Consider the following 72,089-nt stretch of genomic DNA (forward strand, 5'->3'; position numbering starts at 1 on the left):
ATTGATTATCTCAGGTACTTTGTCACAGGAACAGAAAGATGACTAGCACAAATAGTCTTTTATAGGTAGCAAATATTCCTAGCAACCATATCATACACATTAAATATTTTAAGTGAATATGAACATTAGAAACTTTCTGTACTCATTCAAAAATGCATATTTACTTGACTATTTGGAATTCCCTAATGCATTAGAATCACAAAGAAGAAAACTGCTACCATTGGTAAGACTGATAATGAGTAATTATTGAATTTCCGTCTAAGCAGAAAAGTCAACAAGGGCTAGAACACTATAATAAATGTGTCTTGACTCCAAATAAATGAAGGGAGATCACTTATTCTCCCAACAAATGCCATACCTGCACCTAAGCACTGTGTTCTCACATGTTCCTATCCCTGAATACACCACACCAACCACTGCTTCTGGTATCCTGGAACATACTTTCATGTGTTTATTCTAGAATTTGCCACTTGTTAGAACCTCAGCCATCTGCTCCCAGATCTCTCCCTCTGAAATTCAAGGGCTTTTCTCCCCTTGGTATTTCCTTGTCCATAACTTTATTTATTCAACCAATACCGCACAAAGTGTATCTGATGATGTAAAAGGTAGTATGACAACATGTTCTGTCTCTTCATTGAGTACCTTACAGGGGAGGTATCAAAGAGACATGAGATAGAGAATACATATTACCATAAACAGAGTGGGAGAAACAGTAAATTCAGACCTCCCCTATAACAAAGATCAGTCAGGAAAAGGTATCAGAGGAGGGAAATGAAACCTGCAGTTCTCAGGGGAACCCCAAAGGAAAGCTGAGAAATAATGACACTGAAAAATGTCTGGGGAAGGGGAGTATTCTAGGCAGAAGTAGAAGAGGGAAAAAGTTCTGAGATGGAAAAAGGTTTGAAATTTTTCAGGAATACAAATAGGAAACGCATAACTGGAAAATGGTGAAATATGAGGAGGGGGGCATAGATTAGGTTGGAGAAATTACACATACCCGATTCTTTGGGTGTTTGTAAACCATGAAATGAAATATTGATATTATTTTTATGAAAAAAAACCCAGTATACTAGACAGGACCAACAATGGCCTGTCAGACAGGATTCTAGTAATTTTTTTTTTTATTTAAAAGTCTTTCACAACTTCTCCTGACACTGCTTGAACTGGAACAGTGGTAGTGGAGACAGAAAACAGTGCTGAATTATAGCTAGGTTGTGAAGACTAAACTTACAGGACTTGCTGATGAATTAAAATTGTGTATTTGTGTGTGTGTGTGTGTGTGTGTGTGTGTGTGTGTGGTATGTGCAAGCACACGCACACGTGCATAGTCAATAGGCAATGGAGGGAGAGGAATCAAGAATTACTTCTCGGGCTGGGATTGTGGCTCAGCAGTAGAGCGCTCGCCTAGCACGGGCGGGACCTGGGTTCGATCCTCAGCACCACACAAAAATAAAGGCTTTGTGTTGTGTCCATCTACACCTAAAAAAATAAATATTAAAAAAAAGAATTACTTCTCAGTTTGTTGATGAAACTTGTTCTTATGGGACAATCTTATCTCACATCTAATACCAGCTACTTTCCTCAGAGGAAAAAAAATATTTATAGAAGAAAAATGAGAGAACACAAGAAATTTTTGATTGAAATTATTTACCTTCATAAGCAAATTATAAGCTAAAAGCTCAATTAACTCTAAAAGGGAAAGAGAAATGGGCCCCTCCCTGAGGCACCAGATTGTGCTGTGAACATTTTCTAATCATTCCTCATGGAGTAGAAACTAAGGACTCTCAGAACAACATGGTGGGATTTGATCTATCCACAGCCATGCATGGGTCATATGTGAAACTTTTATGAGTTCTGACTTTCTAAAAAAAATCACTATTTTAATATATATATATATGCTACTCAAGGTTGGGGCTGGAGTCTGAGATGGGTGGTGGAGGAATATCTACAAGACACTTCAGTGCAGATGGAAGCACAATAAAAGAGAAGGGGAGACAGAAGTCACTATGTGAAGCTCTTTGAGTGGCAAGTCACAGGGCAAAACTGAAAATATCTGAGACCTCAAAGGCCAATTTTGTTCACTCCAAGAATCCCTAAGAATCAGTACAGGCTTATAGCAGACCACTGTAACAAAGGAAATATGAATTATGTACATTTTAAAATTCAAAAAATCTGCTAATTTTTTGTCTGTTAATTATATAGCCAAGAAAAACAACTAGAATGATATGTATCAAAATGTCAATAGCAGTGACCTCTTGGTGGTTAAACTTGGTAATATGATTTTCAAATTATATTTAGTACTTTTCAAAAATCTAGAATAAACATAGTTATAAGAAAAAAACACCACCACAAATATTTTGTAGATAAGATGGTAAAATAACTCAACAATATGCCTTTTGGTTTATTTTGTATCTCTTCTTTTCTTTTAATATTTATTTATTTTTTTTAGTTTTTCAGCGGACAAAACATCTTTGTGTTTGTATGTGGTGCTGAGGATCGAACCCGGGCCGCACGCATGCCAGGCGAACGCGCTACCGCTTGAGCCACATCCCCAGCCCGATTTTGTATCTCTTCTATGAACTGCACAAAATTGAAATAATTGTTAGTCCACAAACTAGTTATTACACTTTAAAATCAAATATGTGAATTCTTAACTCATGAATATGACAATATAAAGGAAAAGTAACAGTGTTACCTTTTTAGTTTTTTGGGGTTTTTTTTGTTTGTTTGTTTGTTTTTTGTTTTAGGTTTCATTTAAGAGTTTTGCCTGTAGACAGGACTAAATGAACCATGTTGGAAGGCATTACATGATCTATGATACCAAGGAACTCATAGCATCTCCTCATAGTGAAACACATTATAAACATCCCAGGGGTCTGATCAATTCAGTATAAGATTGTTAGAAAATTCTAACAAATATAGTTGTGATGCGCATCTTTGTCCTATTGATCCTGACAGCATATGAACCGCCTCCACACTGCTCATGAGAAAGGCAATTTTTTTACTGGGCTGGATCTTTGGATCCCTGGATTCAACACCAAGGGTCATCTGGATTCATTATCATGTACCCTGGGCCCAAACATTTTCCAGTCGTGACAGAAGAGCCACCATTGGCCAGTACCTCTCTACATCAAGATTCTGTATCTTTTTCTTACCTTCTCAACATCCATCTACTTCTTCTTATCAACAAGTATTAAGAAACCACACTGGTGTTTTTTTAAGGGAATTGCTGACTTATCATAAGAGACATATTCAAAACTTGAAAAATAATTCATATTTGAATAAAGCTTCAGCTTCGTGTGTTGGAAGTCTCCCCAAATGAATCAATCTGCTAATAATTTTAAAGGAAAGAATCAGGTGCACATTACCAATAGAAAGTCTTTGGGTTTTTACAGAGGCATTACAAATGTTTTTGTCACACATTATCAAAACTTAAGTAGACCTGGAGACAAACCAGCATAATCTCCTCAGGTAGAAATGAAGAGACACAGTCCAGTTACTATGTTTATACTCAGAGGTAGAATTGGGAAGCGGAACGTGTGTTTTTTTGTCTTCTTGGTTTTGGTTTTCTGTCTTGCATCAGGAAACAACACTAGAGAGAAGCTCATGGCAAATCTGAAGAATCTTTGACGCTCATTTATTCAGGATGCCACAATTCCTTTTGTCAAGTGTACCTGACAAGAGACCCTGAATAGAAACACCATGGATGTGAAATCCCTAGAGAAGAAGGAATGATTAACTACATCACTTGAACCAAAATCTTCCTAGGTTTGAGACAAAATTTGATATGAGGGCTACTCCTGAGAACTTGACCTCCTTTGAAAGGACAGGTGCTTGTTATGTACTTCCCTTTGATGCCAGCTTTGCGGGGTTGGAGTGGAGAGGTGCTCCATGGCTGTTTGCTCAACCTTCACAGATGAGCTCAACCAAAAATGTGTGACTGCACTTAGGAGGCCAGTTTGGATGACTCTGGCTTTTGCATAGCTGGCAGCAGGTCTCTTGGTCCCATTCCATCTCTCCCCACCAAACTCCTGAATGCTGAAGGAGCTGGCAATTCGCTGATTGTCAGATTCTGCTCTGCATGGCCAAAGAGCTTCAGGAAGCACATGTGAACTTTCATCAGTGTTCCAAATGCTGCACAGCTTGAAATGTATTTTTAGGTCACAGTTCACAAAAACTTAGTAATAACAGCCAGTACAACTGTCCTTTTCTGAAATATTTGTACGTTTTTTTTCCAAATGGTCTTAACTAATTTTAGTGTCTAGACTCTGAAAAAATCTCGGGAAAATGTCACAGGAAAATGTGACAAGATAATAACATTTGCATGGGTGATTCTATGTCTAATCTGCTGCACATCTTTTTAAGATGTCTAGGAGCATTTACAGAAAACATCAGTCATCAAAGTGGAGCAGATTAGTGATAAGGTACCAAGTTCACTGGTTAAGTGTTATTCTATTCTCTTTTTCTCAGTTTCTAGCTAGTTTCCACCCACTGGCACTTTCCCTATTTTCTAGTTCTTTTTATTTGCTACTTCTGCATTTCCTCCTAGTTATGGTCACAGGATCTTATTCCTATCTTTAATTCTGAGATAATGTATGTAAAAACACTGTAAATTCAGAAATGCAATACCAACGTAAGTACTAACAGCGTTATAACTCATGCCTTTTCAATCCTGTTTTTTGAATGGGTGTGTGTGTATATATGGGTGGGTCCATGAAGATGGAGAGTAAAGCCCAGTTTTCATGAATAGTTCACCATCTGAACCAATATCTCCATCACCCCTTTCCTTCCAGAGAAAGCTAGAACTTACATAGGCAAGACCCAGATATACTTAACTAATGACAAATTTCAGATGTGAGTTTTATATTAAAGAGATATACAATAGTTTATTTAGTTAAAGTAGTTAAACAGATATAAATTGTTTACTCATTTTCATCTTGCCTACTTTCTGATTTTTTTCCTTCACCTAAGTATACCATTAAACAGCAAGTCCAATGCCTTCCTGGTTAACACCCCCAGCACCATGCTAAGCAATACTTGATGCTTTCAAATTACTCTTCCCCCAACTTAAACTCACATGTAACTAGGCCATAAAAGGGGAATGTTCTACTAACCTGGCCCACAGGAGAGCAAGATAAATAATAATAGCAGTTGCATTGGTGATTTGACACTTGAAATGACATGATGGTCAAATGCTGTGTAATGGCCAGAGCTGACCCAGCACATCTATTTAGAGTTTCTCTAAGGTGCCCATTAGAATCTAGATCAATGAAAATAAATGGTGATTCAACACGAAAGATCTTCTTTCTACCAGGGGCATTGACTCACAGAAAACATTAATTTAAGGCCATATAACTTTTTTTAAAAAGTATTTATTAATTAATTTATTTATTTTAGTTGTAGGTGAACACAATACCTTTATTTTATTTTTATGTGGTGCTGAGGATCAAACCCAGTGCCTCACACATGGCAGGTGAGCACTTTACCTCTGAGCCTCAACACCAGCCCCTCTGAGACACAACCCCAGCCAAACTTTTTAAAAATTAATTCAGAAAAATATATAACCTAATCAAGAAATGAGCAAACACTAATACTTATCAAAAGAAGTATAAATGGAGAACAGATACATGAAAAAGTTTTCAACATCTATAATGATCTGTGAAATACAAATCAAGTCTACATTGAGATTTCATCTCACTCCAGTTTAAATGGCAATCATCAAGAATATAAATAATAAGAAATGTTTAAAAGGGTATGAGTGGAAAGGCACATTCATACAATGCTGGTGGGACTATGAATTAGTACAAGCACTTTGTAAAGCAATAAGAATAGGAGTGGAACCACCATATGACCCAACTATCGCATGCCTTGTAATTTATCTCAAATATTAAAATCAGCATACTATAGTGATACAGGCATATCAATGTTGATAGCAGCACAATTTACAATAGCCAAGTTGTAGAATCAGCCCTAATGCCCACTGAATAGATAGAGAAATTGTGGTACATATGCACACTGGAGTTTCACTCAGCCATAAAGAAGAATGACATTATGACATTTGCCAGTAAATGAATAGATCTCAAGAACATCACGATAAGTGAAATAAGCCAGATTCACAAAGTCAAGGCTTGAAAGTTTCTTCTCATATGTGGAAGCTAGAGAAAACAAGTGGGAAAGGGGGTGAGAACACCATGAAAATGGAAGGGAGAACAGAAGAATGGAGAAAGAGATTTGCAGGGGACAAGAGAGGGACAGGAAAGGGGAGAATGAGACTGACCAAATTATGCCCTGTGCATGTGTGATTGTACCATGGTGAATTCCACCTTTATGTGTACCTAAAAGCACCAATTTATAAAAACAATGAATAGATGGGAGAAAAGTCAGTGGAGTAGGGGAAAGGCAACCGTGGGAAGAGAAAATGGTGGAAGGGGAAGAGGTTCTGGGGACTGAATTGGAACAAATTATATTCCACACGTGAGATATGTCAAAATAAAACCCACTATTATTCACTAATAAAAATATTTTAAAACTTAGTATTTTAGAAAGAGAAATCTAAATTGCCCTGGTATCTATTTGAAACTTAAGAATAGAGACCATAAAAATGTGTTCACTAAATTTGCTAAAAAAAAATTTAAAACCAATTTAGTCTTTTAGTCATAAAGAATGCAAAAAAAAGAGTAAAGTAATCAAATAGGCAAGAATTGAAGAGGTGAAAATACAGGATGGAAGATGAAGAGTCAAAGAAAAAGTAAATATGCCTCATAGAAACAAAAGCAGAGAGATGCCTAAGAGACAAATTTGAACATGTTCAAAACATTCAACAACAAAGAGAAAGGTGAGACCATATGCATTCAGCTGATGGATATATTCCCTGTGCCCTGACAGGCTGAAAGCCTGGAGAAAAGACACACGTGAAGACACATGATGGCTTTGTGCTATGCCAGGTTGGCTAGATTGAATTGCATTTTCCAGATTTCCCTTCAATGTGTATTTCTGCTCAGGAGGCACCACGGAGAGACTCTAGTGCAAGACTGGGAGGGTGGAAATGGAACAGCAGCCATTTGTGTAGGTTACATGTTGATGTGAGACAGGTGTCAGGCCTATAATTTTTCCACCTTCCACTGAATTCTCCCCTGGTCTCCATCTCGTGTGTGTGCTTACCAGGCCAGCAAGGTAAAAAACAGTGAGAATGAGGCTTGTGGTTTCCAGCTTGATCTGCCTTCCCTTGTATGTCCATTTTCCTTTATCCTTGTAGTCTTGCAGCTTTAGCATAAGCTGCAAGAACTTGGCTGCAGAGACAGCTAAATGACTGCCACTTTCATAATTACATAAAGTCAAACACCTGCAATAAATCCCTTACTAAAAATAGATGGATAAATGAATAGTAACTGAAAATAAATACTGTTGGGTAACTAGAATATGCCAAAGAAAAATTTAGAATTTGCCACTATTAACTTTACCTGTGACTTAACGTTAAGTATATGTCAAGGATTTATCTAAAATACATTTTTGACAGTTAGTATTGAAACTACATATCTCATTTCTAATTTTCAGTCTTTTAAAGATTGGCAAGTCACCAAAATCAGCTCCTTGTCATGATTTTTTATTTTTATTTAAGTACATATATAAATAAATGTTTAAATGACATTATTTGAAATTTGTAGAATTTAACTATAATTTTCAGTGTCATGTACTATTGTCCATAAATATCTCTTTGTCAAATATATCTCTTTGTCATAAATATCTCTTTGTCAAATCAAATATCTATGATTTTGATCAATAATAATAAAGATCCTAATGGTAGTCTTTATGCAATTCATCATTATTAACAGACTGTACTTTTACTATGTCCTTATATGAAGCAAATGCCTGCCTACTTCTTGGAATTGTCTTTAAAATTTATCTCTACCTGGCTCAAGTGAATTTTTGAATCCATTGTACTATCACGCAATAGAAATATAATGTGCGTCATATCTGTAATTTAAAATTTTCAAATAATATCATTTTTAAAAACTAAGAATAAATTTATTTTACCAAAATATATTGGCTCAATATACCCCAAACATTACTTCATAATAAATACAAAAAATTAAGAGATATTTAAATTTTTTTTCCATACAAAATAAGACTTGGAGATTTTGTTTGTTTAAAATCCCAGCACATCTCAACTAAGACTAGTCTCATTTAAAGAGCTCTATGATCCTGTGTGGCTAGTGGCTTTTATATTAGACAGTACAGTTTTGGTGAGACTGTTGGTTGAAAGGAAGTGGTAAACTTGAATATGCTTACTATATTCGGAGAGCAACAGAACAAGATAAGTTCCTCCCACCAGAGATTGTGAAATAATACAGGACAGGAAACTGCAGTAAACTTTGCCATTAGGAGTTCCGTTGAGATCCCTGCTGCAGGTACACTGTGATGTTGTCAGCACAAGCTTGCTTTAGGATGCCTCTGGTCCTGGAACTCCTTGGGGATGTCAGAAGCTGAGCAGGACAAGTGGTTGAAGCTATGAAGAAACAGATTCCTTTGTCACAAGCAGGCCCAACTGACCACGTGGCAGGAAATTACAGGACTTACATTATGTGTGTTTAGTACAATTGAAGAAGGCTGCTGGAGAGGTTCAAGAATGGCAGAAATCAGATTCTAAGGATGGAACGGGCACAGCCCAAGAAGGTGCTTGTTGACAAATCTAATACATCACACTGCAAAGGTGTTCAAAGGGCCGGGAAGTGGTGTGAGAAGCCACCAGGCAGAGATGAAGGAAAGTTCCTTCTTTCGCTCTCAGTTGTCTAGATCTCAGACCACTCCAACAGTAATGGTGGTGCCTAGAAATCCTTGAGTGTCCCCTGCCACGAAAATAGCAAAAAACTATATAATGACCTCAGTTATAATTGCCTGTGTTTACTAGATGCACAGCATATGCCAGTCACTGTGCCCTTCTACAAAAGTTTACTACATTTTATAAATCTATGAATATTTTTATTCTCATTTAAAAGACAAAACAACTGAGACTCGAGTACCTTTCTCAAAATCACACTGCTAGAAAGTAGAGAATTTATATAGAAACTTTATACATACAACTCCCAGATATGTATTAGAGGTTATGAGTAATATAGAGTTGGGTGCAGTGGTGCACGCCTGTAATCCCAGTGGCTTGGGAGACTGAGGCAGGAGGATCATCACTATTTCAAAGCCCGCCTCAGCAAAATTGAGATATTAAGTAACTCACTGAGAACCTGTCTCTAAATAAAATACAAAATAGGGCTGGGGATATGGTTCAATAGTTAAGTGCCTCTGAGTTCAATCCCCAGTACCAAAAAAAAAAAAAAAAAAAAAGCAATATAGAAATTCTAACATCATAAAAGTGAAAAAAAAAACAGGTTTGTTACTTCTTGGGTACAAAAGTTGACAGTGATCCCACTCCCTGTTTTTTTTTTCCAACAGGTCATTGGGTTACCTTAGTCCATCTGGGCAGTTGTAAAAAAAAAAATACCATAAGCTGGATAGCCTGTAGACAGTAATTTTTTTTTTTTTAATTTCTGAGAACTAGAAAATCTGTGAACAAGGCCCTGGGCAGGAAGACCTGTTGTCTAGTGAAGCAGCTACTTCTTGCCTCATTGAAAGTATTTTTCCCCCTCCTCACAGGGCAGAAGGGGAGAGGGAGTTAGACTTCATGACCCAACTACATACTAAAGGCTCCATCTCCCAATAGCAATCAGCTTGAGGAACAGAATTTTAACATAAGAATTAGGGGTGAATCCACATTAGAATCAGAGTTAGAATGTTTTAAAGTTTTATAATAACAGGGTTGTAGCTGGAGATTTGGATACCTAGTTAGAAATAACATTTGTACCCTGGCAGTTAGATATGGCCACACAATGAAGCTCTCAACAATGATAAATGAGGAAAAGCAATAGGAGTCACTTCTTGGCTGGATCCAATATAAAACTTATAAAACTATAAGAACACCTCTGATGTTTTTCCCCATCTTCCACTGCCCAAAACCTAATCAGACCAATCAACTACATTTAACCATAAATATGATAAAAGAGCCCTACTTAATAGAAGGGCCATGTCTTAGAAGGAACTTGATCACACAGTGACCATGAGTATCAGACTCATTCTCCTTTCCTGAACCACTGTTACATTTTATATATTTTTAATATTTATTTTTTAGTTGTAGCTGAACACAATACCTTTATTTTATTTATTTATTTTTATGTGGTGCTGAGGATTGAACCCAGCGCCTCACACGTGCTAGGCGAGTGCTCTACTGCTGAGCCACAACCCCAGCCTCACATTTTATAATTTTTAAAGATGGGTATTTTTGTTCTCATTTTAAAGATTAGGCAGCCAAGAACATGAGGGCAAGATTAGCATCTTTAATTTTTTTTTTTTTTTGATACTAAAATTGGACCCAGGGTTGCTCTATCACTGAGCCATATCTCCAGCCCTTTTCCTTTTATTTTCAGACAGGATCTCCCCAAGTTGCTGAGTCTGGAATTAGACTTCTGATCTTCCTGCTTTAGCCTCCTGAGTTGCTGGGATTATGGGTGTGTGACACTGTACCTGGCTATATTCTTCTACCTTCTATTTTTAGGGTCTTTTTGTTTCTGCAGCTAATTTCAACCCTACAACATATAGAGAAAGCTGACAGTGTCAAAATAGAGCCATGCACACAAGAATTGCCAAAGATGGAACACGTTCCCCATCATACCTATCCTCATATTTCATAAACACAACTAAAGCAATGTATATTTCCTCTTTTAGTGAAGAAAGACCTCAAAGACTTTAAAGAAACAGAATTTCCTGAAACTTTTCTCTGCCTTATTTAAAAGGAAGTGTATGCCTGGCATAGGTGACTTTTACTAATGCTATCACACAGGTGATTAGTCAATTGAATTCAAAGTTTATACTTAAATATGGTGAAATATGACAAGCGACATATAAATAAGCCAGTCCTCCACAGCCATGGGTTCCATATCCATGGATTCAGTCAATGGTAGATCAAAAATGTTTTTTTAAAAATTGTGCCTGTTCTGAAGATGCACAAAAGTTTTTCCTTGCATTATTCCCTAAAAAGTATTCTGTAGCAGATATCATAGCATTTACATTATATTCACATTATAAATAATGTATAGATGATTTAAAGTATGCATGAGGATGTGCATAGGGCTTATGAAATCTGTGTTACTTTTTATTTGAGGAACTTAAGCATCCTCAAATTTTGGTATCTTAGGAAAACCTTGGAACCAATCCCCCACAGATTCTGAGGAATGACTTTTTACCCATAAAAAAGAAATTATGCTGACATATCCAATCTAATGCTATTTAGGTTCTTTGTCCATAGATTTTCATATTCCATAGGATATTATAGTTATTGCTTCTCTAACATGTAGGAAAATTAGATGTAAAATCATCTGTACAGCTTTGGGAAAAAATTCTACAGTCAGTATAAGTAAGTAAAATTCCATAAGATAGCACTGGGTAACAAGCAACTCTAAAGATCTCCGTAGCATTATTTTATCATTCATGGTTCTAAAGATAAGATGTGGCTCAGCTATGATCATCCACTTGACTCCAATTTGCAGATTAAGTTCAAGTCGACTTCATATTCCTCCTCGCTGTCTTTAGAACATCCTGTATAGACTTGGACATGCTGTCCATGCAAATGCAAAAGGAAGACAAACAGGACACAAGCTGCCTCTCAAGGCCTGATATTTCCACCAATACTTCACTGGTCAGAGCAACCCCCAGGGCCTAACCCAATACCAAGGGACAGGGAAATTTATTCAAGCCACAACATAAAACACCTTCAATTCCCATGGGTAAAAGACATTGATAAATAATTTTGCAGCACCGGAAGTTAAGGCTCTCATTCTTTAGGTTGGATTTGTTGATAAGAAAATGAACTCAAAGAGTTATTGACTTCAATACCACCTCGGGACGTGTTTGTTATTCTTAGGAAATATGGTGTCCGTGGTTAAAAGGAATATGTTAATAAAAAGCATAAGAGCTATTAAGTTATCTGGCATATTAAGCATGCCAGAGCCTCATCAGTTTCCATCTCTCTAAAGAAGGATGTGGGAAAACTAAAGAGGGTTCAAAGGAGAGCAGCAGAAATGATTGAAGAAGGGTAATGAACTTAAGGACAAATTGTAAAAGGAGTTGGGTACATATTAAATATAGAGAAAAGAAATTCCAGAAGATATTTTATAATTGTAGTCAGTAAATTAATGAAATATTCTATACGTACTTTATCTCAAGATAGAACCAAAGGAATAAGAAAAATGTCAAAACAAAACATTTAGGTTAAACATGCAAAAGTACTTTTGGAGAGCGAACATGATTAATATTAAATAGGCTGAAGCATTTGTGGAATAATCTCCAGTTTGATAAATTAAAGAGTCAAAATTATCCTCCTAATTTTGACTTGTGGTAGTTCAAGTAGATGACGTCTTCTCCGGAGATAGAAACATGCAAAATTGAACTCAGGGAATTGCACAGAATTCCATCTCAGACTGCCAGATAATTAGAGCCAACTTCTATCAACAAGTATCTGAATTTCAGTCTAAAAATATGAATTTTAAGGAATGACTTGCAAGAATGCTGTATCTAAACAAACTCAGCAGGGAGGCACACACCAGGGGGGTCTCCCACTCCATTGAAGAACCTGAGTAGACCATGGATCCCTGCCAGAACATAAGGTCTTTGAGCTTGCTTTCACCCTGCTAGATGGCTTTGTCTGATCCTGACACGCAGTTTTGGCTGGTTCTCTACTAAGCCTCTAAAAACGCTCAAAGGTTACAAATGATGATTTGCAATTAGTTATTCTCCTTGCCAGCTCACCCCTCTTCTACCTCAGTTCTCTGTTTCCCAGTTCTTTCCACTGTTTTTCACAAGCTGCAACAAATTAATTCCCAAGTTCATTTATAGATTCTTCAAGTATTATCCACATGGTACTCTGACTTCTAAAAATGAGAAGTCTTCCTCAACTTTATCCAACCTGGGTTCTGGCTGCTCCTGAGAGCTTTCTGACCTAGCCCTTCCCGTTCAATGTGAGGACTGAATGACTGGAACCTTTTTAATAAGTTTAGTGTGTATAGCCAAAGCTATCAATTAAATACATTATATAGGTCCTTTGAGTTCAAAATTACATTTATATAACATATATGCATATATATGCCTATATAAAAGAGTTTACCAACCATATACAGAATTTTTAGCATAAGATTAACAGGGATATCAAGCTTCTGAGTATATTGAAAGCAAGAGGAAATTACAAATATTAAAAGAACCAGTCATCACAACACTAAGTGCCGGCACAGAACCAAACAGTTCTCAGGGGCTTTCATTATGCCAGGAACCACCTTCTTGCAGAACTGAGGCAAAGGTCTAGGCAGTGCTGAACTTCACCAGCCAGGAGGAGTATTTCAATTTTAGCAATCAGTACAATTGTACCCTTACTTCATGTTGATGAGTTTATTCTAATTAGCAACAACAGACATCAGTCAGAGAAAGGCAAAGAATAGAAACATAAATATACAGGCCACATATTTATTCTAGGGACTAGTTAGATAAATTGACTTCCATTAGGAGTTATGGGTATCTTTAAAATGTTCACAGGCAGATGAATTCTGGAAATGAATCTTGCTTTTACCTTACTCCACACACTGCTATTTTAATGCAATATTTAATAACTACTTATTGTATTATGATACTAGCAGAGGGAATTAAAACAAACATAAGCAATCAGAAGCAGACCATGAGGCCAGTTCAACTTTGCTCATCTTTGTGGATGAGTTTTAAAACTCAAATCCGTTTACTTAAATAAAAAACAGTGAGCCTGAAAATCATGTAAGCCAAAATTTTTCTATGAGGAGGATCCTGATAATGTGTAAGCTAAATATAGCTAAGACCTAAGAGAAGACTGCACGGCTCACGTGCCTTTTTTAAACATAATTTCATTTCCATTGTATCTTATTGCCCTTATTCTGTTTTGGCAGTGCATGTCAATAGGGTAAGAATAAGACATTATATAGCCATAATTGAGGAACCACTTATTTGTATGGGGTATGTGTGGAAGAGAGAAAAAGGGAGAGAAATGAAGAGAGGGGAGGTGGGGAAGAGAAGCATGGGGGAAATACTGAGAAGAAACATAAAAAATGTATGATTGTTTTCTTTGTAAACCAGGATTGTGGGTGAAGTTTTTCCTTTCCCTGCTTTTTTGAACAACTCACATGAGCTTCTTTATAATCAGAATTTTAAAAATAATTCCATTCATTTTCCAAATTTTATGATCAAACACCAAAGAAATTTTTAATAAACATACATGTAATGAATTCATAGAATTTAATTTTACTTTTCAGTAAATCTGTCTGAGCATGGTATGTACATCAATATGCAGAGCAGCAATACTTAATACTCTTTTTTACAATGAGTCTATTCTAGAACTACAGTGTGTAGAAAATAACTCAAAAACTAAAATGATAGAAAACTTTTCTTTAGCTGTGTTGGGGGCCAGCAAGTTTAGAGTTAAATAGGACCAAGTAGATTCATTTCAAGTTTGTCTCATCCTTGCACAATCCAAAGTCCACACACAAAATTCTCTTGGAAAATGCAGAAACTCAACCAATGTTTAGAATTATGACCTCAACAACATGTGTATGACCTATTTTTAAAACCAGAGATTTTTCTCTTGAAATGTTTCAGTTGTTGGAATTAATTTGGGAAGCCCATGTTACTTAGTGACAGGGATCATCTCAATTTTTATTATTGTTGATGTTCAACGGAGTTGGTGATACTAGACATTGCTTTGTCCACATAAAATGTTTTTGAAACCTGCTTAACCAACATAGATGTACTTTCTATGACTTATTAGTCATCATATGTTTTGCTTCAGAAGATAAAACTAACAGAATAATAAAATATCATTCCTGAGAAAAACAATTGCATAAGCAGAGTGCTAAATTCTAATACAGTATAACTAAAATATAATCTAATATATCTAAAATCTAACATAGTTTATATGTTAAGAATCTTAAAATAGAAATTAATATTTATGAACTATAAAAGTCAAGTGAGAACTCATGGAGAAGAAAGGGTGTGTTTAGGCCTTGAAAGATGATAAGGAGGAAGAGGAGGAGGAGGAGGAGGAAAGGGAGAAGCTGTCCTTACGAATTGAGCATGTACTTAAGTCAACATTGTGCTTTGTGTAGATTTTCTCATTTAGTCTTAACAGAACCTTTTTAAAGTAGGAGTATTATCTTCCTCATTTCACAGATGAGGAAACTGAGATAACAAAGATTTAAGCAACTTGCCAAGTAGAAGATTCCAACCTGCCAGACTTTTCAGATTTCTATTCTGATTTCCCAACCTGATTCAATAATCAGTTAAGTTGGAGTAGCACCATCCAAGATGGTTATCTCCTTCTCATACACAGGCAGGCACACATCTCGATTGTTCAGAATTGCCTCTGCTGATTGCCTGCTGTATTCTTTCTGTATCCACTTGTTATGACCTGGCTAGCTCACCTTAGGCACTTGAATGCCAAACTTTAGTTGAGTCATGAATGAGACTGCCAAATGTTTTGGAAGTGCTAAAGAAAAATCTGAATGCAGATTGTAATAAACTGAGAACTTCTTAAAATTATGCCTTCATAACAACCCCTAAGTCCAGATATTTTAAGTTAATTTGTTTAATTGTGTAAAGGTTGCTTGTGAAGTCTGTGGCCAAGGGGTAAAAAAAAAAATCTACATTAACATAGGATTGTTGAAAGAACATTTGTGACCAATAGCTTGTGCTTTATTCGTGGGTCATTTTTTCCCCAAGGCTTAAGTAATTCTAGTGACAGGATCTCTTTAAATTAGAGGATCTCTGGGTCCATTCATTCTGTCATTCACTCAATGAGAAAACTTTAAATGGAGACAATGAGTCAGTCACTGTGCCAAATGCTGAAATAATAATAATAATAAGACAGTGCCTTCAAGATATTCACTATTGTCACAGAGAAAATGAGCCAAAAAACACAGTGCAATAGGAATCAGAATAGGATTTTGCCTGAATCCAGGAGACTTTCTAAGGGGGCATTGTAACCTCCTGCCTAGGGCTTCCTCTCTCTTCTTTTCAGTGCTTCTTCCCACGCACTCTACTGAAGTTTTATTGACGTCATTTCACCGAACACTCACAATAACACCAATAAGGCAGACAGTAGTGATTTTAAAGATAAGAGAACTGGGACTTAAAGGGATTTTTTAAATTTTCCAAAGATATACACCTAAGTAGCAGAAAGATGATTTAAAACCACAGCTGTGTATACCAAAGTCTGAAAGTACTCTCTTCACATGTTGCCAATTGCCAACAATTTGAAGGATGTTTATCTCAGAAAAAATGAATAGTACAGGTCAAACCTCTGCACAAGGAAATAGCTTTGACTTTAAGCTCTTTGCCTAGTTCCAATTAGTGGCACGTCCAGTCATTCTGAAGAGTTCACATCGTGCTTTTGTTTTGTTTTGTTTTTTTAAACAATGACTACAACAACAGTTCAGAGTCAGGCACAGCCCTACTCTTGTTCTGGACTCCTGTTTGCCTCAGCCTTGCCATCAGCCAGCCACAGCTTCTGTTCTATCCCAGAAAGCCATTTTGTATCCCCCCCTTAGATTTCTGCCCACATCCTCTGCCAGCAATTGTGCATGAAACGCTTTGTGCTGGTTTGAGGAAATAAAATTGTGGATTAAAGGATAGTACTAAAGTTATACTATAAACAAATCATCTTTCTAGAATGCAATGTTTTTTGATGCAATACTACTGAATCTCGTTAATCAATATTAAGATTAAAAGTCTAATAATCTAACAATCTGTCTGTCAGGCTCTATTTTGGAAAGAATTAAGATCCAATGGATTAGATAGGAGAATACACATGTAAAAGTAGTCTGAGAACAAGATTCTATAGCTTTATCAAAGAACATTAAAGTAAAAAGCTACCATTCAGAGCTGACATTTCATCACTAGGATTTGACTGAAAGTTGTTAATAGTGTGAACATGATCATGAGGACTGTATTTTGACATCAAATATCTACCACCCCCATGGAATAGTTTCAAGAGGTAAAGTATAATTATTGATTCATAGGAACCATGGATAGTGTGTGTGTGTGTGTGTGTGTGTGTGTGTGTTTCAGTTTTCCAGCTGCCAGTTTTCATTTTTGGCTCCCTATAATGAAATTCCCTTCTTGTGATACTGAATCTAGGAATCAACTAGTAAATGTACAGGCTATTGACATCTAGTTGCTACTCTCTAAACTATATAATAAATACAAGTGGACACATAGATAACTAGAAAACACTTAAGTGGGATTTTAGTTGTATTACAGTATATATTTTATTTTTTAAGTGTACTCTAAACATACAAAAGTTTCCTAGATCTTTGAATCATTCAAAAATTCCACTAAATATCACAAAATGAATGCTAAAATGGAACTGGTACCTCATAAATTCTAGCAGACTGTTTCTCAGTATTTAGTACTTTATGTATTAAACAATGAGAATTCTGTTTTTTTTTTTTTTTCATTTTCCTGGTATATTAGTTCAGTCTGACCTCACTACAAAGAAATTCTTCTCCAAATAGTTTTTGTTTTCCTATGTTCCAGGAGCTTAGGTATGAATTTTCTCCGCTAGTTGTATTCAATTTCCTCAATAGTTGTATTCATCTTATCTGATGATAAATTAATATAATCCTAGTCTTATCTTGAACAACCATACCCAAAGTTTACTTTAAGGAATTTGAAACTCAAAAAGCTTTAAATACAAAAAAAAAAATACACAGTTAGATCTGGAAGGGGTAAAAATATGAAAAAAAAATATTGAAAGAAAGCCTTTTCTGAAGATAAAGATAAATCGAGATCATGAAAACAACTATCAGACATACAACTCATAAAATTTTCCAAAATGTTCTGGCGAAGTTTCTATCAAATTGTGAGAAATTGGGAAGGCATCATGCAGAAAGTGGCATTGAACTTTTTAAAAAATTATTTGAGAGGGGAATGAAGACTAAATAATTAGATTAGACATGAGAATTTCAGACCAGCGGAAAGTAAAATAAAACCAGAACCCTGAATTTAGTGGGACCAAGGCATTCATTCCTCCATGGTGTGTGTACCTACACCTACCCAGCATTTTTCACAATGTGTAATAGTCTTTTATGTGTCTTTATCCCTATAAAACTATGCTTTGCTCAAAGATATTTCATCATTTTATATCTCTACAGTCTGACATGATTTCTAGTATACAGAAAGTTATTTATGTCATTAAATGACAAAGTGAATGAATAAATGAATATTCAATTTATTTATTGGATGAAGTAGTGACAAGGACAAAAAGAAAGGCTCAAGTGATACAGTAGGAGAAAAGGAAGGATGGACAGTTCCTGAAGGATTTAGAGTTTTAAAAATGATATATACTATGCTTTGGGAAAAGCACCCTGTCTGCATTAAGAAGACTATATTGCAGCGACTGCAGACTGGAGGAAGAAGTGCCATCCTGAATATAAGCAATAATTTAAGGCAGAATCGAGTTAGTGGCTATTAACAAGGAGTTGTGGACAAGGCATAATCTAATGGATTTGCAGGAATAGCTCTGCTGCTGACCTCTGGTATCTTACAGAAATAAGAGACCTGCCCTTGCTGGGTGAGCTCTCATAAGGGCCCAAACAAGGGCATGACCTGACGGTGAGTCAAATGATCCACCCTTAAAACAGTATAAGGGCTAGAAATAATCTCCATGGCTGAGGTAGGTTTAGTCCTTTGGACATAAGCATCTAACTACACCCACCCTGGTTGTCTTCTTCCGTGACCATCCTGGCCAGATGGACTCCTGCTTCATGTAGACTAATTCCTCAGAAAATCTGGGTGTTTCTATCTTCTAACATTCTTTCTCATACAGGATTCAAGTACCTATGTGATAATGAATGCTTCTACCTCCCAGAATTCACACTGAGCACCTACTTTACCTAGAACAGATAAAATAGTTCATTATTAACCTTGACCTAACAATATGGAAAATTAATTACTCTGGCTTTTTGCTTTTCTTTCATTAAAAACTTCCCTGTGCCACATGGAAAAGTCATCCATTATGAGAGCTATACATAATTAATAGAGCTTAGAATTCAGTTAAATACAAAGCATAGAAGTTTCTGGAATCAAAAGTAAATCTGGGTTGGGGCTGTGGCTCAGAAGTAGAGTACTTGCCTACCATGCACGAGGCACTGGGTTCTATTCCCAGAATCACATACAAATAAAATAAAGATATTGTGTCCATCTATAACATATATATATATATATATATATATATATATATATATATATATATATATATATGTTATTTACTATATATATATAGTAAATCTAAAACTTTAAGCTTGTCCAGGTTTAAAAAAAATGACATTTTTTTTTAAACATAAAGAAACTCAGAAAAGGAAAATTTAGGGGAAAAAGTCAATATGTTTGACTTAAAATTTCAGAAACTTGAGATATTAGTAACATAAATCCAGCTTAAAAAGAACATTTGGAACTTAGAAGAAAGGCCAAGTGTAAATATGCATATTTTTATTAAGCAATGAAGATGCGGCAATTTAATAAATTCATACTGATGGTAACTAATGGGTGATATCACAAAGGGGAGGAGTTCTTAAAGAAATAAAGGGAGTAGTGGAAAATCTTGGTACATGATTAGGAAAAGCTGGGGGAGGGGAAAGGAACAAAAGCTAAGGGAGGATTTCACAAAGAATATAATTAAGTAATTTGAATTCCCCAAATAAGTCAAGGTTAAAGATTAGTTTGGTGATATCCAGAGCTTAGAATTTAGAGTTTACCTTTATGAAAAATTTTTCAGAAATATACCTGGAATGAAATCCAATTTGAGAGAGAGGAAATGGTAAGAAGCAACCAGATAAAGTCAGGAGCATACATACATTTCAATAAAAAAGTATACACACACACACACACACACACACACACACACACACACACACACAAAGAGGAATTGGGTCATGATGAAGTTTGCCTTCTTTAGAATAAGAAAAGCTTTACATGGCAGTTGCTAAACTCACATTTGTTTCTCCAACTACAGCATGCTGTAATGTGGTGGAAATATTTTGAAGACATAGAAAATTACATGAGATATTTAATTCAGAATGAGAATTCACTGGGTTACGTTTTCACAGAAGAAAAGGAGTCAAGATTGTCCTGAAATCTGAGCCCTTCCATCCTCCTTGAGACATGCTTTCTTTATCTAGTTTCTAATTCTTGGCTTTCTGCAGTTCATACTGTGACATTATTCCCTGCCTTTTGAAAAACATGATGAGTCTCCAGACAAACAAGTCCACCTTCACAGCTAAAGTTGAAAAGCCTCCTAGTACAAAATGGTAGCCTGGATTCCTGTCCCTTTTACTTTGTTCTTACTATCAACTTGCCCAGAAGATGTAATCTCATTGCCAAAATCCCCATCCAGTCAAGACTTTGCTCTAGGAAGCAGTCCACAATGAAACCACTGTGTGTACACAAAATAATCCCAGTGCTGTGTAGCATGTGGTTGTTATAAGGACTAAGCATTCACAGTAAGCAAATTGATTACTTGAGTTTACATTCCACCCCCAGCCCTTTCCTAGCTGTGTGACCACGAATGAGCTACTTATCTTTCCACATCTTAAACTCTGCAATATAGGGCACATTCAAAAGAAATACAAACACCATAATGTATATAAAGCCCAAGCAGAATGCCTGGGACATAGTAGGCGATTAAAAGTTAGACATTAACATCAATAGAAACATCCTTCATGCAAGGAGAGAAAGCCATGCACAAACTGTGGAGATCATTTAAGTGCCATATAATTGGAACAAAGTTTTTCTAATGAGGAGGAATTGGGAACAAGCTTTCTGTCTCCCTGCAGAAATTCCTTGAATCTGAGAAATACTTTCTTGGTTGTTATCGAAACTCCACAAATTGGTAAGGTGTTTCCATGGATTTAGCTTTATTTTCCAATATTTGATCCTCCGACAAAGATTTAATCTTTTATGGTTCATAACTGACCATCTGTCTTGAATCTTCTGACCCTGACCTGTTCCAATTACTTGCCATCTTCACCCTCCAATTTGGCATGAATCTAGATCCTTCAGTGTGTTTGGCACTCATGCATTGTTTATTTACAGACCAGCTCCTTCTGGAGCTGCTTTATGATCCATTTTGTACCTTGGGCTAAGTCAAGCCTTGAGTACTAGTTCCTCCATATCTGCTGTACCCAAACTTTGCATACAACCAATGCCCACGTTTGCAGACCAACATTTTTTTGTGTGTCACTTAGGATTCCTGACTTTCTTCTTGGCCCTGCAATCCTTGAGTTCCCTGGCATTAGCAAAAGAGTTAGCAATGCAGGATTTCTTTTGCTCCCTGGAAGTCTACCTCACAGAATTTGAGCATTTGACCCAGACTATGCAAACGCATTCTTTGCATAGCCTTATCTTTCTGTACCTATAAAAGGCCCTACTGTACTCTGAAAATCACCCAAACCATCTCTATTTGCCTATCCCCTAGGTTAGGTAAAGTAACAACAATCATCTTGAAGTAGCAGTGGCCATCCAGGTGTAGGGAACTCTTGATATTGGTTTAAAAAAATGTGTTTGGTCAATTATCATAAACTCATGGGATAGTTGTCTAATACCTGCCCCCCCCCACAATTGGATCACCTAATGATTATAATACAGTGTTTCATGAGCTTGATTAGGAGACTGGAGTTAGTATAGGTTTTAGTGTTCATTTCTATTAAATTTTGTTCAAAGGAGACGTTTCTCAAAGGGTTAATGTGAATTGCATTAGTTTCCTAGGGAAGATATAACAAATTGCCCATAAACTAGGGTGGCTTAGAAAAACAAATATTTATTTTTCACAGTTTTGGAAAACAGAAATCTTAAATAGAGTCAGCAAGGCTGACTCCATTGGGAGACTTTCAGAGGAATTAATCAATGCCTCACTTCTAGCTTCTGGTGTTTGTATGCAAGTATTGACATTTGGCGTGTAGAGGGTTGTCACTCCAATCTTTCTCTGTCATTACATGGCATCTGTCCTGCTTGTGTCTGTGTGTCTCTCTTTTCTCTTCATATGAAAATAGTAGTTACTAAATTAGACCCCCCCCTAATTCAACATAAACCCATTTTAATTTAATTACATCTGCTAAGACCCTATTTCCAAACAAGGTCACATGTTGAAGTTCCAGGTGGACATAAATTTGGAAGAATACTATTCAATCCAGTATATGAATATTAGTGAAAATACTGTAAAATACCAAGCAAAATGCCTAGGACATAATTAGGACTTAATAACTAGTAATTGGTGGTATTTGTGGCTCACTACATTGGATAGTCAGCATTGAGTGATGTTAGAGTTTAGAGGACATAATGAAGGTCCACAGCAATTTACCATGTCAATACATCTTTTTCTTATAGGTTTTCTCCCAAAAACAACAGTTTAAGATCAGTGCTCAAGGCAAGTGCTTTCAATTCTGAAACCAATTAGTTTATTGTAGTTTCTTATAAGCCACATTAGTCCCCCTGAATTAAAAGCAGAAAATTAGCAAAGCCCTTTAATGCCTCAAATCAAATTTTGTGTCAAACTGTGTTGTGCACTAATAATAGATTGCCCCATTGTTCATTAGTAAAGGGAGGATCCATAACTGCTTCAAATTATGCTGTGGGTTTTTTTGTTTGTTTGTTGTAATTATACACTCCTCTCTGCTCAGTCTTTGTGGAGCTAATGGTTGCTACTTCTCTGTTCCTCTCAAAAATATTATCTGGATGCTAAATTTAAAATTGTGGCATTTCTTAAATACACACTTTGTGTGTGTGTGGGGGGGGCACACTTTTTCCCCAAAGAGTTAACTGTAATTGTGATAGAAAATAGAAAAGGGAACCCTGAGGAATCTGGAGCATGCCTCCAGCAAGGCCTTCCTGTCTTCCTTCTTGAACGTGCTGCTATTCTTCTCCTAAGCCAGTGTTAATTCCCCAATTCTTTCAAATCAGGCATTGATTTTTCTTCAAACTTTAAAAACTTCTTTGTTGGTTATTCAGGTTAGAAATCCAGCCTATACTATTTTAAAGTCTGATAGATAGTTTTTAGCCTTAAAAGGAAGGAAATCGTGGCCTATAGATGAGATCATGGATGCTAAATGAAATAAATCCAGCGCAGAAAGACACACATTGCATGATTCCACATACATGAGGCATGGGAAAATAGTCACACTCAGGGACATAGAGAGTAGAAGGATGATTGACAGGGACTGAATTGTGGAGGAGAAAGTGGGGAGCAGCTGTTCAATGGGAATAAAGTTGCAGAGATGCAAGATGTGTACATCCTAGGGATCTGCTGCACAGCACTGGGCCCAGAGTTAACAGAGCTATAGTGCACACTTAGAAATTTGTAAAAAGAGACCTCATGGTAAGTGTTCTCACTGTAACAAGAAAAACCTGGCCTCCTAAACCCAATGATATAAAATTGATTACATCAAATATAAATTATAATATATTCACACAATGCAGTCAGTAAAAACAGTAATATAAATTGAGATATCCACACTGTCAGTCATTGTTACATAAGTCTTCTATGAATTATCTCATGACATCCTATAAATTAAATATTACTTTCAATTTTAAAATGATGAATTAAAAAAAAAAGATTTATGAAGTAACTTTCCCAAGTTATGAAATTAGTAAATTTTATAGCTCCAGGAAAGGCATGGAAAGGCCATAAAAGATAGAAGTCCAGAATAGGGTGTTGGCTTAAGTAAAAGAACAGATTACAACACAAAAATGTATATCATTATCCCACTTTATTAAAAATTAAATGGTGAGGAATAGATTGTACTCTTAGAAAGTGTTCTGAAAAGGTAGACTTAAAATAGTTAAGAGAGTTAACTCTGGAAAATGAAAATAATAGTTCAAGAGATTTCAACATTTTGCTTTATACAGTCCTTATTGTTTTGAATTTTCCAAAATGAATTACTTGAGAATAAACATATAATTTAAAAATGTTTTCACTGATATCTTACTTTGATATTAGATTTTTTTCCCTATGTGCACAACATTGTTTGATGTACTGTGAAACACTTCAAGTTCAAGTGGTGATGATATAGATCATTTCTCTCTGCACTGTTCTTTCCATAAATAAAGCCAGAATATGAGAAAGGAAAAAAACAAAAACAAAAGAACTACATTCATAAACCGTGTTGTCTTACCATGTTGTATATTCTTTTTATTCCCCCTGAGGAATTATTCTATGCTGTGCTGCCAATAACCCACTTTGAAGGTTGTTATGATAAATATAATTTCTATACATTTCTGTAGTTATCAAGTACTGAGAACTTGGTTTAACACCATCTCACTATACTTTCATAGAAGACAAATGACAAAAAAATTTCTCTAGATTCAATTTCTAGAATAATTTTCTTGTTCTTGGTGACTGCTTTGGTCTTAATTGCATGCACACTTTGAAATAGTTAACAAACTATGACTCCATGTTTTCATGTCTTCCAGAAACCTGACAGTTGATCTGCTTCCTATCATTAGGAAACACAAAATCCTTGCAACAGAAACCTTATTCCTTGATTTAATCTTATTTTATCTCAAAAAATTATTACCATTAAAAAAGGTTATTTAAACCTATTTTTACAAGTTCTTTTAGGCATTTTACAGGGAGAATAGACCGAGAAACTCCCTATAGGAATTTAGAATTATGAATAATAGATATAATAAAACCAATGATAGCAGTTTGGGGGCCAAAAAGATTTAGACTATGTTTGTACTTTTCTGTGAATGTGAAAAGATATTCAGTTCTGGTTGAAAATTGATGTCCTGAAAACTTTCTCATAAAGGGGTTTGTGACTCTTTGAGATAAACAAAAGTCAGTTCCTAGGAGCCTCTAAGGTTTAAATAGCTTCTAAATTACTTTTTGACATAAGTGGAACATTCCAAGAATGACTTTATAAGACACCTTTACATGTGCTTTATTAATTTCTTCAGAATAATTCACTAGGAGAAATCTCTAAAATATAATGCTAATCTCTAATGAGGTTGCAACTTTAAATTCAAACATCTCAAATAAACATGTCCAAGTTGCAAAAAAACATTCAAAGACTCGAGTACTTGCCTTATATGGAATATAATTTACCATGCTGAAGCCCAGTGGGAAGAAAAACGACTGCTCCATCATTCATATTTTCCCCATCTTTAATGCCAAAGATCCTCTTCCCTTTGTATAATAAAAATACAGCAATTATCTTGAGTTGTCAACATATGTAATGCCATGTAATTGTCATGACATGCCACAAAATGTAGACAAATATGTTTTTGAATTATTACTTTCCAGCTGCCAGGATCATTACAACTTAACCACACAAGCTGTTGGTTATGGTACCATATTGCCATTATGCTACTATGACTAATCACAACCATCATGTCAGAACCAAAAGTCTTTTGATCATTATCATTATCATTTCTAAAGGGTCAGGGAGAAAGCTTTTGTTAGTTTCATGGAATTAACAATTACAGATATTATAATTTCAAATTTAGAAATTCAGGAGGAAACTATTTCTTGTTAACACATAAATTGTCCTATAAGAGGAGTCAATTAAACATTGAAACAGAGCCAAAACATTTTGGTTGACAAATATACTGAGATGCATGAAAACCATTTGCATTAATTGCACATGATTTTTTAATTGAGATATATCCCCAGATATATCCCCACATTAGTATTTTTCCAATTATTTAAATAATTCAAAAACATCCTTGCAAAAATGGATTTGACTTCCAAATCTTAAATTTATACAAATATTACAAGAGAAATTGCATTGAATTTGGGGAAAACTGAACTTCACCATTTTACATTTTTTAATTAACACAAAAAATTGATAACATAAAATACTGTTGTGTACTATTAAAATAAATGAAAAATATGCACCACACTATGAATCTCATAAAATGGAGAGATTTACTCTGAAAACAGTATTGAGAAAAATGATTTAAAACAATATCCAATCATACAATATAACTCTAATTTAATATTATTTACCCTGAAAGCAAATTGAACATATTCATTTTGAAAGTGGACTTGAAATATAGCTTTGATTTGTTGGTTTTTACCCATCCAGATATTCCTAACACTGAAGTGTGCAATTGAATGTGTATTTATTAAAAAATAAATACTAGATTTGTAAGATTGTATGAGTATTTTAATTTTTTATATTTTATTTTAATTTTTTTAGTTGTAGTTGGACAAAATATCCTTATTTTATTTTTAGGTGGTGCTGAGGATCAAACCCATGGCCTCGCACATGATAGGCAAGCACTCTACTGCTGAGCCACAATCCAGCCTACATGAGTATTTTTAAATAACCTAAAATATTTTTTTTTCCAAAATGTTTTGTCAAACTGCATGCTAGACCACAATATTATAAAAATTAACAGCTCACTACATAATACAGCAGCCACTAATATTTATACATTCCCACTAAAGTTTCCAGATTTCAGCAATCTAAGATAAATTTTTTGCTCATTAAAGATTCTCTAACTTTATTTATTGATTTGAATTAGTATTAACTTTCAAAAACTTCATGACATGTAGATTAGTTATTTCTTAAATAAATGAGGAGTTTCAGGTTGGAACTTACAAAATATGTCTACAAATTAAACATTTTTTTCATCAGTGTTTTCTGACTTACATTACAGGGAGGAATATCCATTGATTCAATGTGTTGACTTTGTTTCCTTAAATAACTACAATATATTAGATTCCTTTTTATTGGCATTTTATATTTTAAAGTTTAGCCATTTGAATACAAAAAAGAATTTTGAAAACATAATATATATGCTTTAAACATATAATTCTATAATAGCAATCTGTAGTTTTCATGATCTCTTATTAATATTTGATAATTTATGGGGATTCACTAAGCATGCACTGAAGGAATATGCTAAAGGTTAACCCTTTTGTTTCAACTGTAAAAAGAGTATAAATCAGTATGAAAAACAACTGGAAAACTGAAGTTTTCTTGAGAGCTTTTTTGAGTAAAATGTCTTTTTAAAGGAAAATCTGGAAGATCCATAATAATGTCTGATTTACTAAATAATACTAAATCTTTAAAAAATCTTCCCTATACATCTGTTTCAATTATTTTCAAATCAATTTTGAAACAATTACATTTCTAAATATTTATTTGACTTAAAAGTTATAGAGTGTTTCCTCTAGTAGATGGTGAGTTTCAGTTTAGTCAGCAGATATTGTTATTACTATGAACCAGATGTTGCACTAAGCAACAGTGAAGCAAAGACATGGTAGTCAATGCCTTACCTTGTAAGAACTTCCTTATATAGATCTACAACACCACACATCTCCAAAAAGTATGTATAGAGCAGACTGAGTCAGCCTACCAGAATTGGAAGCATGCCAATGGAGGGACTGGAAGAAATCAGGATGAAGTGGTATTGGTGATCTGCTCTACAACCCGCACACCATGCTGGGGTTAGAAACAAGGAGAACAAAAAGTCATTTACTTCCAAGAAAACATAGGGAGGAGTCTAAGAGAGGCACACTTAAGAAACAATGGACTTCACTATTGAAGGTGTGAGTGTTGGAGGGCTTGAGAATTCAAAATATGGGAAGGTGGAGTTTACATTCTTCAGTTTCCAGACGCATAATGTGACACAATTTCCTTGAAACAGGCTTTTTGAATGACAGGTAGAATGGAACTAATTCCTTTTAGAGCGCTCTCTCTCTCCTTAAGCCCATCTCTTAAAATTCAATAACTACAAAAAATTTAATTTTATGTCAGGAAAGCAATTTTCATGGACAGATCATGGTATAACATGGACCATTTTAGATGCTTGCATTCTTTTGTATATGTCAGTATATGCTGGCATAAAAATATCATATATCTGAAAAATTGACTCCAAAATTAAAAAAAACTAAGATAAAGTTGATATCAAAAAGAGATATAAAGAATATTTTGAGCTAAACTTGCAGACACATTAAAAACACGGAAGTACATTTATAAGGTCATTTTCACCTAATAAGTTATAAATAAGTTCCCAAATATATTATTCATCTGAACCCATTGGTAAATTTTAAACACTCATGGGTTACTGTGATGGTTAATTTCATGGGTCAACTTGAATGGTACAGGATGTGTCCAGGTCAAACATTATTCCTGAGTGTATCTGTGAGAGTGTTGCCAATTGGGGTTAACATTTGAATTTCTGAACTGGGTAACTCATAGCATCCTTCCCAATATGGGTAAGTAATCCATTGAGGCCATATAGAATAGTAAGGCAGAGAAATGAAGAGTTAATTCTCCCTGTTTTACCTGGGACATGAGTCTCTCCTTCCTTTTTACTGACACTGGGATCAACACTATTAACTTTCCTGTCTCCAGCTGACAGATGATTGATTGCGAGACTTTCCAGTCTCCATAATTAAGTGAGATGATTCCATGTGTATAGGATTCTCCAACTGTTTCTATTCTTTGGTGATACTTGACTAAGACAGACATTGGTAAAAAGGATAGAAATGAGTTAATGCCATAGCATAAATAAGAATATGGTTGATGTTTTGTAAATGAGTAGTGGATGGAAACTTGAAAAATTTTGAGGTGCATGTGAGAAAAATCCAATATTTCCATAAAGGGAGTTTTAAACATGATTCTGCTGAGAGCTCAGAAAAGCAATAAATGGAAGGAGATGAAAATTGGAGATAAAGCTTCTATTTTCTTACACAAAGCACAGGTAATTATATATGTTTGTAGAAATACGGACACTAAAGTTCATTCTAATCAAGTCTCAGAAATGAGATGTGTTATTGAACAACAGGAAAAGGATGATTTTCTTTATAAAGTGTCACAGGATTTGGCTGAATTGTATTCACTTTTTAGTGATTGTGAAAAACAGAAATTGTAAGGAATGAAGTTGATGTGTAGCTGTGGAAAATTCTAAGCAAAGTGTTGAAAAAGTAGGTTTTTCTTTACTAATAGTAAAAAGCAAAAAGAAAATCCTCAGCCTGCCTGTATTATCAAAAATGAGTAAGCATGTTTGGAAGAGAACCACAAGTGTGTGGTAGAGTAATCATTTGATAAAGAGATTAATATGTGGGTTGAGAGACCCCCAGATGGCAGACCCCCACAGGCAGGAATCTTTCCCAGCAGAACCTCAGGGGAGAGACTGCAACTCCAGTGGGTCCAGAAGGCAAAACCTCCACCCAGTGTGTCTACAAGGTAGAACGCTAACCCAAACAGGATTATTCTTTTTTTCAATAGTTTTTAGTTGTAGATGGACACAATATATTTATTTTATTTGTTTTTATATATTGCTAAGGATCTAACCCAGTGTCTTACATATGCTAAGGCAAGCACTCTACCACTGAGCTACAAACCCAGCCTTTAAAGAGGATTATTCCTGAGTGTTAAGATTTTGTGGAACATGCTTTACTGGATTTTGGACACTTCCTTCTTCTTTCATATTCTTCTTCATTGAATAGTAACACTTATCTTATGCCTGTTTCACCACTGTGTTTGGGAAGCACATAATTTATTCCATTTCACAAGTTCACACTGGTGAAGAATTTTTCCTTGGGGTGATTTACAGCTTGAGTGTTATTTGTATCTGATTTAAATGATATTTAGAGACTCTGGACTTTCAACTTCAGGGTTGTTGGCATAAGATCAGACTTCAGGAACCCATGTGGTGAAATAAATGCATTTTGCATTTGAGGAAAACATGAATGCTAGGATCCAGAGGTTGAATTTTATGGATTAAATAATTGTGTCCCACCCCAAATCCATCTGTTGAAGGTTTAATCCTCAATGTAATAGAGTTTGGAGATGGGACATTGGGAGATAATTAGGCCATGAAGGTTGGAAATCTCACAAATATGACGTGATCTCTCTTCTCCTTCTGTGCCATGTGGTATAGGAAGAGGGTTTCCAGCTAAAGCCAGGAAGATGGCCGAACAGGGAAATCAACTTCCCAAAACTTTCATCTTGACCTAGCCAGATCTAGAAGTACACGAAATAAGTTTCTGTTGTTTAACCTAGGCAGTCCATGGCACTTTGGGTATGGCAGCATGGCCTGACTGAAATAGCTTCTCAGTCTACCCACACTTTATGTCTCTGGTTCTCCATAGTTAATATTAGAAAGCTCCACATTTTACAAAGCTCCTTAAAATAATCTGAGGTGTAGCTTGGTTTGCAAACTCCAATCTAAGTAATAAGGTCTGTTATTGCTAAAATATGAAATATGAAACGTTTTGTAAGATCTATGACTCAATGCAGAATGTACCAATTAACAAAAGATGATTTCAGTAGTAAATGAGACATGTAAAGAAAGAAAAACAAACAAAATCAAACAGATCGTTCCTAACTAGAGCTTTGGTTATAGTAGTTATTATTAAAAATATAATTAGGTACAGATGAAATATGAAGGAATAGTTTTAAAAAGCAATGGAAGAGGAAGAATTAATATAGAAGAAAGTTCAAATTGAAAAAGTTAGGAGTTAAGAAACAAAATGACTATTTTAGTCAATGTTCATGTTATTTATTTGTATGTATATCATTTATAAAAAAATAATATACTATATGCCATTAGTTAGTTTTACTTAACAACATGATAGAACAATCTTTATGTTTTAGTCACATATTTCCTTGTACTTCTTAATATTTTCATCATATTGCAGACCAATTCTCCTAAATCCAGCAGCCAATAAACAATCAGAAAAATCTTAAAAATAAGCAAATTCCCCCACAGAGCTTTTATGGCCAATAAGTACATGAAACAATATTCCACCTCCTTAAGAATTTTTAAAAATATTGGAATAACAATGAGGTCCCATTTCTCATCAAGGAGATTGGTGAAATATCAAAATTACTTATAATAGTTGATTTGGGCCAGGGCTTGGGAAAAAAGGAATTCTCAAATTAATTTGGTTGGAATACAAATTGAAACAAGCTTTTTTAATAAAGGAATTGTGAATTTGTTGAGTATCATAATTTTAGCTCTACAAGTTTGTCCTCATTGCTTGTGTACAAGGATGTTCATAAATGCTCATTGTAGCAGTAGAATCAAGCTGTAAAAAGATACACAACTTCATTATAAATATTCAATCATGTTTGAACAATGTCAAAAGAGTTATTAAATTAACAGTGAGTCTTCTATCTAGCCCAAGTTCAGTCCCAGAGGAAATATTTCTGCAATAACTCTGGTTGCAGTTCATATGATGGTTATTGTCATAACACAAGTAGTAATATTTGATCTCCCTTTCTTGATTTATGATGATTTGAGAGTACCCACTGGCTTCCCACTTTAAAAAATTAAACTTTAATTTTTCACAAGCTTTTAGATTACTCTTCCAAAATTCTAGTAAAACATGTTTTAAACAATATATTTAAATCTTCCTATTTCTTCAATTTTAGATGATATCTATTAAATTTTTATTATTAAAGATGAGAAAAATTGCACCCATGTATTACTTTCCATCTCTTTTCCTATTATAATCTTATATATGAAGAAACATTTTAATAGTTTTTAAATGCATCTTATATAGATGAAGTTTACAATATGTACATTATATTTCTTTTAGTAGAAGTCTCTTCTATGTTTAATCTGATTCCTAAAGATCAATAGCAAATGTAAAGAATTTATAATACCTGAAGAATATAAATATTAATTCATATAAGAAGAAACAAATGATAGAGTTAAAGTGGTAGAAAAATAAATGCAATTATGTAACACCAGATCATGTCTCAAGTGTGAATGTGCAAATTGTCAAGGTCAAATCCATTGACTCTTCCTATACTACAGCAGTTGCTTAGAATTTATTTATTACTTTAGATTGCTTTATGTTTATACTATAACTTTAAACACAATCTTGTTTGTTTTCCTACCATGCTAAATAATTGCAGTATAGAGGTTTAACATGGAGTTGAAACAACTCAATTATACGTACATCAACAGAATATGTACATAACAATATTTGAGAGTCCCAAGGATAAGGAGTACATTCTTTCAAGCTGCTTCTTAATAGTTTTCTGAATTAATCAATGAAGGAGATAAACAGAAACATCATAGTTTCTGGGTTAACAGAAACATCATAGCTAACCCATTCTTTATATATCTGTGTCTCCCTTTTTCTGCACAATCTAGCAAAACTTAACTTTCAGCATCTTTGAATTGCTTCATTTTTACACAGATTACAAAATGAGAATTATGAATAACTAAAAGTAATCAAAAAAACAAATACAAATTTAGCTGAAAGCCTTCAGCAACATTTTGTGACAAGAATCTCATTTGTCACTGCCATCACTGTCTTGTCTCCCTGGGGCTGCAGCAATGTGTATTATCCCACTAGGAGAATAAGCATCTCTGCAAGGAGAGCATCTTCTGACTGCTTTGGGGAGATCTTAGCCAAGATCTAAGAGCCATTTCTCTTTTTCAAATGGTCTTTATGAACTCTCTCTACACAAGTTCCAATAGGGGATACTTAAGTTTTAGCATTTGAAGTATTCTAAGACTCTTGTTAATATAATTGAACCATCATCTTTTATTTTTCAAATAAGCCCTATCAAAACCTCCTTTGGACAAGTCATCATTTTTTCCCTAATCACATTCTAGAGTTAAAAAAAAAAAGCCTCCTTCCATTCTAACCAAAGTTATCTTTGTTTTACTTTTTTCTCCCAATATTCCACATAGCCACATAACAATTTGCTTCAAAAGATTGCATTCATTTTTAAAAAATAAATTTTATGATTTGATAAAATTAATTAATAATACTCTTAAGCCTTAAAAACTATTAAATCTTTTTAATTTTTTTTAATGTTTATGCATCCAGGACACGTGGAGTCTCTTACATGATTTTCTGTACCTCTGGGTCCCAGAGCTTTAATGACATTTAGAAAAGAGTTGAAAATAAGTCCATTGCTTGCTGGCTGGGCTCCAAATATGAGGAAGGATTAAAGTCAGGGGAAAAAGGTTTCACACTAGTGGCATGATAAATAGTCACCAAAAATACTTGGGGCTCAGAGCCATGCACTCAGAGTCATGGAAATGAAATGAGAAAATGTCTCATGCAGAGAAGTAGAATAGAACAACCCCATACACACTCTCTCTCTCTCTCTCTCTCTCTCTCTCTCTCTCTCTCTCTATATATATATATATATATATATATATATATATATATATATATATATATATATATAGTGATTTTAAACAAAAGACATCACATCTACAGAAAACTCAGAGTAAGAACCCTCTCTACTTTGACCTAATGCTGACCACCAGTTAGAGTGTCTAGAATACTCAGCTCTGAGTTCTGAAATAAAAGTGTCACAACCAATTGCTGCTGACCTCACAGACAATTTTCACCTGTTAGGAGTTCTTGTGTATGGTGTGCAGGATCTTAGGTCACCATGATCACTCTCTGCATTATTTTGTTTTCTACCTTCTCTTTTTACAGGTTCCAGGAACTCTGGGAATTGTCCATTTTTTAAAAGCTAATGATAAAAATTATTTTACTGTAGGTCAAACATGTGAATATATGAGTTTGTTTGTTTGTTGCTGTTGTTGACCAAAAAAGACACACATAATACATAGGCAAAAATTAAATGGTATAAATTCTAAAGGATCTTATAAGCAAAGAGAGTATTCTGTTGGAGTTTAAAAATGATTAGCTCCTTAGTAGTTCAAAGTGTTACTGAGTTTTTGTTTTGGTTTTACATCCTGAAGTACTTATTCACAGAAAGATTTAAACATTTGGATGACAGAAAACTCTGTAGCTATTTCTCCTCCTGAAACAATTGGCTAGGTTGCTGTGTATGAACAGGACATGCATGAAAGAAAACATATCAGATCTGTTTACAAAACTTTGCTGCAGAATTCTCCTGTGTACACCAGCATCTAGCCTCTCGTGTATAATCTGAGAGTGGAGCTACCTTCTCTGGAGCCAAAGAAGAATCCACTTAACTTTCTATGCTGTTTCAGCATCAGGCATCCCACTGATGCTGCTGTGACAAACAAACCCATCTTTAATAATAGGAAAAAGATGAATTTCAACTTAAAATAAAATCCCCCCTCATTGAGACCTCATATGAATAAACCATAATCCTTTTCCCCAAAGCCAAACCTTGAGGGCTACACTCCTTACCCAACTTATATTTTAATCATCATATAAAACAACATAGATTGCTCTTATAAACATAGCCTATTATTTATTTATCATCTGCTTGTTTCTTTCTAAGAGTTCCCCATTATATATAAATATCTGACTTTCTTTTCCTGACTTACAGAGCGCTAGAAAACCTAGCCCACTTCATTATCTTTTGTCTCCTCTAATACTTCAATCTCTCTCTTCCAGCCACACTGGCCTTCTGTTTCCTCCCAGACACTAAGCTTACTTTCCCAATGAGCCCTTGCTCTAGACATACTCGAGGATGGTAAAGACATCATGTTTTTTGTCTGGCTGGCTCCTAGTTGTCATTTGAATCTGAGGTAAACCACCACCTCCAATAAGACTCTCCCAAACCAACAATCAATGTATATGTCCTGCCACTGATAATCAGATAGGCAATTTTAATTCTTTGCCTTGTAAGAAATGTTTTCATTGTTGGTTATTTTCATCTATTTATTATTCATTCACCATTGCCTCCTCCCCAACCAAAACATGCAAATTCTATGAAATTAGACTCTTATAGTTTTCAATGCTATAAGATCTGTGTTACCTGATGCATTAAAAGCAATAAAAATACACTCAACAAATAAAAGAATGAAGACATGAAATAATAAATGGTTTAGTCTTTCCTTCTGCCATTATGCATAGAAAACCTGCACATCTTAGGGGCTAAATCTATATTAGTCTTTATTATCACCATTACACTATATTGGAGGTTTTACAACTCCATGTTCAGGTGGATCTCAAGAATTCTCCTTGTCTACTCCAAGTCATTTATGTCCTTCTCTTTAGAAACCATAATCCAGAAGACCAGTTCAACTCAGCCCAAGTGATAAAGACTCTAAATATCATATTCTCAGTCAAGTATCTCAGAAAGAAGGTAGCATAAATTTTTTGGACAAATTTGGCTCAGAATCTCCCCTACCTTGGGCTTTTAGATCACTATAAAAATACAAGATTAACTTACTAGAAACCCTACACATTTGCATTTTACAAGAACAGAAATGGAAAAGCCACCTGTTTCATATTATTGCATCATCAGAATCATCCAAAATAAATTGCTTATTTTAATTGATTTGTATCCTGAGCCCAAAGTTGTCTTTCACAATCAATCACACTTATTTTAATTCTTCATGGATTTTTAAAACCACAGAGTAACTAAAAGGAACTGCTATAGAAATATAATATCTGTGATGGATCACCAGAACCAAGACCTGAACATGATAATATTTGAAACAAGACCTTCTAAACAGGAATGCAATAGAGAAGACAACTATGAAATAATAGGTTTAATTGAAATAATATAAAAATGGTTAAATGATTTCAATTAAATGTAATAGGTGCTATTTTAAAGCAAATTTAATTATTTTAGCAATAAATGTGTAGCTTATTGCAGTTTAATTGGGTTTCCAGTTATTGCACAATATAAATGCAGATGATGCCTCAACAAAGTCTTCCAGGAAATAAATTGGGCTGAGCTTAAATGCATGCTTATTCTTAATATATTCAGAAATGATTCTATTGATTTATGTGACTGTATCCATGAAAAGGAGAGTCTGTTTCAGATTGTCCTGTGGTTATTTATAGATGGATGAATGACATCAACTCTTAGAATTATAAATTTAAAATTCAAAGATCAAATCAAGAATCCAGGCGGCATGGAAGACTGAAAGACAAATTTAAATGTTAGATATTAATGTTAATTAATATAACATTATTAGACATTAACATTGTTTCTCAAAATTCAATTATATTATACCTCATGGTTTAAAATAGTGATTCACATGTTTTATATTATATCAATTAAACCTAACAAACATATGAGATTTTAATGAAGATTTTATCATCTACATCATCAAAAAGTTGATTCTAGTAGGACTGAGTATACAAATTTAACTTCTGTATCTTAGTTTATCATGACCTTCCGAAGTGTCTCCAGTCAGTAATCTACACGTTAAAAAATCAAAGATGAACCCGATTGAATTCTTATTTAGGTTTGATAAGAGAGAGAAAATGGTTAAATGATTTCAATTAAATGTAATATGTGCTGGGGTGGAGGTTATCGGATCTATTAATTGTCAGAGCCAAGAACTGAGCACATCTGTTCACATTCCCATTTGTATATATGTCATTATATAAATGAACTTCATTACATACCACTTAATCAGCTGGTGTTGTTCAAAGTATGAAATAACCAAATGAATTACTACGGCAAGGACAGTCATGCCAGGGGGGATCTTTAATTATTAACAATTAAAATAGATTTTTTTTTAAAAAGCTGTCTCTATTCAGGTTTTGTACAATCAGAAAAAGTCAACATAGGAAAACCAACCATCCTGGTTCGCCCAGTAATGAAGCATTTAGCAGGATTAGACTTTCAGTAATAAAACCCAGAAAACCATGGGCAAACTAGAATGGTTGATCAGTTTGTGATAGACATCATCATCCAAAGTACATGTATGAAGACATGAATTGGTGTCAACATACTTTATATACAACCAGAGATATGAAAATTGTGCTGTATATGTGTAATAAGAATTGTAATGCATTCCGCTATCATTTGTTTTTTAAAAAATAAATTTTAAAGAAATAAATAAATAAAAACAATCTTTCATGCAAATAAATAAAGGTTAAGAGACACATAGTAAGTCTACAATCTCAAGAACCATTTTCAGTTGCATGAAATCTCATTGGTTTAGGTCTATATATCCCTGGGTTGGAGTTAGATTATAGGGATCAATAAAAAGGAACATAAAGAGATGCATAATAATGTCACATTATCTTTGTAGTGTGTTTAAGATTTATGAAAGATCTCAGTCTTTATAAATTGATTCATGTGAGCTTCCAACACTGACAAGGCCCAGTATCTTTATCTCCATTTTAAAGGAAAAGAGGAAACTCAAAAAAGATAAGAATTTTGTTCAAGGTCATAAAATTTATAAGTGCCAGAACAAACCCTTAAACCCAAGACTACAAGAGAATCCCTATATGATTTCCATCTCTGGTGGTGAAAATTAGCCTGTTTATATAATAGCCTAGCTCATCCATCAAAAAAAAATATTGTTCATGAGTATTAAAACTGCATTCAATCAGTAGAAGAACAAGAAGTGACATCACCTCAAAGTCAAGTGGAAGTTTATAACTGTTAGGAAAACCCTTGACTACTGAAGGGCAATTTAACTAAAGAACCCATGCATACCTAACATCTCTGAAGCGCTTAACTTAATAACTCTCTATCTTTATTGCAGTGTTGCAACTGTGCTTAATACCCACTGCAGATGTTGCTCTGGGAATCACAAAACACTCTACGAATATAATGTTTATTGTTATTTTTAAATTTATGTACATTAGATCAAGATTCCCAGCACTTGGTACTTTACTGCTCTTAGGTTATTATTCTAGTTATTTTTGCACCTGTGAATGGATGAGTCAGATATTCTCACTCTCAATGTTTCTGGATTGTTTTCCATTCACCCCAGTGTTGGGTGGCACAGTGTACAATTATTTCTCCTGCTTTAATAATCCTCCTACCTTCTTATCTGATCATTGAAGTTCATTTTAGGTAGACCAAATGCACACACGCTTCTGTGGTATTTCCTATTATAAATTTTGACCACAAAAAATTTTCACATTATAAATTTTACCATAAAAATGTTCATGTTAACCAGTGAGATTTTAAGAACGATAAAAATAAATTACCTCAAACAGAGTCTTTCATATGTTCAAATTCTGTTTAGTTTCCTGTAACAACTGAATAGAGTTACGGTTGGAAAGGAAATTGTCAAGTATTATTTAAGAATGTTATTCACTACACTCAATTTTATAAGATGTATGACCTGTATAAAATTAGTTTCTCAGTACTTGGGAGAAATTGTTAAAGACTGTGTCTTTCCCTAAGCAAGACAAGTCATTCTAACTAATTTCTCTCCTGCCAAGGGTATTCTTTTTTCTTATAAAATACTATAAAAGTGCAATTGAGATGTGGATATAATACCTACCTCATAGAGTTTTCATGAGGAATAAGTTAAATAATGAACATGGTACACTTTAAAAATTGTTAAATAAATAGTAGATATTAATCCAAAACCATCTTCACATCTTCAAAAATTCCAAATGGATTTGTTTGTTTTTGAAATTGTGAATGTATTTTTTTGTTTTGTTTTGTCTTTTGGTGACTTTTGCCTAACTTTTGAAAATTTATTTTATTTTTTTAATTGTTTTTTAAAACATTTTTAGTTGTAGATGAACACAATATCTTTATTTTTAGTTCTTTATTTTTATGTGGTGCTGGGTATCAAACTCAGGGTCTCATGCATGCAAGGCAAGCATCCTACCACTGAGCCCCAGCCCCAGCCCTTTTTAAAAATTTTTTTAATTGATTTTTTAAAAATAAATAATGGCAGAATGCATTACAATTCTTACTGCACATATACAGAACAACTTTTCATATCTCTGGCTGTATATAAAATATGTTGACACAAATTCATGTCTTCATACATGTACTTTGGATAATGATGTCCACCACATTCCACCATCCTTGCTAACTCCCTGCCCCCTCCCTTCCCCTCCCACCCCTCTGCCCTATCTAGAGTTCCTGTATTACTCCAGTGCTCCCCCTCCAAACCCCACTATGAATCAGCCTCCTTTTTATCGGAGAAAACATTTGGCATGTTTTTTGGGGGGATTGACTAACTTAACTTAGCATTATCTTCTCCAACGCCATCCATTTATCTGCAAATGCCATGATTTTATTCTCTTTTATTGCTGAGTAAAATTCCATTGTGTATGTATGCCACATTTTTTTTTATCCATTCATTTACTGAAGGGCATCTAGGTTGGTTCCACAGTTTAGCTATTATGAATTGTGCTGCTATAAACATTGATGTGTCTGTGTCCCTGTAGCATGCTGTTTTTAAGTCCTTAGAGTATAGACCAAGGAGAGGAATAGCTAGGTCAAATGGTGGTTCCATTCCCAGTTTTCCAAGGAATCTCCATACTGCTTTCCATATTGGCTGCACCAATTTGCAGTCCCACCAGCAATGGATGAGTGTACCTTTTCCCCCACATCCTCACCAACACTTATTTTTGTTTGTATGCATAATAGCTTTTGAAAATTTCACATAATTGTCCTAGAGAGTGATGATGAAATGCAAGGTTGGAGTACATGTAAATAATGAATCAGCAGGTCACATTCATTAAGTGTGCAGAGTTGTCAACTGTCCACAAAAAAAAAAAAAAAAAAAAAGAGCGTGATTTTCATGAAGCACATGGGAGTTGCTGCCAGGAGCCAGCTTCCCAGACTGTGGGAGCATTTTCCAGAAACCCCTTGCATAACCATAGAGTCACAAGACTAATTCATACCAAGAATATTATGAGCAAAGTGATGTATGTCACTACTGAACTTGGAGTTTTAAAGAAGTAAGTGAGCTTTCTTCACTCCATGTAGCCCCAGTGAGTGGTGAAGCCACAATACGGAAAGATTTCAGGTTTCTAAATACTGTACGGAAGACCAGTTGCATCTGGTAACAACCTTAGTGAACTATTCCAACTACCCAACTGAAAAATAAATTAGGCTAAGCCATCAGAATTTTTATTTCATTTTTTTCAAAAGCTAGCAATAACCTAATTAAATACTCCAGGCAAATAAGTTTGGATCACTGGAGTCCATGTTTTTTTTGTCCAGAAAAATATAATGTTTGCAAAATACTGGTCAACCCCCAAAGTCTTAATTAGATAGAGCTAAAACTAGGACTTATCCACCCCTCATGATTAACCACATTATAGTATCTCCTGCACAGTCCCATTTGTGCAAGCTACTCCGGAGGCTGGGACAGGCTTTTCCCATCTTGACCCTTGGACTTAGCTACTTCTACTTCCACATTTCACTTGAAATATTACCTCTTTAGGAAAGATTTCTTTCCTTCCCACTTAATTCGATTCCCCTTCTTAGTGCTTTCATAGCACAAATATAATTTTGCATGTATTTGTGATAATTATTTAATTGATTTGCTTTCCTCACTAGATTTATGAGCTTTTTAATTGTAGAAAGTAGCACATAGTCCAAACACATAATAGTCTTTGGCTAAACATTTGTTTAATAAATTTAATAAATAAATAACTCAGTGTGGTATTGTGATATGTAAAATCCTGGGAGTGTAAGGAACACAATGAAGGCACTTGGATGAAATTCACATTTTTTTTCTTCAAGTTCATTACTAATGGTTTGATCTTAATGAAAGAAAATAGTGAACTGGCCACAGATAATTTGGCATTATCTGAGAGGACTGCACTCATTTTCAGGCTTAACTTGAGCAAGAGGTTGCTAGGAGCTCAGCTAAACTGTGGAGAAATATTCCTAAACTGTCAGGTGCTGAAGGAATCAATTAATGCAATAAACCCAAAATGAAAGAATTAAGAATATTATGCTAAGCAAAATAAGCCAATCCCAAAGAACCAAAGGTTAAATGTTTTCTCTGATATACAGATGCTAATGCACAATAAGGGTGGGGTGGGGTGGGGGTGCTAGGAAAGAATAGAGGTACTTTGGATTAGGCAAAGGGGAATGAATGGAGGGGAGGGAATATGGAAGTAAGAAAGATAGTAGAATGAATCAGACATTATATCCTAGTGTGCATATTTGATTACATGATCTGTGTAACCCTACATCCTGTACAACCAGAAGAATGAGAACTTACCCTCCCTTTATGTATGATGTATCAAAATGCCTTCTACTCTCATGTATAACTAATTATACATGATACAAATAAAAATTTTTTTAAAAGTTTAAAAAACTAAGTCAATCATTTACTATGATGGAATAAGCAAGAGGTTAAAATCAGAGAAAATGCCGACTTCCCTCTTCCCCTTTCCTCTTTGGGATGGCATACTGGTCCAGGGATCAACATTCTCATTGTTGAGGTTATCTCCAAAGAGTTCTAGCACTATATTATGGGCCTTGGGGTCAGGGGAAGGAGAAAAGGGGTTAAGAATGGAAAATAACTGAGTAGTAGGTCAGCGTATGGAAAGGCTTACTGCTCTCCCTAGTAAGCAGGTGTCAACACAGGCACCAGAAGAGCACCTCTGCCAAGGTCTAAGATAAAGAAGCCTGGAAATGAAGATGCCCATGTGAGCTAGGATGTAAACATGTGAAGAATGTGACCAGCCACGGGGGCCTGAGTCCTTACAGACTGCAATGTGCTGTATGTCCATCAGACTTGGTGTAAGGAAGACAGATTTCCACCATGAGGTTTGTAGGTAAACTCTTTGTAGTTGTCTGTTGTCAGGACTAAAACATTACACATAGGTTTTTAAGGTGCTTTCTTGCAGCTGGCTCCCTCCTGTTGCTGCTGTCAGGAAGCCTGTGTTCCTCACCACAAAGATCCCCACAGAAGTTAGTGATTTCCTCATGATATGGAAACTGCCTTCCCTAATATGGGACCATCTAAGAGAAAAAGCAGGGCAAAGCCACACGGCCTCTTAGGACAGAATGTCAAAAGCCAATGTTCCCTTCAGCCACATTTTCCTATTTAAAGAAAATGAATGAATCTTCATACTGTCAAAGGGAAGGCAGTTAGACTCCACTTTGTGAAGAGAAGGATGTCAAAGAATCTGTGTACCTGTTTTAAAGCAACCAGACTTGAATAGAACACGCTATGTTTTAGACAAAGAGCAAGGTAAAAATAATTCTGCTTGTGGTACACATTTAAGCCACATAGCCCACTTGCTACTTTGACCTCCATAGATCTGGTTCTGCCAAATTTGGAAAGGAGAAGATTATATGAGTATAATAATCCTCATTGCAAATTCAATTTATTTTTTTATTGCATAAAAAGGTTTCACTTTGTTTCACCATGGGGAACATCATAATGATTCTAACAAAGATTAAAAGGTCACAATCTGAATTATCAACTTGAGAAAATATACAGAGCCAGGTGCGGTGGCACATACCTGTAACCCCAGTAGCTTAGGAGGCTGAGGCAGGAGGATCTCAAGTTTAAAGCCAGCCTCAGCAAATGCAAGGTGCTAAGCAACTCAGTGAGACCTGTCTCTAAATAAAATACCAAAAAGGGCTGGAGATGTGATTAAGTGGTCAAGTACCCTTAAATTCAATCCCCCATAATTCCCACCCCGAGAAAGAAAATAAAACATAGAGAGCATCAGCATCTTTTTCAACCACTGTTTCAGATGTCAAGGCCAAAATAAGAATTCTTTGCAATTCTAGCAAAGAAGTAAATTGAGGTTAGTTGATTTATTACTGAAGCAAAGAAGGTAGCAAACAATCTTTGAGGGTTTAGAGTATTTATTTGTTTCATGTTAGAAAATTCTGGGGAACTCACTTCCTCTCAATTCAAAACTAATGTGGCAGTGAATTTACCAGAACAAAAATTTAGTTTGTAAATTCTGCTTAGGAAATAAAAGCAACTTTACATTGGTAGTGGTATTACTTTGTACATGTGATTTCCTGAATAACATTGTGCAACACATTGTTACTTGAGACCCTCTTCCTGTATTATTGTAGCAACTAATCCAAACAGAACGCTCCAAAACCCTTGCAGATTAGGGAAAATTACTGGCATACAGACATCTTGGTGTCATGCTTCCAACATGCTGCCTTTGCCTGAACTCTGTTGTTCATTGTTTAAAAAATGGTTTTCTATCTTTTAGTTATATAAAAATTAAAAAATATGAGAAAGTAAAACCAATTCTCAAGAACATTATCACCATTAATCTCCATGGTTTTCCCATACAGATAATCTCTGTGTTTTGCAACTGTAAATTTCATCAAAAGAGGTCTGTGTCCAGCTGGTCCACCTTTGTCTCTCTGGCATCTTTCTGAATGCCTGAATGATTGCAAGAAATAATTGTGGAAGAAATTAATGAAGCTTAGTTCACTAGAACTAAGTCATTGATTTGCCATAAAGAGAGAGAGATTTTTACTACTACATCTTCCTTGTGGGTGGGAGCCATTTCCACATAAATTTTTGAAGGTAAAATTCTCAGACAAAGGTTTGAGAAATGGACAATTATATTCTAACTACTTTATCATTTCTTAAACTCACCGGACTGTTTTGACCACAAAGTGTTTTGAAAATGCAAAACTCTGGATGCATACTGAATTTTTAAAATTTAAGTCATGAAAAATCTGTATATATTCAGATATTTGGTAAGCACAGGGAAACTGCAATAAACAAGATAGGTACAGACCTTGCATCTCAGCAATGGACAAAAATATGTAAACAATGTATTAAAAATCCATTCCACAATTAACGTATTTATTTATAATTTCCTTGAGGAAATGATATGAACTGAGCTTCACAAGACAGATAGGAATTATGGACCCGCAAGAGACTGCTGAGAGTGGAAGCCAGTGTTGGGAAAGGGAAAAGAAAACTGGTCAAGGACAGAGAGGAGAGCAGTAGAAAACATGAGTAGGAATATAGTACATGGACGTTTTCTTCAATTCTACCCTAAGGCAGCTTAGAAAAGACTGAGCCTGATTGTCCTGCAATACGTTACACACAGAGGAATGCAGAGACTAGACAGGGAATGTCTGTGCAGCATCTTGAGATTAGTTTGAACCTTTTAAGCAGCACCACACTGGCTCTGTTATTGTTTTCCATGTCTTTCAAGAGATTCTTACTTGCATTAAAGAAAACAAGAGAAAATAGAAGCTTATTTGGCTATAAACTTTTTTTTTTCTTGAAGGGTCCTTAGTATCCTGTGGACTTCATTCTGTAAACAAGAAAAATTTACAAAAACTTATGTATTGAAAAAACCTTCTAAATAGATGCCAGCACAACAAAGAACTTAAAATATCCCAGGTCTCCTGTTTTTTCATCAATCTTTTCTTTAGACTCTGTGACACACTCATCATCATCATCATCATCACCATCATCAATTGCAGTCTGAAGTGCTTACTGTGTTCTGATACTAAGTTCTTTACGTAACATTGAGTTTAATTCTCAAAGATGCCTGTGAGGTATTGTGGCATTTAAATCTCTGTCTTGCAGGTGACATATTGAAGATTTGGTGATATTAATTAACTCTTTGGGGATATTAATTAATTAATTCAGGGTTTCAAGACAGTCAAATGGCTGATTAGGGATTCAAACCCACGAGCCTGAGGTCAGAATCATTATCTGACACTACCCTTCCAAGGGTAAGTGAACAGTGTTTTCCTTCACTACCCTTGGCCTTATATTTATTACTGTGATTTTGAAGGAAAGATAATGACATGAGGTTTGTGGTCACTGTGTACAGAAAGATGGCATATCTCAAACCTGCTAATTTTTGCCTCTTCTTTCTGAAAAAAAATCACAATATTTGCAATCTGAAGTTCAAGGACTACAAGAGTGAAATGGAAATGAAACCTCTCATGGGTGTGACTAATAAGAAGAATGTAACTAGATGATATGACTTGAAATCAAAATTTTTGTATTTTTTCAACTAGAGAAAGAGAAAATCAAGGGCCAGGTGATGATCAGTCAGAACCCGAGGCTCTACTCAGAACAGGACCCTTCTCAGGACATGAGCAAGGAGGACCAAAGATCTTGCTTCACTGGACTCCTCTAGATGGCTTTCACCTTCATACCACTGGAAAGATGGTTGTCTGTATTTCAAATTCACCAAATTATGGTCACAGAAACAATGGTAACTGTCTAGTAAGCAAGAAAGAACAGTTCTACTTATTTAGAATCATATAAGCATAATTCTTCCCCAACCTCAATATCACTGCAGAAGGGGGAAAAAAACTTAATTCTGAGTCCTTGAGAAAGCTTCAGGAAAGAACACATTAAGGTATTTTCCATTAAAAATTGATCTTTACTACAGAAAGTTGAAATTAAAACAAAAAGCCATAAATCAAATTTTATTTCCCTGTATTTTCCTCACTGTAATAGCAAATCATATTTCATACTAAACAATTGATAACTAACCTTTTATAGCCATTTTTACATGAGCTTCCAAACAGGAAGACAGAAACTAATGACTCACAATGAACAGAGCTTAATGCAGGGCATTATTTATACAGGTAATGGAAAACTGAGGTTACCCAGAGATTAGCAACAGAAGGTAGCCCCCCATCTTTAGACTGGAAGTTCAAAATGCGAAGAACCTGAATCCCAGAGTCAGAATCACTATGTAAAGTCCAAAACCCAGCGGGCCTAATCAATAGGAGCCAGAATCACAGAGATACACAGCAAGATGCTGCACAGGAGCTCTTTCTTTTGTTCACCCTCAAATATTCTGCCATGCTTCCTATGGGCCAGTCCTGGTTGGCAGCCAGCTGTCATAGGAGGCTGGAAATTGCTGTGTACAACTAGCTTCCCTGTCATATACAAAAGAGCAAAGGAAGAATCTGAGGACTCACAGACCAGAAGAGGCACCAGCCATGATAGTAAGCACTGTATTCAGCCACTGTATTGTACTGTGAACATGGGACATGCAGACATCATGCCACAGAATTTAGATGTGTGTGTTTGAGAACATTTTGGCAGATATAAAGTGACGGACATGTTTTTTTAAAAAAATCAGATTGAAGCCCGGTGTGGTGGCTCATGCCTGTAATCCCAGTGGCTCAGAGAGGCTAAGGCAGAAGAATCTCATGTTCAAAGCCAGCCTCAGCAATGGCATGGTACTAAGCAACTCAGTGAGATCCCGTCTCTAAATAAAATAGGGCTGGGAAGGTGGCTCAGTGGTCTAGTGCCCCTGACTTCAATCTGTGGTACAAAAACAAACAAAAAAAAATCAGATTGATAGCTCACTCAACAAATATTTTATTGGGTACCTTTTGTGATTGTAATCGTGGAACCTGGAAAAAACTAAATATATAAATAATAAAGAGCAAGCAAATCAACAGTAAACAATAGGGAGTATACAAGACAAAAGCTAGTTGTTTAGTGGATAATGAAAGTTTTCAGAAATATTTATTATGCCATCCTCTGATTTAAATTATAAATTCCTCTGGAGCTTGCTTCAGCATAAAAATACAATTTATTGATCTTTATGTTCATGTTGAAAGATTCATTGCATCCAAATGCATTTGTAAGGGCAGTGAGTCAAAGAAGAGGGAGTAATATTGACAAGCAATAGTTTTACTCTCATGTCTTCTCCACATTTTTAAAAAAGTAAAGCCAAGAGCACAGCATATCTTGTTTCACATATGCCTCGCAGCCATCTCTGCACAGTTCTTCCATTTTTTCTTTTAGTCAGTCTTTTATGTTCATTACCACTAGATTCCACTCCTATCAATAAATTTTGGTTCTTGGTATATGTTATTTTTTATTAATATACTTAGCTAAAATGTAATCATTCAAGACAAACTATTTTATAGCCTCATTTTTTTTTTTTAACTCAGCAAGGCACTTTGGATATTGTTCCTTATTTTAACACACAGACATACAGAGTTTAAAAAAAAAATCAAACAGAGGTAGAATAAAATTTTAATGAGTTTGAGCAAACCGTAATTCACGAGTTGGGCAATGTTAAACCAGAAGTGGTTCAGGAGCCCCACCAAGGGAACACATGCGGGCAGCTTTTATGAAGGACCAAGACAGAAGGAAAGCCAAGAAAATATGTGATTGATTAGAGTTGCACAATTGCCTTCTCTGGGCCTTCCCATTGGAAAGTCCCTAGTTATATAAGTTTGCTGCATGCCTCAGATTGAGCTTAGCCCTGTTTTTCTTTAATATAGGACTTTATAAGAAATAATTAAAGTTAAGTTTTGCTTATGTTTGCCAATCAAAAGATTAATGTCATTTATGAAGCCCAAATTGCTTTCTCTGCTCAGGAATTCTTCAAACTTGATATCTATCATAACTTGCTTTAACAGCAGATCATTAGGTATAGATAGATAAAATTACATGTAATTTTATGTAAAGTATTATATATGTAAATATATGCCACCATATGTTTTAGTTGTAGATAAACACAATACCTTCATTTTATTTACTTATTTTTATGTGGTGCTGAGGATAGAACCCGGTGCCTCACACATGCAAGGCAAGTGCTCTACCACTGAGCCACAACCCTAGACCACAACCATAATTTTTAATAGCTGCAGTTTCCCATTGTATGTATATAGTATTCTTTGATAAAACCACTATTAAGTTTTAGTCCCAACTTTTTTAGTTTTACAACAATATGAGCATGTCTATTCTTGAATGTTTGTGTACTTCAAGTTATTGCTGACAATAAATTCCTAGAGGAGTTATTACTAAGTCAAAAGGGTCTGTTTAGTCTACATTTTTCTATATTAACAAGCAATTAAAGGAGCTCAGTAACTTAAAACAGCAGTTTATTTCTTGTTTACATAGACCCAGGAAAACCTCTCTCAGGTATCTTGAAGAGGAAAAGAAACCAAAAACTGTGAGTTGATTTGTAAAATTTCTGGTTAGAAATATCTCATGTCAATTATTTTTGCATTTCATTGAACATACCAAGTTGTGTGGGTGGTTATGAATTCAAGAGGACAGAAAAGTAATCTCTTCAGGGAAAAGCCCAAAGTATAATTCTTCCAGGGATAGGAAGCCAATGTTTTGAACAACCATGAGGAGCCCATATTTTTTTTCTTTAACCAAAATACATTGTTGCTATTATTATAAGAGAGGACATGGTTTCATGCTGCCTAGGGCAGAAAACATTCCCAAATACAGAAGGAATATCACATGTCCCAGTCAATTCCATGTAGATAATTTAAAACTACTTTATAGAGGGAAACACAAATAAAAGTACTTGTAGATACAAGTTACACAAGATAATCATGCCATTTCTATGTGGCAAATAACCCACCATTGAACATTTTCAGTCCCAACAATTAGATAACCACAGCCATGATTTCCATCCCTAAATCACCATTGGTAGTTGTCCTAATTTGTCAGGGAGCTTTGATTGTGTACAATAGAACTTAACCATGGAATGAGGTAAAACTAAAAATTGATTGATACATTGGGACTTACAGCTTCAAGTTACTTTATTTCCTCTTGGAAAGATAAGAAACTAACATCAGAGTTAATGTGTTAAGATCAGAGGAAAGTTATTAAGATCATTGACAATTGATCTCACCTGAATGAATGGGGAGACACCAGGTCAGTGAAAACAATTAACCTAAGGTGTATATATAAACTACTGTGGAGAAATGAAATTTCTTATTTCCATTTCAAAGGCAAACAAAGATGCACGGACAAATAAGAATGAAAAATAAGAAGGCCTGGGGGTCTTAGGAGTATATTAACAATTGATTTCTACTCCTGGATTGTCAGTAATAGCTGGCCATAAAGGTTGCCTAAGTCTTCATCAATAAGAGACTGTGAAATATTCATATATCCAAATGGAAAGAGTCTATGAGTCTATGAAGCTTTATTTTAAGGAAGAAATGATTGTCCAGGAACAGTGGTGGGGTTTATATGTTCAGGGGCTTAGTTTTGACTAATTGATTGATTTCTGCATATAAACCATGTTTACACATGAAATCTTAAGGGAAGATTCTTATACGACTCCCAAATCATTCTCTAAGCACCCACTTCCCAGTGTGCTACCTCCTACAGACTGAAGGTTATTTATTTTCATTTATTTATTTATTTATTTATTTATTTATTTATTTATTGGTTTCCCTATAATCTGAAATGGAAAGCATCGAGGTGTAAATGGGGAATCAAGCTGTGACAACAACTTACGTTTTTTTTTTTTTTTTTTTAAAAAGTTGGAGTGGAAAGCATGACCAGAACACTATCTCCCTCTCTGATTGCAACTTCTTTCTTAGTTGCAGACACAGACACCTGAGAAAGCTAAACCTTCTATATAGAGAGATTTAAATGGGTTAGACCTAACCCAGCATGGTTTTCTACTTAATGATTAGAAGCAGGGGAAAAAAGCTTCTGCTTGACAGCATCCTGTGTTTGCTGTGTGTGTGTGTGTGTGTGTGTGTGTGTGTGTGTGTAAGAGAGAAAAGATAAGGAATGAGAGGAGAAGTTGAGAGAAAATTTTGAAGTAAATTGAAGAAGATGGGGAAGAGATAAGAATTATACCCCAAACCCTTCCCCATGAGATTAGTGAGGAAGTTTCCACATGGACATAGGAATAAGATTTCCCAAAGTAAAGGTTCTGATATCAAAAACCATTTTATTCTTAAACAGAAAATGTTGTCCTAGAAAAACATCCACTGAAAATTTAATGACTTCACATGTAAAAGAGTTCCAATATTTTAGTAATATGTGCGAATGACAACAGCACACATTTTCATTTCTGTGTCTAGACCCAAAGAGAGTTTCAAGAAGTTAGCATTCCATAAACCAGCCCACTCTTCCTTCTGGAATAAGCTCATCACGTTGGCTATTGAACTCTTTGAAAGAGGCAGGACTGAAAACCTGAAAACATAACTTGATGAAAGGAGTAGTAGCTGAGTTATTTACTAATTCCAATCACAATTAAAATAAAGTGTTTACTGAGGTGAAAGGATTCCTCCAGTTTACTTCATGATTAACCAGTTATATAGCTCTAGTTCTTTGATATTTTAATTAGGAAAGCCAAAAAATATTGGTACCCTAGATATGACAACTTTGGGCAAAGCCATCTAAGAAAACACACATTCAATAGGTATGGCCCCATGGTAACAAGACATCATCATGCAACAAATGATTCCAGTCTGCAAACTGAAAGTAGAGGCTGGAATCCATGGGGATGGTGCAACCCACCACTATTCAGTGTTCCTCTGAAAATGGACACTTGACCCAGGTGAGTAAAACCACTGTTCTATGTGCATATGTGAATATTCCACAGTGAATTCCATCTATAATTTTATGAACATCTATAATGGACATCTATAATTCATTAATTTTAAAAAAAACTATAAATTAAAACAAGATCAGTAGAGCAGAGGAAAGGGAACGGGGAGAGGGAGGAATGGAGGGAATGAGGAAGTACAGGGAACTGATCAAATTATATTCTATGCTCATATATTTATGTCAAAATGAACCCAAATATTGTGTATAACTATAATGCATTAACATAGAATACTTTTTAAAAAGTAAAGCATGCCAAAATGTTCAAATATTTTTTTAGTTGTAGGTGGACACAATACCATTATTTTATTTATTTATTTTTATGTGGTGCTGAGGATAAAAGCCAGTGCCTTACACATGCCAGGTGAGTCTCTACTGCTGAGCCACAACCCCAGCCCCACATGATGAAATTTTGATGGGACATTATTACAGATTAATTTAGGGGAAAGTGTTCATCGTCATAATGATCAGTTTTAACATATACATGAATCATGTTTATGATGCATTTATGTGCTTTTGTGTCTTTTTATTTTCTCATAAATTCTACATATTTATTTTCTGAACATGTATTTATGCAAGATATTATATGCATGTGACATCTATAATTTATATAGTGTTTCACACTGTTTGTTAAACTGCTTGTACTATGACAAAAAATTGGGCTGGCCCCTAATAACCATTGTTCCCATTCTTTATTTTTTATCTAAAATTTCAGACACATGACATCTACCTTTACTTGAAAACCAGGCTCAAGTACAAAATATACCATTAGTCATCTGCAAGCCTCATCGATTTCCCATTTTGGTTTCACAAAATATCTTTTAATATCCTAGCCAGACATCCCAAGAAGACTTTCATGGTTAACTGAGAAAAGCAAGATGGAAAGTAGAAACATCCTTATTATTACAAGAACCTCCTCTCTGTAACCAGACTGGATATAAGGAAAGTGAAGTTGCCTTTCATTCATTATAAATTCACTTCACTTTCCTTATATTCACATTTACAAATGTAGGGGGGAAATCCACTTGTTCATTTCCATGTAATATTTCAGATCAACAGTTACATCACAGAGACTCTTTTTGTTTATATTTAACCAAACTGATAACAAAATTCTTCCTTATTGTTCAACACTAGCCAAGAATTAGACAATTTATCAATAATTTTGAGAAAAACTTTATTTGCTAAGCCTCTTCCTTTGTACAGTGGTATTACACCATAACTATGAACTTGGGTTTTGAAATCAGACAAAACTGTATTCAAATTCTGGCCTACTCCTCTGATAGCTATGTGACTTTGAATAAGTTGCTAACATATCTAAACTTTAGCTTCTTCTCCTTGTAACAGAGATGATTAAATCTCTATTAATTGGAATCATAGATATAAAGCAAGTAGTACATAGAAAGCATTCAGACAATTGAAGTTCTCGTTGCTGTTAGGTAAACAGAAGTCTAGTCATTTCCCAAGAAAAAAGGAGCAACCTCTGGTAGTCATTAAAAGACTATTAGGTATGCTCTTCCATGACTTACCAAGGCTGAGTTATCACAGTGCAGAAATAGCCTGTTGGAAGAGCTCCAGTTACAGAATTGATCAGAATATAAATTCAATTAGGAATCAGAATTCACAGGACAAAAAGATAGTATCCAATTATGCTATCTTTTTGGAGATCCAGCAAGACAATTTATATATATAAGGGCTTCAGTCAGTTGGAGATGCAATAACAAATCTAACAATAAAGTTATTAGTAATGAAAACTTGTACATTGCTGGTGGGACTGCAAACTGGTGCAGCCAATTTGGAGAACAGTATGGAGATTCCTTGGAAAGCTGGGAATGGAACCACCATTTGACCCAGCTATTCTCCTTCTTGGACTATACCCAAAAGACCTAAACAGAGCATACTACAGGGACACAGCTACATCAGTGTTCATAGCAGCACAATTCACAATAGCTAGACTGTGGAACCCAACCCAGATGCCCTTCAGCAGATGAGTGGATTTAAAAAAAATGTGGCATTTATACACAATGGAATATTACTCAGCATTAAAAAATAACAAAATCATGGCATTTGCAGGGAAATGGATGGCACTAGAGCAAATTATGCTAAGCAAAGTTAGCCAATCCCTAAAAGACAAATGACGAATGTCTTCGCTGATATAAGGGAGGTGACTCAAAACAGAGTAGGAAGGAAGAGCATGAGAAGAAGATTACCACGATATAACAAAAAGGGGAGAGAGGGAAAGGGAGGGAGAAGGGGAAATGCACAGAAGACGGAAGGAGACCCTCATAGGTACACAAAATACATATACGATGGGGTGAGGGGGAAGGGAAGGGAAAAAGAGAGAGAGAGAGAGAGATAAGTGTCACAGTAGTATGGGTAGACAATAAGGATGGGAGGGGAGGGAAGGGGAGGGGGGATAGGAAGGGCAGCCGAATACAACTGACACTAGGATTGCTGTATGTATACACATGGATGTATAACCAATGTGATCCTGAAATCTGTACACATGGAAAAATGAGAATTCATACCCTATTTGAATCAAATGTATGATATGTCAAGATCATTGTATTGTCTTGAACAACTAATAAAAAAAGAATACAAAGAAAACAATGAAATTATTCCAAGACTACTAACTGCAAGAGTCTGAAATGGAATAAAGAAATCAATCTTACACTGGTTTTTTCTTTTGTTTTGCAGATGATTTTTAGTTTAATGCAATCCCATGTGTTTATTTTTGCTTTTGTTGTTTGTACTTTCAGCGTCATCCAAAAATCATCACCCAGACCAAAGTTGGGCACTTTATGAAAACCAAATCATAATTTCAGCTTCACTCTTTCTTGGCACATTTATTCTTATTTACTTATAATTTCTTTCTATAAGAAATGAAATTTTCTGGAAGAGCTTTTCTAGGTTCAGTCTTTGGTGACTTATTGTTAGTTGATCAAATATCGGACACACTTAATGAGAATACCTAATTTCCACAAATGGAGATCAGAGTTGGAACCTCAAAAAGGCAAGTCTTATACTAATTCCAAATGATAATGATGTGGAACCGTTTGGGAGTCACACTTTAGGAAGGAAGTTCCTTGTTAGATGAATCACATACCTAGTGTGTCTTATATTGGCACAATATGTTGGTATGATGAGGAAAATTTCCCATACAAAAAGTCAGTGGTCTAATTGTGCATCTCCTTTGTCCCCTCCCAACATGACATAGATCTTGTCTGTATAATTCACTTGGAGGTGGTTTGGAAACTTTTTTTTTTTTTTTTGTCATTGGCAAGCCTTTATAAAAGACCACCAAAGATCCTGCTGTATTCGACACTTCCACGTAAGGAAGGCTTTCCTAAAAGTTTATTCTAAGATTTTCACGTAAAATTTAGAAAACAAAATAGTCCTAAATAAACTTAATAGTTTTGACTAGAGGAGAAAATCCATGGAAGCCCTCACCCATTTTTTTCTTTTTCTCCTTCTAACTCTGTAGAAAGTTCTTTTCTGTGTAATATAATTTCAAATTTCAAGAAGTATACAAAATACATGTTTTTGATATAATACTTGCTACCCAGTAAATGTGTTCCAAAGCATTTTGGCAAAAAGTTATTAACTTATTTCTGATCTGCAAAAGTGGTGCTCTCCCCTTCCCTCTTTTTCTGTCTTGTTCTCCTTTTTTAGGACCATTAGGCATCGTTCTAATAGTAGCAGAGGAATCTTGGATCACTACCCTAAGTAGACTGTTTCTATCAATTTATCATGTTAATAATTTTGTTTTGAAATGTAGGTAATTCAATCTGAAGTACTTGTTTTATAAGTGCATTATACTTTTACATAATAGTGGGAATTCTTACAGCATATTTTTACATGCACATATCATAATTTGATGGATTTCAGTCTTTTGTACCATTTCTTTTCTTCCCTTCCTCCTTCCACCATCTGTTTCCTCTACTCTACTAAAGACCCTCCTATTTTTTATTATTATTTCAATTAATGCATTATAATTATGCATAAGCATTTTATTCACTGTGGTATATGTATACATGGACATAGTATAATTTGGTAGACTTCATTCCCTGGTATATACCCATTCCCCTCTCTTAATCCCCTTTCATATTGGTCTCCCTTCTATTTTTGTGAGACCCCTTTTAATTTTTTATTCCATTTTTATCTTTCTCTAGCTTCCACATGGGAGAGAAAACATTCAACCCTTGACTTTCTTAATCTTGTGATTTCACTTAGCATGATATTTTCAAGCTCTGTGCATTTTACAGAAAATGACATTATTTCATTGTTCTTTATGTCTGAGAAAAATTCTATTGTGTATCTATACCCTATTTTCTTTATCCATTCATATACATTTGTGGATGGACATCTTGGCTAGTTCCATAACTTGCCTATTGTGAATTGTGCTGCTGTAAACATTAGTATTAATGTATCACTGAAGCCCTCAAATAACTAGGAATGAAACCACCTATCACCCAGCTATTTCACTACTTGGCATTTATCCAAAGAAACTGAAATCCACATACTATGGTGAACTTTTATTTTTAAATGTTGAATAATTTTAGAATTATTTTCCCTAATGTGACTCAGCCTAAATGTGTGTGTATAGAGCAAAGTGCAGGGACAATGATCTAATTTGTGTACTTCTTTTTTTCATTTCTTCTGGTTCTTTAATTGTTGCTCTGTTTTGTGATTTGAGGTTCTCCTTTTACATTTGATCCAATAGACTCATAGAGAGTATCAGTTCAGGGAACTTATGGTTGTAGTTACTAGAAATATGGCACCAACTGGAGAGAGCAAGTAGCCAGGCCATGGGATGACCTGCTTACTGAAGTTAAATCCATTTGGGAATCTAATTTATCCTCCAAGAACCAGTTTTTAAGCCCTCTGTATAACCTACTGCTTTAGGTATTTTTCTATCGTATGATAGATCCAAAAATAAACAATGACCTCAACGAGTGCACTATAGACTATAAGTTGGATCAAGATCTCATATGGCTACAATGCAAGAAAGTGGGTAATTAATACAAGAGAAGAGTCACCAAAAAGAGCAATGTGCTTAGAATCACTAATCTATGCCAGGACTAGGTATGTACTATACATGAATGATTTTCTTGACTCTTCACTTCAAAAGAAAATATTATATATTCATTTTAAAGATTTTTTTAAACTAAGCTCAAAGAAGACAAATAGCCAGTTAGAAGTCATGAAATTAACAGCAGGCAACATTAGAGTTTGAATTTATGTCTGCCTGAACCAGTAATGTGCTGCCCCTCCAAAGGCTGTTGTTGTGCACAATGGGGATACAGGTGGTGAAGACGGTGGCCAGAGAGACATCATAAATGAAATGTAACTTGAAGAGGGTATCAAGTTGTCCTGGAAAAGAATAGCTTCAGGAGCAGAATCACCAACACACATTCTGGGAAAATCCCAGTATTTCCCAGAATTGCTTGTTGGATGGATCAATCATAGGAGAAGACATTAGAATAATATTCTGGGCATTAACCTTAATAGCAGTGTGATAGAAGATATTTTGAAAAGAGGAGAGATGGTAGGAGGCATAGAGAGGAGGTCACAATATTTCTGGCAAATGAAGGTCAGAGTCTAAATCGTAATGATGACAGTGAGCCTACAAATGAGAACACAGATGTAAGGAAAAGCGCCCAGGCAGAGAGACATACTGCTGGATGTGGCGCGGATTGAATGAGGCAACCAAGAGACAAATGATTATGGTCTGGGGCTGTAGCTCATTGGTACAGCGCCTGCATTGCACATGTGAGGCACTGGGTTCCATTCTTAGCACCATATAAAAATAAATAAAGATATTGAGAGAGAGAGAGAGAGAGAGAGAGAGAGAGAGAGAGAGAGAGAAATGATTAAACTCCACACGAGTTTAATCACAATTTGATTGTGAAAAGAGTGATTCAGTTATCTGATTCAAGAAAGCAAAGGAAAAGAATCTGAGTCAGGAAGGTGGCCACGCTGGAGCTGATGTGTCACATTTAGTCATATCAACATGCTACTGAACACTGGACTGGTAAATATGTCAAATACTTCACTACGTTAAAAAAAAAAAATGATCAGGGTAGCCAGATAATAAAGTCACTCCACAACCAAAGATACCAGAAGAAACCTATTTAAAGTATACATGTAATTTATTTATGTCTTTTTCTTCAGTTGTGTGTTTTTTTTGTTTTTTTTTTTTTTTTTTTTTTAAGCAAAAGAATGGGAAGATCCTTGGGAAACTGCTCTCAGGCTCTCTGGTTCCCCAGAAGGTGGAGGTGATTAAGTGGTTCTCCTGCAGAACTCATCTTGATTGGCATGTTCTTCTCGGGGATAAATTCCAAGAATTTGAAACCAAAAGATGGAAAAAGAGTTAAGAATGGAAAAGTCTACGACACCACAAAAGCAATGGAAGAGAGCCACGTTTATTATTACATCCTTCAGCAAACAAAATCAATATTACAGAAAATTAATAGAGAGAAATCAGCAAAATGTCCAAAAAAGAAATTCTCTTGGTGACTCCATGACTAGCTCTTCTCTCAGCCTTGGTGCCATCACAAAGATCAAAACAGAAAAGAGGGACTTCTGTATTGAGATATGGAGACACATTGCTAGCAATGAGATTCCATGACAAGGGACAAGGATGGCTCACACAAACTAAAAAAAAGAACAAGTCCCAAGAAAAAATGCCTAGGAGAGGGGTTAAAATGGCAGAGTGATACCACCAGCACTTTATGTGGAGAAGGAAGAAAAGGTTGTTTGAGATCTCAGATACAGTTTTAAAGATATTTACATTGTTTGAAGGGAATCTGTGTCATTAAGAAAAAAAAACACCCAAAGTTTTAAACAATTAAACTATATGGAAAGGAAAAAAAAATTTAGAAATTTTTTTTTAAATTTTTGTTGTTGAATTTAATCAGAGCATTTATATCTAATGTCTATAGGTTTAAATCAATATGGACATGATACAACTAAGCAGCTTTACAAAAATCTTCCCCCCAAATTATCCCCCTCTCTGCTGCCACTGACCTGAATTTCATTAATATAAATGACCTTAGCAAAATTTCTGAAAATTTCCTTTCTAAATGGGATTTTCCTGATAGTGGCTTAAATATTACCCTCTATCATTCATTCACAACACAGAGAGAAAATGTTCCTTTTCCCCCCTCATTTTGTTATTGGTGCATTATAGGTGTACATAGTGATGGGATTTGTTGTTACATATTTGTACATGCACACAGCAAAACTATAATTTGGCCAATATGACTTCCTAGCACTCTCCCCCTTCCTCCTTTCCCTTAGTGAGAAAATATCCTTTAAGGAAGCTACACAAAAGTATGAGGCTTGGTGATAGTTTATGTGGGGAAGGGAAAGATGTTATGAATAAAATAAGATGGGGGAACCCAGTGGACTCTGACAGGGATGCATAATTTTGTTCTTCCTTCTTAAAAGTCAATTTCCACTTATAATTTTCTTCTGGAATCTTCTGAGACCATCTTGCCTATTTTTTTTTCTACCACAAAAACTTTTTCCCTTGGAATTCAGTTTTCTGGAGGAATGGGATACTAAAGCATCATTTCTCATAATTCTTCTTGTCCTGTGATGAATTCATGAATCCTGGTTGTGTCTGCTAAAAATGTTTTCTTACTATGTATAACTGCTGGGGAAAAGACAGGCTCACCCAGAAGGACTTTATTAGTCATACTAGTCTTATCTTTATCAGAATACAACTGGGGGAAGGCCAAACTGGTTTTAATTTTAAGATTGATAATCAGTCCCACCCAAACTTTTCAACTGATCTTGGTAAACCCCAAGCAACTGTTTCTCATTTTTGAAAAAATCCTCCACCACCTCAACACTTTCCATAAAGATAACCCATGGTCAAATGTAGATTCACAGGGGAAATTCCATACTAGAAACAGGCCTCTCTCTGCTTTTTCAAATAGAATTTTTTGTTAATCCACTCACTGCCACCTTCTATTTTGCATAAAATCAATGAGAAACAAAATCTAAGTTGTTTGAATTAATATCTGTACAAAACTTGTATACAGAATTGTTCTCATCCTTGTTCCTACCACTCAATAGACTGCATTTTAAAAATAATTTAAAGTAGTTTGGTCTGTTTTTCACATGAAGACAACATTAGAAAATTATTGGTCTAGGGATCCAAAATTTGAAGGGTGGGACAGGACACAACTCTAATGCTCTTAAGGCTTATTTCAGTGATACTAAAGGAAAACAGGAAAGCACCCCTGCACTTTGAATAGTAGAACAGGCAAGCCAACCTGAAAGCATTTCTCAAGCTGCCTGTGCTTAAAAATCTGAACTGTGCAGTTATGACTTATTTCCCTGGTCAGTTCTGCCATAGAGACCAGTCTGAATGTGGTTAAGAAAGATTTAAAAAAAGAAAGAAAAGAAAAGAAAAGAAAAACAATAACTACTTCTAGTTCAGATTAAACTTGATTTTCTTCTCTCTTGAGAACCTGATGGGAAATGTTAGGTATAAGAAAAAACATAAATATGTGAAAGTTCATGAATTGAAAACTTGGTAATGAGAGTGTCCTTTCTATGTCATTTCTAGGCTTAAACAATGTAAGATTTAAGTAGTAGGTCCCAAAGTCTCACTAGCATCATGGTGTCTGCCCAACCCCTTTCCTCTACTTCCAATCTTTCCTACCAAACCCTTCTATTTTTAGACACTAGTCTGAGGAATTTTCATATATTATGAGATGTTAACACCCCATCCCTACAATGTAACAATTTATACTATGCAAAAATACATAGTTTCTGGCATTGAACAGAAAAGTCACATTAGGGTTTCCCAAGCAAAGATCAATTCAGGGAGGAGGAAAATAACAACAGCTGCTTTGTTTGGAAGGAACATTCTACAGGCAAAGTGAAACTACCTGAGCTTCAATTGTGTCCATCACAGCTTCTGTGTAAATAAGTCACTTCCATTTACATTCATAAGTGCTGTGCTAAATGTGGCTCAAATCTGCTTGCAAAGGACCTAAAGGTATAAAATCTTCCCAATTTCTAGTTCACTGATGTCACATTTGTAGCATGAAATATGCCAGGATAGAAGTACACCATGCAAATTGGAAAATGCTTCAAATTGGGCCATTTTGTTTTCGAAGAGCCATGCTATGGGCTTACTGCTCTTCATAAGTTGTGTTGAAGAAAAGATAATGTGAGACAAGACCAGTCCAACATGCACATAGTGATACCCTTTCAGGGTAACTGATAAAATAATTTTCGCCATTTTCAAAGATGCCTTAGATTTCCTTATTCCATGGTGATTTGGCATCACCATTACATGTGAACCTGGGAATCAGAATTTCTGGGTTGGAACGCAACATTAAAACCCTTGAAGGATTCTGATGCACACTAAAGCATGAAAACCACAGCCTTGCACTTGGCCTGTAGAGAAGCCCCTCAGTCTAGTTCTGGATGTGCTTTTTCAGCAAATGGTAGAGGTCAATGATAATTATTTAGGGTTGGATTTTAAAATAAGAAAAACTGAAGTGAAACAGAATATGCTCCATGTATGTATGACTATGTCAAAATGAATCCCAATGTTATGTATAATTATCATGCACTAGTAAAATGTTGAAAAAGCTAGGAGAGATAAGAGCATATATCAAGGCTTGCTTGTGGTCTGTTTTTAATATTGAAAAGATGCAAGCTAATGGGAAGTGAATAGTAGGGAGGGAAAGAGAAAAGATGCAGGAGAGGGCAAGAGGAATTCAACCATATTCCTTGAGAAGACAGTGGGAGAGAGAACCCAAAACACAAATGATGAAGTTAACATTGGATGAAAATAAGGGCACATTTTTACATTTCCACCAAGACGGTCAGTCTCAGTTTTTCAAAACTTGTATCATCTCCCCACTCCTTTTTAAAAATATATGCTTTTAAAAAAGCAGATGCAATATCTAGCAATGAACAACTGGCCTGTCAAGTGCTTGGATCTTATAAAAGGTTAGATATGCATAACGGATAAATAAATTTTCTCACATAGACCGTACTAAGAAAATTAATATGGTGAGTCATTCCTTTATATTTGAATAGAAGAAAATTTAGAATGGGAAATTATAAACTCTTAATAATAGCTATCATTTGCTGAAAACTCATTATGAGCTAAGCATAGAGTGTATGCTATTCTATAATATTTTATATATTATACTCTATAATATTTATAAAGAAATACAATGAGTAGCATGCACTCTATCACAAAGATCACAAGGCAGTTACTATTAGCTATATTTTTTAATTGACTGAAGTTTAGAGATATTTAATCATTCAAGGTATCTGAGTTTATCAATTGCCTATGATTGTTTAATAAATATTCCTTAGTGTAATGCATGCCAAAATTTATAAATCCCACTCACTTTTATTATTGCATTACTTGCAGAATTGGCAGTCTAAAGGAAATACTTCAAAGTAAATTTTATAATAAGTTTATAGAATAGAAACCATATAAAAATAAGGTGAAGGAAGACCTAAATGCAGTAATTTTCCATGGAAATAATTATAAAAAGCTAGAAATTTCCTGTGACATCACAGAGAGTAACTTTAAATCTCATTATAATTTCAAATTTACATTGCCCAGGAAGAAAACATAATAGAAATGAATCTTACCTGAATTTTAATAATCATTTGGTTTGTGGACTAGAATCTAGCAATATAAAATCATCCAGGATTTTAGGAGGCTTTATGATAAATTCAACCCTTCAAATGGGTGTAGGTAAGAGCTTTCAATGATTCCTCCTATAAATACTTCTAGAAATATCAGTTCTAATTGCTTAGTGCTCCTTCCCCATCCATACTGCCAACTGGATTTTCCTAAAATGATAAGGGAGAATCATTAAAGATCACAAAACAAGGCCACAGCATCAGCCACCTCAGTGTGACTGTGGCCCTACTAAGCAAGCACATAGAGTTGCCCTGGCTTTCCCCACATCAGCATGTGGTGTGCACTCAGAGGAGTCAGACTGGCCCAACCATCCGTCTTCACTTGTGCAGCTCTTACAATCTTCCAGAAAGCACATTTTTCCTGTCTCTTTTGGGAGATTGATTTTTCTACCCTCCACTCATACGTGACTTTAAAGAAATAATATTCTAGTCTTGAGAATGTGACCTTGTCCCTATGAATATTCTCTGTTCAGCAGTGTAGAACCAGCTAGCACCACCCCATTGAAAATGTATTTATTTTTAAATCTTGGTAAGCTTCAAAGCATAAAGAGTGGAAAACTTTTTTGTTTCTCTGTCATTTAGTTTTTAACAGATGAATTAAACATAAACTGCTCCTCTGGGGCCCACTGAATCCTGGAGTAAAATCCTCATTATAAGACATTCATTCTGCCCTCCATTACTGGGCTATAGCTATAAGAAATTTTTCCTTGCTTAAAACTTCCCCTTCAATTAATCACTTCTAAGGAATAAGGAACGGTCAAAAACTCCATATTAAAGTGATAGACTCTGTTTCCCTTCTCCAGTTTGAAATCACCTAAATTTTGCTATCAGCCTGAAAAATTCAGTGCTATATCTTAGCAACAGAAAAATTACATAAGCCTGAGCATGTATGTGTGCACAGGTATGTGTATGTGGTATGTATATGTATTTGTACATGTACATTTCCTGTTTCTTTTTGAAGACTGGTAAGTAAGCAGCATTCATCAGAGCCATATATTTATTGCCCAAATGGTACAATAATGTGCAAGTTGGTGTCTATGAGTCTGCACATATAATCAATGGCAACTTGAAGTAGGGCCACAAACATTGTACAGCCTTAATCATTTAATCATCTGCAGGCAAGAAAGAGAATAATTTTTATATTGTGCTATAATTTGTTACCATAATTTTCTTCTTTAAATTTTTAAATATATTTATTTATTTATTTTATATTTGTTCTACTTAGTTGTACATGATACCAGAATGCATTAAATTTATTGTACACAAATGGAGTGCAATATTTCAATTCTCTGGTTGTACACAATGTAGAGATGTATTATCAAGCAATAATACATGTACCCAGGATAATGATGTTCATCTTATTTTGTCATCTTTGACCCCCATGATAAGGAAGAATCATTAAAGATCACAAAGCAAGGCCACAGCATCCATGACCCCCATGACCCCTCCACTTTGCACAATCCAAAGGTCCACCATTCTTCTCATGCCCCTCCCCCCATCATGGATCAGCATCCACTAAAGAGAAAATTTTGGGCCTTTAGTTTTTTGGGGATTGGCTTACTTCACTTAGCATGATATTCTTGAACTCCATCCATTTATCTACAAATGCTATAATTTTATTCTTTTTTAATTATGAGTAATATTCCATTGTGCATGTATACCACAATTACTTTATGCATTCATCTATTCATGGGCATCTAGGTTGGTTCCACACTTTAGCTATTGTGAATTCATATATATATCAATGCCATAAACGTCGATGTGTTAATAAAGTATGTTGATTCTGAGCCCTTTGGCTATAGACTGAGGAGTGAGATAACTGGATCAAATGATGGTTCCTTTCCTAGTTTTCTGAGGAATCTCCACACCGCTTTCCAAAGTGGTTGCACCAATTTGCAACGTATGAGTATACTTTTTCCCCCGCATCCTCGCCCACACTTACTATTGCTTGTATTCTTGATAACTGCCACTCTGACTGGGGTGAGATGAAATCTTAGAGTGGTTTTGATTTTGCATTTCTCTAATTTCTAAAGGTGTTGAACATTTTTTCATATATTTGTTAATTGCTTGTATATCTTCTTCTGAGAAGCATCTGTTCAGTTCCTTAGCCCATTTATAGATTGGGTAGTTTATTTATTTATTTATTTGGTATTAAGTTTTTTGAGTTCTTTATATATCCTGGAGATTAGTGCTCTATCTGATATGTGTATGGTAAAAACTTACTCCCATACTGTAGGTTCTCTTTCACCTCAATAATTGTTTCTTTTGCTGAGAAGAAGCTTTTTAGTTTGAATCCATCTCATTTATTGATTTTTTATTTTATTTATTTATTTTAGAAGTCTTGTTAAGGAAGTCAGGACCTAATCTGAATGCTGAAGATTTGGGACTACTTTTTCTTCTATTAGGTACAGAGTCTGTAGTCTAATTTCTAGGTCCTTTGTCCACTTTGAGTTGAGTTTTGTGCATGGTGAGAGAGAGTGGTTTGATTTCATATTGCTACATATGGATTTCCAGTTTTCCCAGGACCATTTGTTAAAGAGGATATCCTTTCTCCCAGGTATGTTTTTGGTGCCTTTTTCTGGCATAAGATAACTGTATTTATGTGGGTTGGTCTGTGTCTTCTATTCTGTACCATTGGTCTACATGTCTATTTTGGTGCCAATACCATGCTGGTTTTTCTCTGTAGTATAGTTTAAGTTCTGGTATTGTGATGCCTCCTGCTTTACTCTTCTTGCTAAGGATTGCTTTGGCTATTATAGTTCTCTTATTTTTCCAAATGAATTTCATGGTAGCTTTTTCAAGCTCTATGAAGAATCTCATTGGGATTTTAATAGGAATTGCATTTAATCTGAATTTTTTTACTATAATTTTCTAAGATGGCATGGTATGCTTAATATTTCCTAAGCACTTCAAGTGGATTTTTCAAAAATAATGTTATTTTTAATATATGAAAGAATAAACAAATGATATAATTTCTAAAAATTAATATAGAGAAATTCAATCAATTTTATAGGACATAAATTCTCCTGTTTCTATTGTGTATCAATGTGGTCATAACTGATTTAATCTTACTTTTAAAATTTTTAGTCAAAGCATTTATTTTTAGAAAAGTATAGCATAACTCTAATTGTCATTAGAGGAATGAACTTCCCTAGCCAATTTTATAACTCTTAGCAGTAACTTACTTTAAAAAAATATTAAAATAGGATGATTCAGTGTTTTCAAGATGCATGTGTGTTTGGGGGTATTCTTTGTTAAAATATCTTTATAAATCACCAGGAGCAGTGGTGCATGCTAGTAATCCTAGAAACTCAGGAGGCTGAGGCTGGAGGATTGCAAGTTCAAAAACAGCCTCAGCAACTCAGCAAGATCCTGACTAAAATAAAAAATAAAAGGAAGCTGGGGAAGTGGCTCAGTAGTTAAGGGCCCTTCAGTTTAGTCACTGTTACCAAAAAGGTTTTAAAAATTAAAAACATCTTGATAAATAGAACCAAAAATATTATTATCATAACACTATAATCAGTTTCTACATACAAAATGGTAAAAATTCAATAGTCCTTATAGAAAGTCTTGTTCTTTTGTTCTGGAGAACTTTTTAGATTGGGGCCTTTTAGTTACACATGCATAAAGCTGAACTCTTCTGTTGTATTTTTTACAAACTATAAAATCATATCATCTTGAATGCAAAATCTTCAGCATGCAGAGTGTTCATTTGCTAATGTAAATTGTAGTAGATTCAATGTAAATTGTAGTGGAAACAGAATTCTTACCTTTTAGGCATATTAGTTCTCTAATCATTAAGATTTTTTTATTTATTTGCTATTTGGGTAGGTAAAAAAAAAAGACTGACACAACTGGAGATGAGGGCAAGTATGTTTTGGGGCTTTGTATGTATTCAGAACTCCTGTTCTTGTGGAATTTTTAGGGTTGTTTTCTGAGCAGTTGTTTAAATGTGATGAGTTGAGATAGAAAGAATAGCAGTAAAGACATACTGCTATCACCTTCTCACTTCTGGCAGTGAAACTGTGAAAACTCTAAAGGTGCTAGATTGGTGATAGTATGACACTATATATATGACATATTCTGAGACATGGGAATTCAGAATTTTGGAAATTCACCCATATCAGATACTGTATTCCAAAGGATGTTCTCAATGGGGTACATGTTGAGGCAAGCAAAAGGGAGTTTCTCTGAGAAGAGTAGACATTTTCATTGTCAATGATTCTAAGAAAAAAACCCAAGCAACAGAAAATTAGGTATCAGAAGGGGATGCCTATGCTTGGATAAAAAGAAAATACTTTATTCTTTTTATGCCTGGATTTCAAAGTTTAAAGATGCTCAGAATATACTTAATACTTGTTTACAACTTCAGAATAATACAGTGTACCCTGACATACATTTAATGAGTAATTTCATGTCCCTATGGAAATCTCTTAAGTTTTCTATATAGCAAGTATGTATTATGTAAGCAAAAACATGTTTATTATCCTATACACTAGAAGATTGGCCAATCAAATAGATTGAGAAAATTATTATGCAAAACAAAAATAGCCTTTAGACCAAGACAAAGAATTCAGTAACCATTGGATAAACATGATTTAGTGTTTTAATATTAAAGTAAATGTGTCAAATGAAATTGCATGCAACATTATCTAGCATATAGTTTTTGATAAAATAAAGATTTGCTTAAAAAATACTTTTTAGTTGTCAATGGACCTTTAATTAATTAATTAATTCATTCATTCATTTATATGTGGTGCTGAGAATTGAACCCAGTGCCTCACGAGTGCTAGGCAAGCACTTTACCACTGAGCTATAACCCCAGCCCTAAAATAAAGATATTTGAAGTTGTAAGATTATGATATTTATTCTTTCTTCCAAGGCATAAAATCTGTATCAGAAATATCCCCAGTAATATTTGGAATTTGACTAATGATGAGGCATGCTTATAAACATCAGAGTCAAAAATTTAAAAATAATGGAATACATCCAACATTGATTTCAAAACAAAATTTTTTAAACAAAAGCTCTTCATTCTACATCTAGACTCAGAATTTACTAAGTACAGGAAGAATTAAATAGGTTTCTAGTGGACACATTTAGTGTGAAGTATTGAGTATTACCAGTGTTTGCTTGCACTGACAGAATGTACTATGCAGGGCAAATTAAAGAAAATATTCACAATAACTTCAGTCATGTAAATGTATCAGTGCACATAGTCCAGGAGTACTCTGAGCTTGCCCTGAATTCTTTCCATAGTTCCAGGTAGTATTGCGGCCAGATTTCCACAATCCTAACTTGAAACTCAAGTGCTAATTGCTTTGTTCTTAATGATGTTTCCACACAGAATACTAATGGCCTCCTTGACTTGGCACATGGTAAACTATGTCTTATCTTATTTGGACAGATTAGTTGAGATCCTGTTCATTGGTCTCTTTTTTTCTTCATTAGGTTTCATGCTGTCTTTATAAAGGGTCCTGAGAAAAAGCCTATTTCTGGTCCTAGATACTCTGAATTTTCAACTCTTTTTTTTTTTAGACTAATTTTTTACTATTTTCCAGGAAAATAAAAAACTAAATCTACTTCTAAATATTTTTGAAGCCATTAGCAGAGTTGTTCATATTTATAATGCATGCATTTTTCAAAGAAATGTTTACAAATTAAATCAAAATTGATACAGCATCTAAATTCTGTATTTTAAACATCATTACCCAGTTTCTCATGATAGTAGGTGAATATTATTCAATAGATTAGGTATTCACAATCTATGACCTGCAGGCCAGTCTTTGGGTTTTGTTAATAAAGGTTTTCTGGAACATAGGTGTGCTTATTTATTTTCATATTGCCTGTGATTCCATCTTATGTAATAACAGATATGGTCATTATTACAGACACTGAGATCCCCTAAACTTTAAATGTTCATTATCTGATCCTTTAAGAAAGAGTTTGACAAGCCCTGTAATAAACTATAGATTGAAATGCCCTCAGCCAAACATGCAAACAACATTTAAAAGTAATTAATATGATAGTTATTTATTCCTCAGAATCTTTTAATGAGGAAGATTTTGCAGTCAAGTTGATGGTGATTTTTTAGCCAATGATAAATAAGATCAAGTCTCTCCTTCCTTCTGTACCATTCTGCACTTTTGGAACTGAATGACTGAAACAACACTTCCAAGACTCCTTCTTTTTTTCTCCTTTTCTTTTCTTTCTCTTTTTATTTATTTTGTTGTTATTTTTGGTCCTGGCTTCCTGTGTAGGTTGGCCAATGGAAGGCACTGGGAGAACCAAAGGTGAGAAAAGAAGTTCATGTAGCAACAATGGGGTGGGATGGCTGCAGCCATCTGGAGCCCAGGCAGTGGCCACAATTTCTGTGGGTTTAACCTAGTGGCAGAGCAGAATCAGGGGCAGCCCTGGGGCTTCAGGCTAGAGATCTCTGTTGTTTCTTCATATTAGGGTATTGCCCTCCTTCCTTTCACTTCTCCAGTTCTACTTTCTTCAATCTCTCTAGCCCTTCCAGAACTTTGTAACACAGGTGCCATGTCGAGGCTCCCAGTCTTGAAGAAGCTAGCTGCCTATTTCCTTAACTAAGCTCTCGGATATGTTACCTCAGGGTGCTCAGTGCCCTGCTGTTTTCTTCCTCTCTTTGACCACAGGTTGTTTTCACCCCCACAACTCCATTTATCCACCTTATGTCTCCAAAATCCATATTGCTGGTCCTCCATTCTGATTACAAATTGGATAATTCTCATTGCTACTTGGGCTTCAAGCTGAGATAATGAATAGAGAGAAAATGGGCAGCCAGCGTCAGGACCAAGATGATGATATCTCAGTGATTTATGGGATTGTAGAAAATACATTCTCTTCTGCTTTTCCTTTTAGCTATATTGAAACCTTGCTAAATTTAGAAGAGAACGCTGTGGGTTTGTACAAATCAGAACTACAAAATAAAGGAACAAAACAATAACAATACCAAGGAAGCAAACCAACAAAAAATAGCCCTGGGACTGTAACCACAAGCTAAGCAGCATAAATTCTAATTTAATAATAGTTGGAAAAGGCTTCCCTCTGATCCTAGTTAATGGTCCCTGTGCTCAACATGACACCACTGTATTTTGGCTTTTAAGTCATCACAAAGAATTAAAGGACTCACATCTTTTGGCCCCCTGTATTTTCTGCATTGCTTGCATGTTTTGGGTACATTTCCAATTTCTACTGACATACAAGGTTACTCTTGGTAAATTTGTTTCTTATGTTCCCCATTTACCTACAAAATTATCCTATGTCTTTTTCTGGAAGATAGATATGGAGTTATAGAAAATTACTATGATACATTATGAAAGATAGAAGGGAAGTACACTAAGGTATACCCATTATATACTTAGGCTGAAAATAATGTTTTATTCCTTTGTGATGTTTTCCTTCTTCTATATAAGCCATTTGTCATACTACCTTTAATCATACTTTAAAATTTTGTTTGGCTACTCTTTAAATTTATTTTGTGCTGATGTATGAAAAGCACAGTTTCTTTTAGTTTTAGTATTTTATGCTTTAAAACAACTCATCAGTACCTTCCTACCTAAGAGATGGGGAAGTGTTTTTAGCATCCCCAATCCTGGTTCAAACAAAGACAGTGACTCTAAACAACATCGTAAGAGTCCTACTAAGCAGCTAACAATTCCAGGGCTATAAACCATTACAGGATTTGTTATTTTTATTTTGTCTTCCTGTATGATTCTATTTCCCCTGGGACATACAAGAATGCAGCACTTTTTACAAAAACAAAAAACATCATATATCATTTTTATAGCTAAGCATCATTTCATGTCCCTCTTCTGGATCATATTACATTTTGCACATTTACATAATGTTGGACATTTGCTCTCTAGCATCGGTTTGACACCAATCCATTGAAACTTCCTGTGAGTCTTGTGGTCTGAGTAAGCTTGGACAGTTTATCTCAATGTCAATTTCCTTGCCAGCAAAACGAAGAGAATACTATTGGCTGTCTCAGTGCTGAAGAACTGTAAGATCTCTGCAAGTGGTACCTGAGTGTTACACGTGCTTTCAGTTCATGACATAGATAAACTTTTTACTTATACACACAAACATAAAAACACATATATTTATGTAAGCAGACAAGAAAAATCAAATGTAGTTTGTGCCTAGTCTCGTTACTATGAAAGAAGTACTACCAATATTTGTTAAGTAACCTGCCTCATAATAAATCCATTAACCAAGAAGTCTAATTACTGTAAAAATAGTCATTGTCATAGAAAGTTCATTATCCATCCATAAAAATCAAGATTTATAAAGCCATTTAATCCCTAAAATGTGAATGTCCTTAACTTCTATCATAGACTTCTGGCTTTTGCTTTAGTAGCTTTTTATCATAGCAGTCTTGAGCATGAGATACCATTTAACAAGAAGAAAAGGAGTTTGACTCATATTTTTAAAGAAACTCCTAGAGCACCTCTCACCTAATAAATGAACACAAGAGTAATTTGATGGGTAATATAGAAAATCAAATAGCTGCCAGGTGCAGTGGAACCTGCCTGTAATCCCAGCAGCTCAGCAGGCTGAGGCAAGAGTAGCATCAGTTCACAGCCAGCCTCAGCAACTTAGCAAGGCCCTGTCTCTAAATAAAATATAAAAGAGGGCTGCAGTTGTGAATCAGTGGTTAAGCACCTCTAGGTTCAATCACTGGTACCAAAGAAAGAGAGAATGAAAAAAGAAAGAAAATTAAACAACTATCCTACAAAAAGAGCAGCTGAGTTATGATAGCTTCAGAACCATGGGTAGAAAAAAAATCCTCTTTTCCTCCAAATAAAGTCATAAAACGCATGCTTCCACTAGCAGCAATATTTGATATCAGCTCATTTCAATATTTGATACCAGCTCATTTTTTTCTAAAACTGAAAGTAAATTGTCTTCTTTTTAAAAAAAATAAAGTGAAGTAGAAGTAAGCAATTTAAGCACATTGTCATAATGTTGTTTTCCCCCTTATGACTGACCTCCTAACTGACTCCCTGTGCCTGGTTGTAGTTCTTAAAGGACAACCAGTTTTGCTCTTAGAAAATTAAGCATGGCTCTTATCATGAACAAGACGGGAGAACCAGGGAAGGTGGAATTTAAGAGCAGGGACCCACACAAAACTCAGTCAAGTAGAATCACACAGAGAGGGAGGCAATGAACAGGTAAGAGACTCAGTACTGGAGATGAGTCCGTAGAAGAGAAGTTGATGAGGGACCAAATTTAAGGAAGCCACACTATTGTTGTGAGCAACAATGCTAAGGTAGACCAGTGATTCTTCCTGAGGCGTCAGGGATGTTCAGTTGAGTACTGCTTTCCATTACTTCAATATCAATAAATATCATGCTTTGAAGCCCAGGGTCACCGTCAGGCACTCCATCATTCTGCCTTGTTTTTGTTTATTTTCCTTCTAAAAAATACAGTCCTGATAGCTGGGATCCTGAACATTAAAGAGAGTCTTTTCATATTACTCATCTGACCCACAGGCCCAGAATTCTCTAACTTGGTACTTTGTCCACCCAATTGGAAACATAGGTGCCAAATATTTCTTGAAATGGGGGCCAGAACTCTCTGTAAGCAAGGAGAAGCACCATAAATAGCACTCTTCAAGGAAGGGCCTGCTGTCCAGTTGCAGGGAGTGTGTTTGGCAGTCAGCTCCAACACCATCTCCAACACCATCTCCCTCATGATCTGCCTTGGCTGTGCAGAGCTGCTTCATGCAGGGCTATGCCCTCCCTGGATCAGTTTGCATGCAGGGAAGTAGAAATATAATGAACTGACCATTTGGGCCCATACAGGACAACTCTAACAAGCAATATTTCCTTCAGAGTTCTCTATTTGGCTCCTGAAGACTTGTCAAATCTGTACAGCCATTTGGGGTTTCTCTCTGCCAAATACTGCTTTCTCATTCTTCCCCTCAAAGAACTGGATTCCCCAAAGGTATCTCACACTTCAAACCTCTCATCTGCTGTCACAGCACTTGACCTGTAACAACCTTGTAATGTCCTTCAAAATGTCCACTCCCATCAGTAGCTCCCTCCCTACCTCCAGTGAATTACCAGCAGTAATTAAGGTGATTAAGCCTCGTTCTGTCTTAGTGGCTATGGCCATTCTTGCTGGAAGAGTTAAGCCTGTGGTGAGAGTGAACACTGTGCCACAGACTCCTGGGTGAGGGGCCTAGAAGGTTTGGGACAGAGGGCCCAGAAACAGGCCCCTGAAGCTTATTGAGAAACCCCAGAAACCAAATAGGAGTGAAGGCACCCAGGGCCTTAATTCTATACCTTTTGTGCATTAGATGTGATACTGGCAATGACAGAGGGAGGAATCAGAGAAATGTGGAGAAGAAATTTCATACATCTTGGGCTTTAACCATAGAAGCATTGATCCACAAGTATGGAAAGGAAGAGTAGAGGAAAGTTTGATTAAATCAAGTTAGTGATCCATCTGTTCCCCGTCTCTGTCCCCTCCATTTCCCTACATGAAAACCTCCGATCTCTGAACCAGGAGAAGAAGAGCCTACATAAGTTACAATGAACCATGCCGCCTTTCCCTTGGGCTTGGGTTTTCTACCTGGGCTGGAGGTGAACATTAACCTTTAAACGTGGGGGTTTAATACTAGAAGAGATGCATATAGTACCCTCTGATAATAGTCTGGGGGATCATAGTATCTTCTCTGTGCTGTGTAGGCTATAAGTATACAGACTCAGGGATCCCACAGAAACTAAAAGAGGAAAACATAGGACATCTCATAACGATTTTTCTTCTCTAAAAATATAACTCTGATAGTGGGAGTCCTGAAAGATTCCCTACAATAATTATTTCAAATCTGAATAGCTATACTAGTATCTGGTTTCCCTATCTGGAAATGTGGGTGATTTATAGATAGCTTGGACTTTGACAGTCCCCAATCTGAAAACACTATGACTAGCCTATTTTCTTCAATATTACATGGGAGTTTCAGAGATCATCATGAATCATTGTGCCAGCACATATCTAGAACAGTGGCTGTAGCCTAGAACTGTGTTGCACAATATTTCAAACACTAGCATATTTGAAATGAGGCTAGTCTGAATTGAGATATGCTGTATGTGCAAAATGCACACAAGATTTCAAAGACTTAATGTGTCTCCTACAAATTTGAAATTACAACCATGGCTTATATTATATTCCTTTTGGAGAGTCCTGGCCTAGATGTGACATCAAGAGAAACCCCTGACAGAATTATCTAGCATAAGTTCTAGCATTTGATATACATAGATGACAAAAGGTCAATTCTCCTATTGCTGCAGACTGTAACAGTCCCAAAGATATGGGTTTTTAGGATGGAGTGGAGGTGAGAAAGT

Source organism: Callospermophilus lateralis, chromosome 5 (assembly GCF_048772815.1).
Source record: "Callospermophilus lateralis isolate mCalLat2 chromosome 5, mCalLat2.hap1, whole genome shotgun sequence".
NCBI classification, from domain to species: domain Eukaryota; kingdom Metazoa; phylum Chordata; class Mammalia; order Rodentia; family Sciuridae; genus Callospermophilus; species Callospermophilus lateralis.